Source organism: Amblyomma maculatum, unplaced genomic scaffold (assembly GCF_055883805.1).
Source record: "Amblyomma maculatum isolate TAMU_Amacu unplaced genomic scaffold, ASM5588380v1 scaffold_24, whole genome shotgun sequence".
In the NCBI taxonomy this organism is placed as follows: domain Eukaryota; kingdom Metazoa; phylum Arthropoda; class Arachnida; order Ixodida; family Ixodidae; genus Amblyomma; species Amblyomma maculatum.
The window spans coordinates 1,761,039-1,833,127 of record NW_028146749.1 but is presented as its reverse complement, the minus strand read 5'-3'; the positions used below and the strand labels follow the sequence as shown (position 1 = coordinate 1,833,127).

The 72,089-nt window shown below is 45.1% G+C and overlaps 2 protein-coding genes across 5 annotated transcripts; both read right to left on the bottom strand.

Moving 5' to 3' along the window:
* Nucleotides 1-16,621: 16,621 nt before the first annotated feature.
* On the bottom strand, nt 16,622-41,697 carry LOC146170982 (uncharacterized). Its single transcript, XM_084586657.1, has 8 exons — nt 41,600-41,697; nt 37,704-37,821; nt 32,424-32,574; nt 31,323-31,359; nt 21,626-21,665; nt 21,434-21,526; nt 21,103-21,219; nt 16,622-16,850 (listed from the first exon to the last, which is right to left on the bottom strand). Coding segments are annotated over exons 1-7 (480 nt in total). The 5' UTR covers nt 41,602-41,697; the 3' UTR covers nt 16,622-16,850; nt 21,103-21,180.
* A 96-nt stretch (nt 41,698-41,793) lies between these two features.
* Nucleotides 41,794-46,272, bottom strand: LOC146170981 (uncharacterized). Of its 4 annotated transcripts, XM_084586597.1 has the most exons (9): nt 46,123-46,269; nt 45,142-45,296; nt 44,606-44,703; nt 44,102-44,129; nt 43,891-44,023; nt 43,702-43,792; nt 43,465-43,610; nt 43,144-43,214; nt 41,794-41,874 (listed from the first exon to the last, which is right to left on the bottom strand). In XM_084586597.1, exons 3-9 carry the CDS (start codon nt 44,687-44,689, stop codon nt 41,801-41,803), a joined length of 627 nt encoding a protein of 208 aa, XP_084442723.1. In that variant the 5' UTR covers nt 44,690-44,703; nt 45,142-45,296; nt 46,123-46,269; the 3' UTR covers nt 41,794-41,800. The 4 variants fall into 4 exon arrangements, with proteins under 4 accessions (XP_084442723.1, XP_084442724.1, XP_084442721.1 ...); XM_084586598.1 differs by lacking the exon at nt 45,142-45,296 and having other exon boundaries at nt 46,123-46,272; XM_084586595.1 differs by lacking the exon at nt 45,142-45,296 and having other exon boundaries at nt 45,822-46,270.
* Between the last annotated feature and the right edge of the window lie 25,817 nt (nt 46,273-72,089).

Genomic DNA, 72,089 nt, shown 5'->3' with positions numbered 1-72,089 from the left:
CAGCCAGCTGCGCGTTGTCGCCGAAAAGCAGACCACTGCGTTCGCAAATGTGAGCCCGGGGACGTGGACGATCTTCCACAGGTCTCGCACCATGACGAATCTGTTGCAGCCCCATAGGCAACGTCGGCGGAGTATTGCTTGGGCGCGCGTAGCTGCCTTTCGCACCGATTCTTCCTGGGGGCTGCAGATTCTACCACTGGTCGAACAGAGTTTCACCCCGAGGTATTTGTACTCCGTAAGTACTGCCAGCCTCTCTTTACCAAGCATCAGCTCTGCTTCCCCTTTGGCGTGCCCTGCAAAGCGGACGACGGCCGTCTTTTTTGCACTGAATTTAAGTCCCAGGGAGACAATTTCCGAATTGCAAATGTTCAGCATGGCTTGCATTTCCGCTGGCGATTCTGCCATGATGACCAAGTCATCTGCGAAGGCCAGCCCAGGTAGACGGCGATTTTCGTCTATTCTACATGTGGTGAACCGCAATCGGAAGCCAAGGCATGACTCTATTAGTGCCCGCTCCATCCTGGACACATAGAGCAGGTATAGCAGTGGTGACATAGGGCAGCCTTGGCGGAGATAAAGCCCCTCAATAAACTAAAAGTAGCGCCATCTCCTCTCTCCTCCTCCGGCGGCGCCGCTCCTCCTCTCGCATTTCGACCGTGGCTCCACCTACGGGGTGCGCGACTAGCGCGCGCTCTCCGGAGCAGGCGCCCTTCACAGCCGTCTCGATCAGCGCCGCGCGCGCGCCGATCGAGGCGGCCGTGCGCCGGGTCTCACCAGAGCCTTGCATTTTGTCGCAATGTGTTCAGGTTAAAATATTACTCACTGCTGAAACATAATTACCGAATGTTGACAGGGATTTCCCGCCAGAATAGTTTCAGCTGTGAGTGTCATACACCACATATACGCGATTTCGGCATTGGTTCAACTCACCGTCATCTCCGTGTGTCCGTAGTTCGTCACATTTGGCCACTCAGCGGCATGCTTTATAAAATTTGTAACTAGGCGGCGGACAGGAACAATTTTGGAACAGTCTGTGTATGGTTTCTTCGCAGCGTTGACTGGATTGCGAGCTGCCGGTAAACTTGAGAAGTGTGGCAGCAGCTGTCTTCCATGTATTTTCAACTTCAGCTGCAGATCAAATTAACTATAGGCGGCGGAAGCTGCAGTCTGTGTGGAGTCTTTGCAGCTTTGATTGACTTGTGAGCTACCGGTAAACTTGGGGAGGGGGTAGCAGTTATTTTTTTTTATATTTGGCGTTGAGACGGTGCCCAGTTCAGCTGCCATGGTGTGTCACCATACGTACACGATTTTGGCGTCGATTTAACTCGCCTTCACCTCCTTGAGTCCGTCAGCCGTTGAAAAAAGTGCGCAACATGCTTGAAAAAAAATTAACTAGGCTGCGGAAGCTGCAGTCTGTATGGTTTCTTTGCAGGTTGGACTGAATTGTAAGCTACCGTGAAACTTGAGAAGCGTGGTAACAGTTTTTTTTTTATATTTTGCGCTGAAACGGTTCCGTTTTCAACTGTCAGTGCGTGACACCATTTGTACGCGATGTCTGCGTTGGTTGAACTCGCCTTCACCACCGTGCTTCTATCAGCCGCCGGCCAAAGAGCGCAACATGCTTGAAAAAAAAAAAAAAAATTAAATAGCCAGCGGGAACGATTTAGTAGCAGTCCGCGTGGCAGCAAAACACGGCGATATGTGCCGCGCGCGCGCCGCCCGCCCCGCTGGAAAGGAGGAAGCTGCACGCCCAGCAAAAAAAAAAAAGCGCGCGCGCGCACGTGACGGCGCTCGGCCAATGAGAGGGGCGAATGACGAAGGAGAGTGCAGGAGAGGAGGCGGGCGGCAAACTTCACATGTTGGCGCTACTTTTAGTTTATTGAGGGGTTTTAGGCGGAGACCCTTGCCAGCGCGCCCTCGCGGCAAAAGAAGGTACCCACGAGAGCGTTTAATTGCAAAACTGTAGCTGCTTCATGATTTCTTTGATGACGTTGACCTTGAAATGCGGCTTCATGAAAAAATAAAGCTTTAGTTAATTTATTCACATGCTATATCTATAAAAAAGATAGCAAACGGCTCCTTGACTTGCGAATAAACCGCACCCTGGCGATCATTGATTGATTCAGATTTTCGTCACGCGTTGACGTCTCGCCGAGGCGTCACGGCGTCGTCAATTGATGTCACGCTCTATAACTTTAGAGCGAGTCCCGTAGTTCGCCCCCCAGGCTTTGCAAATTGACCATGAATACAGAATTTTGGAAATATTTCTTAGTTTTTCTGTTCTGACTAACAGGCTCGCCAAATGCTACTTCGACCTGCATACTTTGTCATTGCGCTTTGTTGTGTTAACTATGAAAGTTTTATTTTGGTAAAAAGAGTTCCTTGACCACTATTCACATACAACTACCAACCACTTAGGTATATCACGATAGCATACTTCCAATAACAATATAAATACCATAATCTGCACAGCAGGTTTTTGGCTACAACCATTTTGACCAGAACTAAAGAATACTGAAAAGTCTTCCATAAGAAATTATGCTTCTTTTATTTTCCCATAACATGGGAACTATTGCGATATCCTGAAATTAGAAAAAAATATATATATATTTTGTTGTCTCTCATAATAAAACTTTCATTTATGACCAATACCTTATACTTGGAATGTGATGCTACTCTGCACAAATGTGCTGCATTCAGATTGAAGACTCGAAGATAAAATGTCAATACTACAATTTAACAAAGCAAGTAAATGGCTGTAGATGCTATATTTAGAGAACATACATGCTAGCCAGTTAGCTACAGCAATTAAACTCGGAAAAAAAATTCACTTTTCTACCAGTAGTTTTACATGGCAGAAAAAAAAAGGGAGAATACAGAAGTAGCATTTTAATGTGGCTATTCGCCAGAGACGAAACTTTTGACTTGCACTTTTGATTTCAAGCAGCTTTCCTACTTCTGGTATAAAAGCGTTGCACTGTTAAATTAAGGCTGCACTCACATGCAATCAAGCGTTCACGCATGGCAGTAGTGACACAATGTGTACCTGCGGCCTCTTTTCACACTGTAAGCATTTATTTGATTAGGTTGCAAAGTTACACATCATCTGCAGTGATGCGAGCAAACTTATCACAGGCAGGACTGCACACGTAGGCAAGCAGTAAGCCTCGCGTTGACTGCCTTTGTAGCTCGAGACCAAACAGGGGCATATGTCTCTTCCCTTGTCAAATTCATACTTCCAGATTTCGAATTCACAAGTTTGCGAACCACTAACAAATGAAGACCTCGAATACAGACTATGGTTAGGGCACGGTTAGGGCAGAGCTTTTCAACATGCAGCAGTTCATTCAAGGCTTGGGCTCTTTCCTCAAGAGCGTCGAAAAATGATACGTTGTAGGCGTCTGCGGACGATACTTACAACAATGGGCGTTTTCTGCGGCATCACTCCATGAGACAACCCGTTGGGTCAGCGCCATGACTTTCTATTTTGGTACTGAACTTCAGCACAACTTTGGACGCTTTGGTGGTTTCCGAACGCACAGTAGTCAAGGGGGTAGTGGCAGCAGTTAAGTCAGTTGCGTAGCACTGCGCTTGCCTAAATGGCAGCAATGGAGATGCCGCATGCGTCACTCAAAAATAAAACACAACCTTACGTTTTGTTTGAGAATAAAGCGAAATACAGAAACTGAAATGAAATAATAATGAAATAATTTTATGGATTAAAATTACTTACTGTAAAGAGCGTGATACGATACCTTGCACCAGTTCGCACCATATGCCTTGAACGATCGTTCGACTACAGATCGCTAGGCCTACGGTCTCATCAGCACTAGGCAGCACGGACCACGGACAAAGTGTTCTAGAAGGCTTCTATTCTAGAAAGTACAGCTGCAACGGAAAAAGAATGACACAACTGACTCCTGACCGGAGCGGAAAATTTGCGAGACGCCGCGCTATTGTAGCCGTATGCGTAGATAGCGAGAGTGCCAGGAATATTCCACTTTCCAAAGTGGGGGTGGCCGACAGAAAGCAGCACATCCCAAAGCTTTCATTTTAAATGATAGCTTGTGCGCTGCTTATCGGTATAATCACGCGCCAACGTTTGTGCGCATGATTCCATTTCTTTATTTTTTCAGCTGACGTTTTGAGCAGCGGCATTTTCTTTAATGACGCTTTCCCTCAAAGCCCGCCGTTTGCTGGACGATATACTGTCAATGGCTCTCAGCGCTAGCGAAGATCAATGGCATCATTCATGAACCTCCGCATCCCAGAGATGAGCTTACTTTTTGGCAACAAACGAATGCAGCAGTTTGAACCCACAATTTTCTCTTTATTGACAAATTTCTTTAAATTTTACCACAGCACGTGAAATAAAGAGAAGTCTAAAATTAGTTGATAACTGGCAACAAATAAGAAGTTTTCCTAAGGCTAGATTAGTGACTGGCGAACGCTCCACCAGCCTCCACGACATTGCGTGTTCGTGCGGGTAGTGAGGCATAGAGGCAGCTGCGAAACCAGGCATGTCTTTTAGTCGCGTCCATTCCTCTTGCACAACCTCCCAAAGCAGATCTGGTGACGCTCCGTGTAGTTGCCGTCTTGCCAGCTGCTGCTTCATGAGGCCCCACACATTTTCAATAATATTAAAGTCCGCTCCTTTTGGAGGCCATGTAAATTCTTGAATGCAGAGCTCCTCAAGCTTCTGTCGCACTATCCTTAAAAAAAAAGTTTTCAAATCATGAAGCTTGGAATCCTTTTCGGGCAGCGCGAACAAAAGAACGGATGCAATAAATGAAAGCTAATGCAATTATTTGTAAGCATATCGAACGAAAGCAAGGCGTTTGGCAAAAATAACACCCTCGGGTAATGAAATTTAATAAATGAACAAAAAATGATAATGGCATTTTTTTTAATGATCAGCAACATACAAACGTTGTAAGTGGGTAAAAGTAGAAAACGAAAGTTAAGTGACAACAATCGCAAGTTAAGCCACGTAAAGCATCGGTAGCCCGCCAACAGCATTTAAGCCTCACCGCAGAATACTATTAAAAAAAGACATTTAGTCTTCCATTTCAGTGCACTGAGATAAGTCATCCATTTACAAACTGTCATAAAAAACTTTTAGCTCTTTTGAGCGCATATACGTTGCAAGTAATTATACCTGCTTGTGTGGTCCTGTCATGCTGAAAAATGAAACATCCACGAGGAAACGGGCCATCCCAGATGAAAGGAATTAAGTTTCTTTCAAGTATATCCGCATAGGTTGATGATGTCAGGACTCCGTCTATCCGAACGAGCGGCCCTTGGTGTGTTATAACACCCTACACATTGACAGGCCGCCGGCCGCTAGCGGCATAGAGTTCCTTACACTAACTAGAGGGAAAGCTGAGGGCGCTGCACTTCAGCCACCATGGGCGCGCTAAGAATCATGGGCCGGTGTGCTACTTGTTGCGGGACAGTCGGTTTTTCTCGGGTACGTGGAGTGGTGTTACTGCGATGTTTCTTTTTCGTCATCATCATCATTTGAAGGTGCGTACATAGACCGCGAAAGCCATAGTAGCGAAGGCTCAAAAGCAGACGTCGCCAATAACTGGTTTTTGTTTCCCAAAATGCCACTAAAAACTTTCTTAAGTGATTGCACAACCATAAATATTTTTATAACGTTTTTTTTATTTTAAAGTTTGCCTATTAAGCACGAAATATTGGTATTTGTGCTGCTCAAAACTAAGCCAATAGGAGAAAGAGCCATCGCTTATATTGGATAAATATCACACTGACATGCTGTTTCTCTCTCTCTTTACAATTTATAGTCACAATATTCAATCTTAGGGCATTATTTACGGTAGAACAACGTTTATCTTTGCATTAGTTTTGGCCAAAGGTTGTAGTTCTGCACTCGGTAGCTCACCGGCCCATGATGCTTTGAGCGCCCATGGTGACTGAACTGGCCGTCTGGAAGCTCCATGTAAACGCCCATAGACGGCAGCACAGCTTTCCCTCTAGGTAAGAGTAAGAAACTCTATGGCTAGCGGCGACTTGTTGCGTATACTCAGGCTCAAACCTGTAACAAAATGTGAACGTTTTCCTTGTTACGCCGCAGCTCAACACTTCTTTTTGGACATTCGCGTAGTAGGATTCTAAGGAAAAGTAAACTTCTTAGCTAGAGGTTTTAGAATTTACCAGGCGTATAGAAATGAAATGAAATGAAAAGACCACCGCAGAAGCTGTCATAAACACGCGACGATTATTTTCCGCACATATTCGAAAAGAAACACTTAAAAAAGTGCTGCTTTCCAGCCCTCTTAAAAACAGAAGCACAAGACCTACCGGGTGCAATCTGGCTTTCAAACACGGCGCTTTTGATCCCACTTGCTGCTAAAGCTAGATTCCTCGGTGAATACTACATTAATCCACTCTTCGATCGTCTACGAAAGATGTCTAGTGGCAAACGCCAACCTGAGCGCCTTGTGTTTGTGAGTCAAAAGTGGCCTCTGGCAAGACATCCTACTGCGGAGCCCTACTGAACGAAGACGTTCTCTTATGGTAGTAAGGGATATCTGAAGGCCAAGTTCGTGTCGTATCTCCTCGGCTGTTATAAAAGGGTCACAGCAGGCCACGATCAACCTATCTTCTTCAGTGGTCCGTCTTTGCCGCCCATCTCGAGCAGCCTCTCCAAGCCTTGCCTCTTGCCGAAAAGCCCGAACAATGCGCGTAACTCTGCCAAGCGAGCACCCAAGCTCCGCAGCAACACGCCTTCTTGTCCGACCTGTTTGAACAAGGGTTAATATTTTCCCTCTTGTCGCTTCGTTGATTCGCGGCATCCTTATGTTGTGGCGAATTTTATGGGAACTGCACCTGCTTTTAAACTTTCTCTGTCGTGTGACGTAGGCACTGCCACATGCTACTTTTGACAGTGCATTCCCAGCAAATTTTAAAGGGAAAAGTGATAAGGATACCATTGCTCGCAAAGCCAGCGCAAGAACTTTGAAAATAAAACGAGATTATGAATTTAGCCACCTTGGCGTATGGTTTGGCCGATAAGAAATCAACATGCGTTCGTTTAAGATTTTGCATTTCTGATGGGCCAATGTCAGGATGGGCCATCTTCTGCCGGCCACCCCCGCTTTGAGAAATGGAATGTTCTTGGCACTCTCGCTATCGGCGTACTCGGCAACAGTAGCGCCGCGTGTCGCGATTTGTTCGCTCCGGTCATGATTAACTTGTGTCATTCTTTTTCCGTTGCAGCTGTACAAGAAATTTCAGCAATCCACCATAAACCAGACTTCATTTGGTCTGAACCTGGTCGGAGCGTCACTTCTGGTTTATGACGTCATGTCTGATTATGACGTTGCTTCCGTGCGTTAAATTAGCCAATTACCACTGCCTATGCCACGACCTACTGTTAATCTTGCCAGCAGTAACCTTGTTGTAGTAATTGTTAACTTGTCTTTGAACGTTATTTTTTTACAAAATAATAAAATTGTCTGTGGTGTTACGAGATGGTCAAATATCCTGCAAATATTTAGATTTTCTTACGTTGCCAGGTTTTTGTGAAAATACATTGTGGCCAACATTTAGAAAAAAACTAAAAATATTTTGTGGTTAGGTTAGGTTTTCTATTATTTCAAGGCTTTTGTGTTCAAAAAAGTTACAATTAAATTTATTTTATTGACAAATTGAAGCAGGTTTTTGCATGCTAAAACCCAAAGTTTTTGTGTTGCCAGATGTTTAAATAGTATTTATAAACAATGTTGTCCGATTTTTATGATTTGCATAATATAGCCAATGCGTTGAATGGTTCTTCAAGGCGCTTCACTACAATATTAAATAATCACTAGAAAAAGGTTAATAAAACCTGTATGTGTTTTGGTGGAGTTTATGTTATGAAGATGCTTAGCAATGTGCGTTGTCTGCTTTGCTATACTCCGTTTCATACATCAAGTGCAACACTACCAAAGCTACAGCTCTTGTTTGCGCTCTCCGCATCCGCGATAAAAAATAGTGCCTGCTCTTGACGAGAGAAAATAATAGTTGCTTTATCTGCAAGCTTAATGCATTTTACATTTGCCATCAACTTTATAAAAAGCACCTTTTCTAGGGAAAAAAAGTGGGATTCGGCTAATTTGTATGTTTTTTTATGTCGTTTTTGCTCGTGCCGCGTTTTGCTGCCCCGCAACCTTGCCAGCTGTGCCACCAGATGGCGCTGGCTATGCCCTCCGCGCTGCGCATCTCTTTTTGAGAAAATGGTTTTTTTGTGCGCATTTTTTCTATAACATCCGCTATGTGAAGATATCTAAGCATGCGAAGCATGTTATTGCAAACGTGTATGCTCGGAATAGAGCCCGTTTCAGCAGGAACCACTCACCTACAGAACGAGCGCGTAGTGATACGCCTCCTGTTTTTTTTCTTGCGGACTACTTGCGTAGCTTCACGTGACGTCATCCGCTAGGGGCGCTAGCGGCCAGCGCAGAATTCGCCATACGTGTGGTCGTGCATGGGTCATGTGTGTGGGCGCCGCACCCAGCCGCAGTATTCAACTCGGTCTGATCCGTGGGGTAAGCCTTTCGCGCCTTTACAGAATTTCTGCGTGCGCCAGCGAAAACCATGCGAGCGAGTGGATACACCCGTGGACTTCGTGGAACAAGAAAAACGACTGTCTGGACAAAATGGTTGACTTCGTGAAAACACCGGCTCGTACGACCGCGGTAACTTCGTCGAGGTGTGTCGTGTACTACAAGACCACTGCTTCGCGTTGAATTCCCCGACATTGGTGCCTGCCACGTGAATTGCGGTCTGAAGTTTTGCGACAGGTGAAGAAATTAAAACCTACTAAGCCACGAATGTGTTTTAATTTTTGGCAAGAAAGCGAGGCAAGAGCCACACGTGCGTGAGGGTGTCGATGACCGGCGTGTCGTTTTTAGAGGTGAGCACATTGCGACGTGTCTGTTCGCTCAGCTAACGCTGTCACCTCCTCCGACTTGCAAGTAACAAGTTACAACTTTATCAAGCGTTATCGCTGTACCGTCTTTGCCAAAAGTAACCAGGCTGCTGCGAAGGCTGGCGGAGCAAGTGCGCGGCCGTGTGGCGGCGTTGCGCTCCCTGTGGCTTATCGGTGCTCGTCAGCTCCGAGGGTACAACAGCTGACGTAACTTCGCACCCTCACTCTCGCTCGTTGGATGATAAAAACTAAGCGCGCATGATGTGTGGTCTACGTTTTCACGTGTGCGAAGCTTGGTTATGCCCAGCGAGGGCGCTCAGTATAGCGACGGGGCTATTCGCTCTTCTCGGCAACTGCCTTGAAATAGATGTCGCGTTTCTCGCTATATAATTATACGTGCTTGTGTTCTGCAATCCGCTACTGAAACACACCAGCAGAATTGCGCTTTCCTGCATGTTTGATGCACCTGTACATAAAGAATGATAACGCACCTTAATTGAAATTTCAACATGCTTTCTCCGAGGTGCCTTGCGTACTGCAATTTTACGGACCGTAACTCCGGTACAAAGTTATGGGAAAGCTTGTGAACCCTTCCAAGCCACCTTATCTCTCTTTTAGGCTTGCAAAATTGTGCTAGTACCTTGGGGAGGCTGTGTATAAATAAGAATAATGTTTGATTCTAACAAATTCTTGCATTTGCTTGTAGGCAAGTTTTGGTAGCAAAAGGGTAACAAACTGGATTCCAAGGGAAGGAAAGCGTAGCAGGGGGCGGCAGAAAGTTAGGTGGGCGGATGTGGTTAAGAAGTTCGCAGGGGTCAAGTGGATGCAGCTAGCACATAACCGGGTTAATTGGAGAAATATAGGAGAGGACTTCGGCCTGCAGTGGGTATAGTCAGGCTGATAATGATGATGAAGTTTTGGTATAGGTAACAAACGATAATGAAAGCTTCCTCACGCTTAGCCATTATATGCACATGACTGCTTTCTCGTTCGCGGAACCCTTATTTCAGAGCAGCATTATCTGGCAAATCTAGCACATATTCGTTCTAGAAACGAACAAGAGCTCACCGTGTCTACTATCACCTGCTTTCTTGCTTTCCGCAGTTGCAGAGAAAATATAACAGCCCCGTCGCTATACTGAGCGCCCTCGCTGGGCACAACCAGGCTTCGCACGCGTGAAACCGCAGCCCACACATCATACGCGCCTAGTTTTTATCATCCAACGGGCGAGAGTGAGGGTGCGAAGTTACGTCAGCTGTTGTACCCTCGGAGCTGACGAGCACCGATAAGCTACAGCGAGCGCAACGCCGCCACACGGCCGCGCGCTTGCTCCGGCAGCCTTCGGAGCAGCCTGGTTACTTTTGGCAAAGACGGTACATCGCGTTGTTGCGAACCTAGGTTCCATGGGTTATGTGCATTTCGAGCAGAGCTACGTAGCCGATACTAAATTTGTAAAACATGCTCTCTGGGTGGGTCGTTTATCCTGCGAGGACATGACAGTACTTTTTTTTCTCAACCTTCTGTCACCCAAATTAAGCAACTGCATTGATTCGCTTTACTGCTGGAACAGCGCCTGTGGAAGCTTCGGCAGTTTGCCGACTACCGCCACTAAAAGTGTGTTTCGCTGCCATGCCAGCTCTGGAATTGGAGAATTTAATGCGCTCGCTGTCTTTTCACGATGTGTTCTGCCTCAGTGGCAGCCAACAACGGGTTTAACGAGCTGCAAGTCGTTTTTCGCTAAATGGGTAACCGGCCACTTTTGCTGTCGAGCTGTTGCACGGGTGATGCCTGGTGCAACACTGAACAGCGTGTTATGTCCCGGAGCATCAAAATATCGCTGCAAACTCCGTGCCCATAAAGGGCTCAACAAAGAAAAGTGTATGTGGACGTATTTACCAGCTTGATAAAACTTTGCGGATCACTTCCAATATACGGCGGGCACCTGACAGCGAACCTGAAACAGCGCGAGCCGACGCGCGTCGATGCCACCGGCGACCTCCGACATGGCGGACGAGGCGGGACGATGCTCGCGCCATCTGGTAGTACGACCTCAGTTAGTTAGGTAGGCGCTTTCTGATGTTAGCGAAAAATTGAGTGAAAAAGCATATCCGTGTGGAAGACCCAGGTGCCTGGACAATTTCTGTTCGTTTGCGTACTTTGCAGATTCACGGGCGATCTTGCGCTTCGGAGGAACCAGCTCGGGGTAACTGTACGCGTTTCTCTCTCTCTACCTCTCTCTCTCTATTTTTTACGGAGTACGCCTTTGTATATAATATAGCCTTTGGGCGAAGCTAGACATCCCAGCAGAGAAAAAAAATAATCAAAAGAAAAACGTTGTCGGGAACTTTTCATTGCGCTGCGATAGAGTAACAGCGGAAACAGCTTTAAGCAACTGTTTTTTGAGGTGGCGGGTCACCACTGCAACATGGATCCTGCTTGTTTGTTTTTTCATGAGCACAGTTTTGTTTGGAACGGGGGAAGAGCAGCACACGCAGTAAATCATGTGAGTTGGAATCATGGAGTTCATATCTTGACCTTGAAATAAAAGTTTCATTTGCCCTCTCATGCACACTTTTTATTTTTTTTTTCTAATCATAGTAGTTGTCATCATGCTTGATGCTTCTCTTGGTGCCCATCATGTACTCTGCCACTGCCAAACAGCAGCGTATAAATCAGAACGTATAGAGTATACCCGCAGCTGTGCACAGTAGGCTTTAACTTATTGCAGTACTTGGAATAGTGGTGCAGCGTGGTTGCTGCTGGTAGCGTGTTGATTTTTTCTTGCTCACTCTTCTAGTTTTTGTGGTTTTGTGCACACAAAGTACACTTCAAGGTGGCGAGTCAGAAATCACAAACAAGTGATTTGTGTTATTTCAGCCATGGTAAAGGAAAAGGCTTTACGTTCGTCGAAATTTTGCAATTGGGGTCATGCGCAGTGTGATTATTAGACAGGGACCTCTCGCAAGAGGGGCCATGGGGCAATGTAAGGCCACTTGGCAATTTAGTTTCTCTGGAACAGATGTCTCCAGTAAAACACTGTTAAACACACAGCATGTTTTGCAATTACATCAATATTGTAGAATGCTTCTCTCAGCTGCACTGGAGAACTGTACGTTTGAGCTCAAATTTTGTACAGAAGCGGCATTTGCTTGGCAGTATTGTTTCATACCACATTTGTTTGGGGCAATTGCTTGATTCAGTCTGAATTTGAATATTCGATCACATTGTTTGCGGGGATGGCAAAGCGAAAAAAGTCTCTGCCGGCCTCCCTCCCTTTGTGAAATTTCTATAGCAGAGACAAACAAAATAAGATGGCCTCACCAGTGCCATCACTGGGACAGTGGATTGCTGCGCCGTGATCGAGTCAGGCAAGTAACCCAAACATATGTTGTAGAGGACAGTATATTGCCAATCAAATGACATTTTTGTGCGAAATTTGAGCTCGAACAATGCATCAGTTTTACAAGGAGAAGTATTCTACGGGGCGCATACAATTGTGGAACACACTGTACTTCAAAACATTTATCCACACTTTATTGGATGTTGACTGTGTAGTTAATGAAATCCTCCAGGTTGGATTGGGTCCTGGATGAACAAATAGTTAATTACCATTCACCTAGCTGACTTGGACACACACTAGTCTTGAACCCCTAGAATGTGAATGTTTCTGCGAAAAAGCAAGGAAGAAATGAAGGAGGGAAAATTAATGTCCACAAGTTTTAACAGAGTAATGTTACATACCAGCAACCACTGTCACCTTCTCAGGTGCCAGTTGCTTTGTACACCATCGCTCTGGTACTCCTTGGTGGCTGGCTTCCCGGCGTGAGTGTGTTCAGCCAGTCCCTCCAAACCCCACAGTACTCAATTAAGCCATGTCCTTGGCAATCAGTGCTGGCTGTGTGTTTTTCCATTATCTTCGCTTCCTTTATAATACTGATAGTTCTTTCCCAGTACTGTGCAGTTTGAAGAGCACAAAGCATTAATGTAACTATAATCATGCTATAATCAGCATTTCATGCTTGCTCTGCCAGTATTTTTGAAGAGGGTGCTCCGAGCAGCTCGTGAGTCGGCCACTGAAGTGATATGTCTGATGAGCGTGCTCGGCCAACGAGTTGAAAACATTAAATCTACATAATACTCAATGGCCCAGAATAACTAAACATTTCCCATTGTTTTTAGTTATAACCAGTTGTGTTTGTTTGCATGGTTTGCCTGTGTCTTTCATCATTGTTCCTTTTGTGCTGTTGCTGTGTCTCGGAGGGTCTCTCAGAGAAAAGAAGTTGAGGCTTTTAGCGGAGGGCTTTCAGATCCCAAATCCAAATCTGATGGCTTTGCAGGACTCTCAGAAGGGCTTCTGAACATGTTGCAATATGGCCTTTGCAGGCTTTGCGCAGCTGCATGAAGAATGGGCCGGTACGATGTACAGCCTGAAACAAATGTACCATGTGTTTTGCAAAAGTGTACAACAGTTCACAGTGACAGCATTGAAGTAGTGCTGGAGAGACGAACAGTGTATACACGCTCAAATTCAACTGGCAACTGTGCATTGTACCCCCCTTTCTTCCTTGAATATGCATGAGAACAGGATATATCAAGCGTAAGCTAGAAGACATTTACAGAAAAAAATGATACAAGAATGGATGAATAAGTACACAATGTGTACTTGCAGGTAACTTTAGAATATTGTTAACCCAATCAATCCAGCTAGTAACAGGCACATGACTTTTGCAGATTAATTTTCCCACAGAGCAATGAAAGCATACTTTGCCAAATGCAGAAAGGGTGCTAAAACTGTGCTACCAAATCAAATTAATTATTCCAATGGCCTGTCACAGTGTGTTGAATACCATTTTAGCCAAATTATGAAGTAACAACGAAAAATAAGGCAAAATGACCGTCTCAGAAAGGGAATTTGTCACAAGCACAACTCATAAATAGTCTTTTTTTTTTTTACCTGGCAACAGCTCGGCTTAGTTCATTACATCGTTGAATAAACAATTATAACAATTCATTGCATGCAGAATCAAGGGACTGTGCAAATTCGTGCAATACTAGCCGTTTTTTTTCTCAAGTGACATTGCTTTCGCCACCACAGTTAAGACTCTGCTAGCTTATTATGCTTTTGGGCCAAATACCGAAAAGGCTTGGCTTACTTGGTTAATTTACACTGCAACTAGGGGAGGGCACTGAGAACTGACTGTGGTCACTAATGCTTTTCTTTTCTTTCTATTTGGAATATAGAGCACAAAGTTGCCAAATTGCGTAAAATGATGCCACACTAGTATGAACATGAAAACCGTTCACCAGGCCAGTTCCATGGCTACATCAGTAGCACGGAACTTGAGCTGCAAATGATAAGTTTCTGCACAGTTGACTTTTTACACATTTACCTTTGGATCAAAAGCCCAGGTATGCTAAGGCACAGCCTATGCCTGCAGTGTTTAAGCTGACTCAAAGGAAAGGCCAAACCCATTATCAATAACTATAACTGTCTCGCACCAGTAACTTCCTGTACAGACATATTTAGCGGCGTTTGTTGACACATTCACAGTGCTGCGTAGTAAACTCCTTGAGCGTGAGCAGTGAAGGTCATCATGGAAGCACAGACAAATACCAAGAAACAGCAACTTGTCCCAACAAACTGCAACAGCCGTGAGGGATGAGCTACCCAAGACTGACCTATGGGCAGTGTAACCGTGGCATTCGCTAAGTCAGACGATCAAGGGCGACCTTCCTAGCTTCCACCAAAAACCAAGTTCCAATAGTCCACATTCGTCCATCTAGGCAACTCATTCCCGCTGCTGTCAGCACAAGCAGAACAGCCTCTAGGACATGTCGCCATAAAATAAAACATCAAATTTTTTTGACGCTGTGCTCACCACACCACTGAAACGACTTCTTTTTCCTCATTTCTACATTTTCTTGCAGACCAGTGAGAAGGTGCAGCTTTGCAGTATTTTTTGGCGTTGACGTCAATGAACCGCCAAAGAATATGCTACTTGCATTGCCCAAAAGTATGAATGCTCATAAGGTGCAGAGTTTCTAGCAGATGACCTAGAAAACAGTATATTTTAATGTAACTAATTCCGATTTATTTCAATAATCTCCGGTACTATCCCATCTTGGTAGAACACCAAATTTGTGGAATTCTGCGCGACAGCAGTAGTTTTCTGCTGTCCACCACACCACACCACGAACAGCCCACCAATGCACAGTGGTCGGTGCAGCCAAACAGGATCGAGTGTGGGAGCCAACATGCTTGCCAGAGAGAGCAGTGTTTACTCCTTGAAAGCAGCTGGCTACTGAGGCACCCTACCTGTTGCTTCATTTAATGCAGCTTCGAGTCATATTCATATACCAACAATCTCTTAACAGCACTCTTTCACTATAACTTACAGCTGCCTTCCACCATCACATTTAGTTTGTAGTTTCACTATTGTTCACCGTAGTCGCCAATTGAGCACCACACCTTAGTGACTAAATGCGTTTAGACTTGTAAATGATTTATAGTTTTCGTTGACTATGGCACGAAATGTTTTTCTGCTTAAGCAAGATAGGTATGTTTTTATGTTTCCTAAGTGCCTCAAACAGCTAGTACTGACACACGAAGTATCGTAAAATAATTTAGTGAGGTTTTTAGACAACACTACATTTTTCAAAGGGACTCAAAAACTGAGCCCTTCAGCCCAGGGGCAACAGAGGCAATCCTTGCTGCCCTTCCAGTCTGTGCACTGCGAGCAGGCTAGAGAGAAATTGTGAAATTGTAGTTTAATATCATCACTCTCAATGATGCAGTGCCTCTCTAGAGCAGGATACCAGCCTTCACTCTCAGTGTCAGTTGTTGAACACCTGGTAAAAAGGGTGGACAGACAAGCCAGTAAACTGAGAAAAGTGGTCAGAGAAAAAAGAGAGAGAGAAAGTAGCAGTTATCGTGCATCTTCAGGGGCTCTTTCACAGCCTCAAGAAAGTTGGCAGCAGCAGGGGTAGAGTGAAGATCCTTTTTCTGCACCTGATAAGCTTTCCAGAATCTGCAGGAGAGTAGACACTGAGACGGCAGCCATCGCATGCTCAAAGTGACAGTGCTTCATAGCATTGCACACAAGGGGTCTTTTATTCCATAACGCTGGCCTCAAGTAAATAGTATCTCACCAAGGCAGGGAGGTACCTTAATAGTGGGCAGCATATTTTTGAACGCATTTGGGAATGGTGCAACTCAAGCCTTGAAGTTAAAAACACAACAGTGTACTATACAAAAGGCCAACACGACTGGACGGGGGAATGAATGAACCTGTCAGAAATGAAAAAAATTAGGGGACACTTGAGTATCCTTAACGGTGTTGCTTTAAGAGGTTACAGTGATGTATACTTCCCTAGTGTTCCTTGTTGTAGAGTTTAGAGTTTTGTAGTAGGTATTACTGTTGCCGCTTGTCTTCACCAGCAACCACACCTTCTCCTGAGGGTCCCCATATTTTTCACCGATGTATGAATTGCATTATAAAATGTGCATATGTCCCGCCCCATTTTACTGCACAAAAGGGCACGGGGTATATGCATACTTTTATAAGCAACGCATACATCTTGCAAAAATATCTTTGCAGGCTAGCTGGTGCATGAGTGCCGCACCTTTAGTGCTGAAACGTGAGGCACAATGTAAATAAAGTAGATGAAATGAGATATCAACTCAGATTTTATTTAAAGGTCACCGTTTATACCACACAGCAACTGTTCTACTTCTCCAGCACTACAGCTTCTGCCGAGGTTCCGTGTTTCTCATCAAACAGCAGTGAATGAAACTTGCGAAGCAGCTTTCTTGTCCTTGCACTTTTCTGCACTATGGTCTCCCCTATTAGTTTGTGTGAATTCTGAGTGCAGACTTGTTGGTTCTTCATCCTGAATGTGGCAGTGCAAACGGATGCTGTAGAAGGGATGGACAAGACATATGCACACTTCAGCACTGAATGATGGATCGAATCTGTGATTGACCTAGGTAACATGTGGCCACTTGGATAACTTTTGGGGCACTGCCTTTTGAGCAGTGGCTGTCCCAAGACTATATTTTTCTTCGAGGGGGGGGGAGGAGTTTCTACCAAAAAGAATAACAATTTCTTTGTTTACTTTTTATTTACACACCGCTTTTTGTGTGCTTTTGTTGTTGAGTAATAGCTAGCAAACAACACAGGTGTTTTATCATAAGTCATGCTTTGATTATTAACGGTTTGGTTACGTTAGCAGTATTCATATATAATCATTTTCTATTTATCTTAAAATATTTTACTTTAATGAGAGTGCCAGTCGTGAAGTGCAAAAGTAAGTACAAGTAAAACACCGATGACATAGGTATCGTTTCTTCTTGCTTTTAATAATGCAACACTGTTGCTCATTTTTCAAAGGAAAATAAGTCCTCCATTGTTTTCTTTTATCAAACACGAGATGTGTCGAAACGAACATCCTTGTAGGCGTTGAGTGAATAGATGATTATTAGTTAATATGTAGTGCAATAAACACTACTGACCCTTTCTTTCTTTTTTGCTAATTTTTTTTCTTTGTGTTTGTGTGTGTGCTGTGGACCAGTACTTTGCAATTAATTTTTTAACATTGTTTCCTTCAAGACAATACTGTTTTGAGCTGCCGAGTGTACATATAAGTTAGCACTGTGCGTCTATCTTGGCCCTCCTGGGTCACCTACACACAGGGGACAACTGGGAAAAGGTCTTCCCTATGGTCCATTGTGCTCTGTGGCCATCCAGAAAATATGACATAACACTAGGCAGGTAATTGACAAAGTTGAATAGGCCACGTCAGACCACCGTATTACAGCCAACATCCAATGTTGACCTCAGGATGCCTAAAATAGGCTTTGGAGCAGCTCCTGGAGCAGTAAAATATGTGTTTTGGAGCAGTAATAGAGCAGGAAATGTATGCTCTGTAGCAGCTACGAAGCAAAAATATAAACAGTTAGTAGCAGTGATAACAGGCTGCATACTGTCGCCCTGCCTATTTAACTTATATGCTGAGTGCATCACGAGGAAGGCCGGTCTGAACGAGTCTTCAGCTGGAGTGAAGATTGCTGGGAAACATAACAACCTTAGATATGCGGATGATACCACTTTAATGGCAGAAAGTGAAGTGGAACTCAAGAGACTTCTGATGCGCGTACAAGAAGAGAGTGAGAGGTTTGGGCTTAAACTGAACATTAAAAAGACAAAGATCATGGCGTCTTGTCCTATCACGTCCTGGAGCATCAAGGGACAAGAAGTGGAAGCTGTGACAGATTTTCTCTTCTTGGGCTCCAAGATGTCCCCGGAAGAAGACTGCAGCCATGAAATTAGGAGACTCCAGCTTCTGGGAAAGAGAGCCATGGCTAGCCTTGACCGCCTAGTAAAGAGCAGAGACATTACACTGCCAACCAAGATCTTTATAACTTGTGCTATGGTCTTTCCAGTTGTGATGTATGGATGCGAGAGTTGGACTGTGAAGAAGGCTGACCGCCTAAGAATTGACACGTTTGATTGTGGTGCTGGCGGAGACACTTGAGAGTTCCTTGGACGGCCAGAGGAGCAAATCAGTCGATATTGTCGACCATAAACCCTGACTGTTCATTGGAGGGGTCAAATTCTAAAGTTAAAGCTCAGCTACTTTGGTCATCTGATGAGAAGAGAGGAGTCGCTGGAGAAAGATTTGATGTTGGGAAAGGTTGAGGGTCACCGGAGAAGGGGTAGGCAGCGATCGCGATGGTTAGATGGCATCCTCGAGGCCCTGCAGATGAAGTCATGTTATGTTGGGAAGATAGTGAGAGACCGGAAAGCGTGGCGTGATATGGTCCATAGGGTCATGAAGAGTCTGACACGACTGAACTGGACTGAACTGGTGCTACTTGTTGCGGGACAGTCTGTTTTTCTCGGATGCATAAATTAGCATTACTATGATGTTTTTTCATCATCAGCAGCATCATTTCGAGGTGAAAGGCCATAGCCATAGAGTTAATACCTCTTTGGCCATAGCACGGTGAGCCACCGTGAGCCATAGTAGCGAAGGCGCAAAAGCAGACGTCGCCATAAAAGGTTTCTGTTTCCCGAAATGCACCTAAAAACTTCCTTACGTAATTGCACAACCATAAATAACCGATATATAATATATATATATAAGTTCAGTTCAGTTCAGTCGTGTCCGACTCTTCGTGACCCTATGGACCATGTCACGCCACGCTTTCCGGTCTCTCACTATCTGCCTAACATCACATAACTTCATCTGCAGTGCCTCGAGGATGCCATCTAACCATCGTGTTCGCTGCCTACCCCTTCTCCGGCGACCCTCAACCTTTCCCAACATCAAATCTTTCTCCAGCGACTCCTCTCTTCTCATCAGCTGACCAAAGTAGCTGAACTTTAACTTTAGAATATATATATATATATATATCAGAAGGTGTTTTCTTTTTAAAAAATGGAGTATGTTTCACTGTCATATGGAAGTTATAGCCTCCACAATAAATGCTTTATTTATTTGGGTTATGGCATCATGGTGGCGTCTCGCCAAATGGCGGCCGCTTGCCTCAGCTCCGATTCTTCATTACCGCTGCATGATATTGTGCATTCATGGCAAACAAAAGGCATACGAAGCTTGTGCAATGCCTCAAGATGCCCGCATTACCAAACTTTAACGATAAATGCACCATATTTTCTGTGCCTCGTTTGGTTGCCATGGAGACCAAACGTCAGAAAGCGCGGAAAGTTCAAATGAGGCTTCCCAGCTCAGCCTGGATTGCCTAAGGTGTTGTCTGAAGAAAATGGTTTACACCCTTTGTAGTTTCATACATATAGTCATATAGTTTCATACAATAATAACACAATTTGGTGAATAAAATAGCATTGTTAGCGTTTACATATTTAAGCGCTTTTTCATGGTTTACTACAGGGGTGCTGCAATCGATGCGGCGCCGCTGCGTTGGGGAAACCCCTCGGCGGTCGCCTCGTACTGTGCGCCGGGGTGCGCTATTTTTCTAGGCCCCTCAAGCCTTGGAGGCTCATTGTTATCTTCAAACACGAGTCCTACTTATCAAGACCAGTTCTCTTCACTTCAGTTTGCCAGTGACAAACTAGGCTCCCTGATCGATTTTGGTCTTCTTTTCAGTGCCAAAAGACAGTGAAAGCAGGCAAAAAGGAAATTAGAAATTTCAGCACATGTAAAATAACGAGGACGATAGCAAGGGTCACACATTCCTGCAAGTTCTTTCGCTTTAACCGATTCAGCACAGTCTTACAGTAAATTCAGAGAAAACCTGGGCAATGGCCACCTGCTTTCGAGATAAAACTACACGGCATATGACAGTCTTTCACAGTCCCGTCAAATGCTTGGCTGTGAGCACACTCGAGGATGTCAAAGAACTGTTCAAAGTGCTCTCGTTTTCAGTGACTTATTGCTCACAGTAATACAGTAGCAGTGGTGCAGCTGCGTGTGAAGGAGTCGCAGAGCACTAAAAGCGAACAGCCCTCAACACTTCAGCACACTGGACAAATGGTATGGATGAGAGCAAGGAAAATGCTTTGAGAAGACAAATGCCTCCTAAAAAGGCGGGCGACGCTCCAGGCAACATACAAACGACATGCAGCTGGGCTGGCTGGCTGGCTGGCCGATGCACGGCCGATGCAGGGCAGACTCAAAGCTCGGGAAAGCATAGTGAAATTAGCGGACAAATAATCCCTTGCAGACAGGGCCCTTCAGTCACCGTCATGCCTGCCACTGTGCGTGCATCAGAGATATCCGCAAGCAACACTGCACCATAAAATTCAGTATTGAGGAGGGATATTTGACCGAGTGCTAGCCATGAGGATCAGTACACAGGCTTTTAGTAGACAATGCATCACTGGCAACTTGCACAGCTGCCTTTCCATTAATGAGCGTCAGATTCCATAGACATGTACGGGCACTGGGCACGACAGTGTGAGCGGTACACGTTATCCCGATTTAGAAATTAATGATCCAGTTAGTGAGCTTTTCGGTGTTGCCTTATTTCCTCTCACACTTAACAGAGGCATATAGACTAGAACTATGAAGACATACACAACGCCACACTATACAAGGCACACATCTGCCCAAAGCCTTCAGTCTCCTTGCACACCTCAATAATTTCATCACAAAAAGGAATAAAGACGGCAGATTTAGCCGCTCACCTTTTCCGCCAGCACAGTCTTGAAACCCTGTAGTGCCGACTTGTACAGGCCGCCAATCAAGTCCTCGCAGGATTTTTTTTAAAAGTCCAACATGTGCCCGTCACTATCAGCTTTTTTCTGCAAGTTGAGAAATTACACGTTTTCTTGCACTCTGTGAGGAAGCACAACAGTTTCTACAAAAAAGTAGGCAAAAAAAAAAAAAAAGACAGTGAGACGAATTATTTTCCACACAGGAGCGAAATTTGGTACCCCGCCACCTCCCCAAACACACACACACACACACACAGGCATACTGTTGGCCATAGCCCGAGATGGTGTGTGTAAAACAAACCAATGTGCTTGCTTGCTGTGAGGTGGCCTTGGGTTGAGTGGCAGATGGAATTGTCGCTACATCAGAGTCCGAATCCAACACCAGGTCTGGAACCTTGATTCAAACAAGAAAGGTGCAGCCATTTAGAAAACTCTACTTACGTAAACTTTACCCCCCCCCCCCCAAATTATAAAAAAATATAAAATAACTTACAGCTGGCTTAGTCTTTGCCTTGTTAGCTGCCGAATGGTTACTGAAAGAAAGCATCATTTTAATTCAGTCTTGAGAGCAGAGGCAATGAAAATCATTATGACCGTGTCATTAAATATTCATAGCCACGGAAAAAAAAATTGGCACAAGGTTTACGGACAACATAACTGTGTCGCTTGAAGCAAGACGTGAATTCAGCTCGTTTTGATGAGGTGACAAAATCCAGCAAGAGAAACACGATGTAAAAGTAACGAAAGCGAGCCACAATTTTGGTTTAACAGCCTAACAAACATTTTCTTTCATAAACTTGAATACCTATACTTCGTTTCATACATCAGGTGCAACGCAGCGAAAGCTACACCAGTAGTCCGCAAGAAAAAAAAAAGGAGGCATATCACTACCGCTCGTTCTGTGGCCGAGTGGTTTCTGTGGGAATGGGCTCTATTCTGAGCATACACGTTAGCAATAACTTGCTTCGCGTGCTTGCACATCGCAGTACGAATCTTACAGAAAAAAATCCACTTCGAAGAGGCAGTCAAGGTCGCTGTTTTGAAGCCATTTAGATGTGCAGTGCGGAGGCCACAGCTGACAGGGTTGCGGAGCAGCGAAAACGCGACACGAATGAAAACGACAAACAAACACACAAATTACCGAATCCGATTTTTTTTCTCCCTAAAAAAAAATGCTTTTTATGAAGTTGACGGCAAATGTAAGATGCATTAGACTTGCAGGCAAAACAACTATTATTTCCTGTCGGCAAGAGCGGGCACTGTTTTTCATCGCGAATGCGAGAAACGCAAACAAGAGCTCTAGCTCCGGCAGGGTTGCACTTGATGTATGAAACGGAATATGCACTACCATTTCTGAGAGAGAGAAAAAAAAACTTTGAAGTCCCATTTGCTCCAAACCGGACATGAAGTACCACGAAAAAAAGTAATAATAATGAGCTGGCCTCCTACGGAGCCAGAAGTGACAATTGGCTTATGACATGACATGCCTGGCTTTTCCAAGTCCACTAGGGAAGTTTTACTACTCTTCAAGAACAATCAAACGCCTCATTCTCAGACATTCTGTCCCACACCAATCATTTCCACATATAATATATGCTGGTGTTCATGATCCCTGAAACGTTTTCTTAATGGAACATTGAATTTTAGGTGGCCAGTTTTTTTCGTTTTTTTTTGCGCAATGAAAACTTGCTGTCTAAAGTAATAGATTGCAGAACAGTTTTGCTAGAAATAGTGTACCAAATTGTAATTATGAAACCTCTTTTCTTCAAAACTACAGTGCTCAGTCTATATACTATAAGGCAAGACTTTTTATTAAAATTCCAAATATGAAAACTTGGGTGCTGGCTGAGTTTCGAACGTTTTGTCCTGCCATGCAAGTGGCGGTGCGACCGTGCGCGCACTCCCCTAGTCTGGCAATGGTGCCTCCAGCAGACTTACGCCTGCATTCACAAACACGCCTCGACTCGACGCTCCACCTCCACTCCGTGTAGAAGAGCGAACAGCCGCTCCTCCACTCCAGGGCCGATTCGGATTCACGAACGCCCCTCGGCGTTTCCTCCTCTGTCTCCTCGAGAATACCCCTTCCACTCGAAGCAGCGCAAATAGCATACAGGGACGAGATTAAGGAGAACTTTTGGCCCGAAAACTGCATGCTGGAGTGTGTAACAAACTCATTTTTTCATGTCGGGTCTTCTAAACAACCTTCACCAGCATTATCGACGTTAACAGCGTAGTAGAACTTGTTTTGTGAGCTGGATGAAAAAGGCGGCTGTGAAAAATGCCCAAAAATGCATTTGCATCTGGCAACAGTCCCTGCTGATGACGAGAGTTTACGCAGACCATGACGTAGGCTTTGAGAAATGGTGTGAATACTTCGGCTTATTTTATGCACCCTTCTTACCATGAAGGAAGGAGGAAAGCTAGGGCAATAGCTCTACACGAAAAATATGCAACAAGCGAAGGAGCCGTCTGTGTTAACGCGGCAGAATACGCAACAAGAGGAGCGTTCGCACTGGCGGTGGTGGACGTGCACGGACGGCTGCAGGCATCAGGGTCTGTAGCGACAAAATCTTCGAAAACCACGGAAGAGGCAGCTGTGGCACTAGCCATAGCTAGCGCCGACGCTGATACAATCTTCTCCGATTCTAACTTTGCTGTCCGTAGCTTTGCAGGGGGCAGAATCTCAACTGCAGCGCAGAAAACACTGAAACTGACCAGGCAACCATACAGAGAAATTGAGGTGATATGGGTGCCAGCTCACTCGGGGAATCTGGGAAATGAGGCGGCCCACAACATGGCTCGAGGTTTCGTCAACCGAGTCGGTGGGTCCTTCGTATCCATGGGTTACTCCAAGGAGGGGCTGGCATCTTTTCACGATATCACAAGTCATTACAGATTGGAACGGCACAAATTTCCACCACCTGACAAAACGTTGGATAAGGCACAGGAGACCGCTTGGAGGAGACTCCAGACAAGATCCTTTCTTAGCCCTTACCTATTAGCAAAAATGTACTCGGATGACTTTAACCCCGCGTGCAGGTCCTGTGGCGAATCAGCCACGTATGATCACATACTATGGCAATGTAAAGAACAACCTCCACTGGAAGATCTAGTACAAATTCCTTCTCTTGAGCGATGGGAGGCCATTCTGGTCAGCTCAAACTCGGGCATTCAAGCCTTGGCCACCGAGTGGGCCACTGAGGTCGCCGCTAGCCATGGACTGGAGGTCATCTAGAGCGGACAGTCTGCATCTGCATTTTGACGAAATAAATGTTTTCCAATCCAAAAATCGGCTTATTTTTTGGTGTGAGATCTATGCTTGCCCTTTGCTGCTTTGCCTTTTTTTTATTGTCAAGCTTTGACAGACTTTTTTTTTTTATTGCCAGGCTTTGACAGACATCAAAATATATTGAAGAAAAAAAAAAAGTAAAAGCCACCAACTCCTACAAGCATGGCCCTTGCCTTCATAGGGCACAGGAGACGAGCGGTGAAAACATGCGTGCTGCTTTGTAATGCGTTTCATCTCATGCACACTGAATTCAACTCTCCGGAAGCAAATGCAGCAAGCAGTTTTCAAACAAGTTGAGAGCCCTAACTGAAAATGTGCTTGAAAAGCCATGCCTTTCGTCAGCCGCGAATATCCCTCTGTAAGACGAGCACACCAACGCACTCCCTTGACAATGTCGAGTGTCCGAAGACGTACTACGTACCCTCGTCAGACAAGCCATTGATGTGCAGGGTGCAGCACAGATGTCCGCACAGTCCCATTGGGCCTCCGGTGCCCCCCAGCTCATTGCACGCAACACGCTGTTCCCTCACAAGTTCGTCCCCGTCTGCGGACCCCAAAGGGCAGGGCGAGCCACGGAAGGAGTGCTCGACTGAGTCTGGCTGCGGGCGAGCTCACCATTAACGGTCAAATCGCGCCTCAACCCTACACTCTGTAGGCTTTGAAAAGTTGTCCACTTTTCTGGCGACGACTTGAAATGTGCCCGCACCACAGAAGCGTAATGCAGTGATCAACTACAGCACTGGTGTTGGCGGCTGATCACGGTTATCCATGCTCGGCGTGAGTGGCAGGAACAGCAGGAAGCTAGCCACAGCCGCACCCGTAAAACGATAACGTGCCAGAAATCCGGGGTAGCTGTCACTCCCAGCCTATGCTTTTAGAGAAAGGTGCGGTACATCCCCGTAGCATCTGCTTTCGTGAGAAGTTTGATATACAAGTAGAACGAAGTACACACAGCGAGAGCCATGTTTACAAGTGGAGTGGCGGTCGAGTAGCAGCCAAGGAACAAAAACAAGCCTCGAGGGCCACTTGGAGTAGAAGTTTAAGTGAAGGCGTGTTCGTGAATATGGCGGTGAGATTCCTTCGCCATCCCCCACCACATCCCCTCTCCCCAATCCACTAATAGTCTCTTTGTACCAGCCAAGGCTGAGCTGGGTACTACTGCTGCAGTCACGTGCGCCCTCAGCACGACCGTGAAACACTTCACACCTTCTATAACTTCAAGTAATAAGGATTTACTGTAAGCACTTTAAAAGTAGTTTTTCCTAGATTTACTTTTTTGGTTTCCATTCTGCATTGTCCTTTTGAGTACACATAAAAAAAAAAAAAAAAAGTAATAAAGAAAGAGAGTTCGACCGTCACAGGTGTATGATTAATGGCGTTAGCTCGAGTATTACACAATTTATTCCTAGGTCGCAATTCCAGTACCAATGTGCACACCACGTAACTGAAGCTGATTGTTTGGAACCACCCGCACCCCTCTACCGCTACTGGTTCCCCCCCCAACGAAGGTCACACCCCATTATGGTTTCGAGGACCAAAGGTCGTCTGTGCGAATCTCTTACAGGTTAGGATCCAACTTGAAAAACAATTCAGTGCACCACACCGTGCCGATTCGTCTGACACTACTCAGAACATTGGATCTCAACCGAGTGGACTACAATTTTTGCCACCAATGGTGATTGCAAGTGACGACACACACCCTTTCCCAGATGGAGTATATGGCTTTGTCAATAGCCTAGCAGGGGGGGAGGGGTAGCTGCTCCTGGCCCTACAGGGCTGGGAATGGTAGGCTCCGCTGCTAGCCTGTCATAGGCCGTAACTGCACCAACCACCGTAGCCACCGCTGGCGGACGGACGGCTTTTGCAACATGTCTTTCTCTCTCCCTTTTCTTCCTTTCTCTTTTCTTTCCTCTGTCTGCATGAGGCAGCCGTCATTGCACTAGCCACCAAAGCCACCGCTTCAGTGGCGGACGACGGCTGATGCGACACAGACACGTATCTTTCTCTCCCCTTTTCATTCTTTCTCTATTTTTCCCTCTGTCATCACGAGGCAGCGGAGGTGGCTCAGTTACAGAGCCAGTCGCAGGACCGTGCCTTTTTTTTTTCTTCTTCTAATTGTCGCAACAACACTCAGCACAATAGGTAATGCAGTGGTGGCAGAGGGCCTTCGGGTCACGTGGCTTTGGGGAATCATGACATACATGGTGGACCAGGTGGTGGATTCCATTGCATGGGTGGTCTCGTGGTAGCTAAGAAATTATTTGCAATACTGTAGCTATGATCACGTGACTTGGCCGCTATCTTGAATCTTTCTTAAAACTACATACGACAAAAAGTAGATAAAACGAAAAATCATGGACTTTTCACAACTTCGTTAAAGCTAAATTTAAATGTACCTTTGTTCTACTTATGCAAATAGTCCAAGTGAAGCACACACCAGACACACAGTGTAAAATGCACAATACTGAAATTGAATAAAGTAAGGATGTGCGTACATCGAAATTTTCGAATACGAATTGAACACGAATATGGAAAAAAAAAATGCCTTCAAATATTGAATCGAATATCTGATCAGTGAACAAAATGGAAAATTAACATCTTGTTAATTTCAGAATTCATGTCCCCGCTGACATATTCCCTGTTAATACTATTTCCCGTTTTATATGGTCCAAGTAGATATGTTCCCGGATAAGACTACCGTATTTAAGGTTCGTTCGATTCAGAACTGGTTCTCGGCACCAATTCTGAAAAAGTTCCGCCGGTGCCAGTCGGGTGCCGGTGAGGTGCAGTTCCAGTTTTGTGGTTCAGGTGCAGGTGCAGCTTGCAGCGCGTCAGCAGCGCCACTTCAGACGAGCTAGTCGTCTGCTCGCGAGTTCCCGTGCGCCGCGAGCTTTAGGCCCCAATATAGTCTGACGTTTTCGACGCGACTCGTTGAGTCGGCGACGTCGGCCACGGCACGTCGACTACGACGGGTGCGTCAAAAAACTGCCGCTTCTACAGTCTGGCGCGGCTGGCGTGCCCGGTGCCGCGTCGCGCATGCGCACAAGACGCCCTCTAGGGCTGGTACGTTTTCGGTGTGCATTTTCGAGCAGACGACAGGTCACCTACAGGGACGAACTGGCTGCCTATCGAGGCACTAATTATTGTTGTGATCAAGGCAATGATGCGGTGTGTTTACTGCGAATGTTCACACGGCACAAAGCATGTACAGTCAGCCGTGGAGACGCCCAGCCCAGCAACGGTCTGAGCCCGCGTCGACGACGGCTACAGACGGAACGATGATTGTGTACGTGCGTGTTTTACTGAAACCTAATCATAATTTAAGTATCTGTACGAATACAGAAGAGTTAAAGATTACACAGTAATGAGGATCACTTTTTCGGCCGGCCGCAGTTTCTGTAGAATTCCATAAATTTCGCAAATTCCTTGGTTGTTGAGCCGCTGACGTTCCATGTGGCCAAATCGAGTACGGCCTTCGATTCCGGCGTGTACAGGTCACAACTCTATGCGAAGCCGCTTCCACAGATTTTGCTATTTTTCCACTGAATGTACTGCATATAAGTGAAACAACACCATCGTTACACCTCCTAGAGCAATGCATTAAAACGTGTATGGCACACGCACCGCAGCGAAGAACTCACAGCTGTGCCCGGCCGCTCTACTGACAGTTTGCATCCCAGGCATTTTTCTTTCCTCTGAACGTCTCTGTAGTCAATCCGCTTGGTATCATAGACGCAGGGCTGCCCTCGAATGCCTTCTAGCAGCTTTTCCGCAACAGTGTCTGAAATGCGCGCGCGGTCGCTGTCTACATGCAAGCCGCCATCTTCACTGCGCGTGAGGAATGCTGGGATGCGTGGCCGACGCGTCTGACGTGGTCGACGAGAAATAGGCGAGATTCTATTTGCGCGTCGGCGACGTTGGGCCGCGTCGGCTCGTGCTCGCTACGTCCATCACGCCGTGACGTTGGACTATAGACCTCGGTTTTTCGCCGACGTGCGCGCGCGCATGCGTTACGTCAGACTATATTGGGGCCTAAGTTTTCGCGGTCCGTCACGACGTCGTGGACGACAACATCGTCGAAGTCAATTTTAAGGAATTTCTGGAGTCCTTCGACAGTGAGGATGAGAAGCCCTACGCCGTGCTTTCCTTCGAGGCAACATCGTTGTTCAGACCGAGACTGACTGGTTCGGACAGACCGCAATAACCGAGTTCCCGTACAACTGAAGCACCGTTGCCAGATATTTCAGCTTTGAACTCGAGAGGGTATTAAGGTTGTCACGAGAGACCTTAGAGGAACTTGCCATTTCACAGAGAATGACGCCGGATCCGTCGACGACGGGAAAAAATGTCCCTAAGTCGATAATCGATGTTTTTAAGCATCTCATTGGCAGCGCGCGTCGTCTGCTAGCGCCGTCAACACGTGCACCACTTTTCTGCACCTCCTCCTCGGAGGGTGCCGTGGTTCTTTGCACCACAGCGGCACCACGACTGCACCTAAAATCAATCGCGGACAGTGGTGCAGGGAATGCTGTGAATCGAGCGCTTTGGTGCAGCGCACCGTGAACCGGTTCCGGCGGTGCAGAGAACCACGGCTGAATCGAATGCAGCTTTACTTGCATAATGCTCGCACTTTTATTCGCGGAAAATTGATGCCAAGTTGGGGAGGTGTGATAACTATGCGGGGAAAATTTTCGAGCAAATATTTTGGAGCGCTGAAAGATTATTTAAATAGGTGCGAATCTGGATTCTTAGGTCAGCTATTGTAATTATAACCATATTATTTTCAAGCAGCAGTACAAGGTCACCAAAAGCACTTTATTTACCGCACGCAGCCTCATCATTACTCCCCGCATTCCGTGGTATAATGCTCACAGCAGACTATACAGTTCTACTCTCGATCAGAGACTTGATCCGAGTCCGTATCGGCACAGCAATCGCTGTCTCCAGTAGCGCACTACGCAGAACTGGTTGACGTCGAAATGCATGCTGGCAGCACGGTTCCTATGCTGTAGCCCGTACTCGAAAGCTTTCAGCTTAAAAGCAGCTGTATAACTTGCGCACCGCCCCACCGCGATGTGGCACCAAGAACACGGTAGACGGTGGAACAAAGCAAGCAACACGGACGGAACGAAAGAACAATGACAATGAGACGCGGAGAAACCACGCAAAACGGCGACGACTACGAGCATCATGGAGGGGAAAAAAAAAAGGCTAGCATAACCGGCGATGATGATCTACACCAGCACGCTATCGCCGTCTGGTAGCGCGTGCACACGAGGCCAGCTAGGTTCAGTAGCACTCCAAAGACGGCGCTTGTTACTACTAGCAGACGACTCTCGCGATGGTAATATTGGTGGTGCGATGATTATGCAGGGAAAACAATTCAGATTTTTGATGCCCAATGTTAGTGGTGCGAGCATTATGCGAGTAAATACGGTACTTCCTGGTTTATATGTTCAAAATTCCAACAAACTGTGGTCGTATAACACGCTTTGCAATCAACCGGACATATGCTAATGAGCCCTCGCTACACGAAAAACTGATCAGCGGTGTTCAGCCGCCCCAGTTGCTTTCCTACACTGCCAAGGTTCAAAGGGACAGCATCAAAGAAAACAAACGAGCCAACATACGAGGTGCCCGTTCCCGTGAAAATTTCATGAAAAGCAACGCAGTGACTTCTTTGCGGTGCCTAGGGGCATAGGAGTGAACCACTTGATAACGACAACCATTCACCTGCTTACGAGCGGGCTGAATCTGGGGGACGCGACATGAGCAAAAACACAACTGTAAGCCATCGTGATGGCTTCTCCACATGTAACTGATGTAAGGGAGCGAAGGATCCAGAAACAACCAAGGAAATGATCCTGGCTCGCCATTACCTTCTACGAACCGGATTTGCGCTTAGGACAATGCAAATAGGGACTCAATTCTGCGAAGCTAAAAAAGGAGCTGTGCATACTGGATGTCTATAAATGCTAATCTACACTCTTATGCCGTGAAAGTAAATTCCAAATATTTGTACCTCCTTTGCAATATCAGGCTATTCGGATGACACATTCTCCCGGAAAATGTGATTTTTTCCCCACATTTTTCTTTCAGCTAATCAACGAGGTTTTACTGTACTTGCAAATAAATTTACACTAGAATTGCCCGGAAGTGTGTACTCGATTGAGAAATCCAGTATAAATTTATACAGAATTCTGTAAGCTGGTTTTCTGTACAAGAACCTGCATGAAACCGGGTGGAGATGCTATATCCCTGCCGAAAAAAGTAAAATCTAGTTAAATCGGGCTGAAAATACTGCTGAAAAACATTTATGTGACAGTAACTTTAGCTGAACACCTGCACGGTAGTTGTGTGCATTTGAGATGAATCAAAGTCAGAATGATGTTTTTTTTTCCCCACAAGAAGGTCCTCATCACGAAAGGGGAACGCCCCTCTTCACTAAACAACCACATCACGTTTCGTGAGGCGGGACCTTCCCTTTTGTAAATATAAGGCCTTGCCGGCACTACAAGTCCACACGGTCAAGCACCGCAGTGAAGCGTACAGTGGGGTGAAATTGCAGATAATTCGACAATTTTTTGGTGCATTCGAGTATTCAAAATTCTGAATGTTAGAATATTATAAATAATAATTAATATTAATTAATAGAATATAAATATATTATATAGAAAAATATAACATATACAAAATAATATATATAATAAATACATAAATAAATACAAAATAAAATTAATTATTAAAATGTTATTATTAGAAATATTAGAATAGAAGTTAGAAAAATTAGAAATAAATAGTATATTAAAATTAGAAATTAGAATTGGAAATTTTCTCAATGAATGATTGTTAGAATATTCGCACACCTCTAGAAGAAAGCTGAAATTTACAAGGAACTTACTTCTTCGCGTCTCTCTTTCCATTCTTGCTTTTTTCTCCTGGACATAAACAACAAACATTCACTTACACTCAGCTGAGTTGATACGTTTCTTACAAAGTTTATGACGGTTAGATGTGGCAGAGCTTTCCTGTTTATTGTTCGCCTGTTCATAACTGCAACGCAACGAGTGCAACTTTTTCCAACTACAACTATTGTTACTTCAGTACACGCATTCAGGCTGTCAACCCTCCATTAGGCCAAGATAGAAAATTGAACAGAGAAATTAATACTTACTAGGCATGCATACCAGTCAACAACATGAAGATTATACTTTGCAACATGCTATGCATGGCTTCCAACATAACCTAGCATGTGTGATACATCCCCATAGGTATTGCTTTTGTCGCTACCTTTTCCCCTAAATTATTAAAACACAAACTCGTTAGACCATCAGATGCATTTGCCTTTGTTTTGTTCCAAACACATTTGTGTTGTTGCCAAGCTAAATGAAGAAATAGATCGGATCACAGGACGGAGGAAAAAAAGCCTGCGTTGGTGACAAGACAAGCTGAAACAAAAGATCTTCCCGGAATATGATTCAACAGATGTCGAGGACACAATCAAGCTGACTCAATGCCACATTCTAATTGCAAGGAGGCTACTTTCACCGAAAGGAAACTTTACAAGCCATAAAAGCTATATATATATATATATAAAAAATGTATTAGCTACAGGTACCACCTCTCTACGCTGCCTGCAAGAGCGAAATCTGAAGATGCACCCACAATCATCCTCCTCCAACCAGCAGTAACCAAAATTTGTAAGTTTTAACCCAGTGAAGATAAAAAACAAATATGCTGCTTAAAAATCCACATCTCTCGGCGAAAAACACCATTTTTTGCTCCCAAACAAACAACAGGGCCCCAAAAAGATTAGGATTTCATGAACAGAACTTTCACGAAATTCAGCTCTGTGACAATTTTAACTAAGCCGCCATACAAGAAGCCTGTAACTGTGCATGATTAACTAGACATCACATCCTCACTCCAACAAAAAAAAAGAATTGAGCAGAAAAAAAGCAAAAACAACTTTTCGTAATACTAATAAGCGACTGGCACTTGCCTGCCTCAGCAAGCCTCTTGTGGAGGTCCAACACCACACGACTGATGTTAATGGCCAAGAAAGTGCATCGCTTGATATAGTACTCGACCACATTCATTGCACGACTGCTCTGCTTCTGGTTTTCGTAGACTTGAGCCATTTTGAAGTAGCCCTGTGTTAAAACACACATTTTCGGTGCATTTCAATAAGACCGCCGCAAGTACATGCTACTGCAGAGTGTAACACTGAGAAATCTTCAGTAGCCTTTCACGCTTCTAAGAATCAATCTCAGTTATTTTGTAGACAACCTAAGACGTAGCATGCTTAGTGCAGGACCAGCTGCAGTTGAACCTCGTTACAGCAAAGTCTGATTGGGCTGCAAAATTTATTCGTTACATCCGGTATTCATCTTAAAAGCACACACAAAAATTCACGCGTACAAATGAACTATAATAAACCCAAGAAAAGCGTACTGTAATATGGACCACACAAAGCTGCGAAATGGTATAAAAATGAAATTTCGCCTTTCATTCATGTCGGCAAGCAAAAATTCAACACAAAAAAAGACATTGCCCCCTGCATCGAACAGTTTTACAGTCAAATCCGGTTATAACGGACTGCGTAATTTAACGCGATTTGTTCGCTATATAAAGTATTTCGCTATAACCGAACCCGTTTATAACGAACTTCAGTACCAAATTCGTTATACACAATGTCCAGAACAGCGCAGCGAAAACGCACTAACTAAAGAAAAACCGTGCCGCTCACCATGAATCTACAAAAGAAATTTATTGCAGATAAATGCTCACTTATTTACAAGTAGGCAGTGATCTTCGCCTGAACACTGCGTTTAACTCCATCAGCGAGAATCACACTTTCCACACGCGACATCATTTCCACAAACTCCAGTCCGCTTCCCTGTATTCCGGAGCAGTATCGGCGCAGCAGATCGGTAGCAACGAGGGCTTCGTGCAATGTCGGGCGAGGGCGATCGTCTTCCGGCAGCGGCTCCTCGGTCTCCTAGTTCGCACCAGATGCCAGCATGTCGGCAACAATTTCCGAGTCCAACGGGCTCGCTGTCACGGCTACATTGTCGTCAACAGTGAGAAAATCCTATAGGGCAACTTCTTCGGGCACAGCGTCCGGAACATCAGCGAGTTCTCCCCACAGCGTGGCAACATCGCTGTTATCTTGCAGTGCGCGCTTCACTACCAGCTTCTGCATCCTCTTGACATAGTCCAGCATGGTGGAAGCAGTTGCGGATTGTGGATTGCTTCACGTCTTGCCAGGCACGGTTAATCATTTCTATTGCGGCCAGCAAATTAATCTTGAGCTCGTCGTTAACCCACAATTTCGCCAACAGCCGCTCATAACGCGTTTCCTGTAGCCCAGCTAGAAAGCGCAGATGATCCCCTGATCAGCGGCTGCAAAACCGCTGAAGCATTCGGTGGCAGGAAACAAAGCTCGATGTTCTTCAGCGTGACGCCGCAGTGGTGCGCAGAAGTTATCGAGGAGGAGGCAAATCTTGCGCCCGCTCATTGCAAGTTCCTCGTCCCAGCCACGCAGCCACGCTTCGAACAACGTTCTGGTCATCCAGGCCTTAGAATTTGAGTTGTATGTGACTGGGAGTGAAGTGCATCCTCGCAGGCACATAGGCGACTTGAACTTGCCTATGACAAGCGGCCGCAGCTTTTGTCGTAAGAAGAACGGTGACTCGGGCCTTATTCAATTTACCGCCATGGCACTTCTCATTTTTTACCGCCAAGGTTCTGCTCGGCAGCAGTTAATTGCCAAAACAAGGCAGTCTCGTCGGTGTTAAAAATATTACACGGTTCGTATCTCTCCGTGACAGCACGCCACACGTCTTGCACCCACTTCTCAGCACTCTCAGCATCCACTGCTTGGCTTTCACCTGCAACCACCTTTCCAGTGATGGAGTAGCGGTCTTTAAATCGTTGGAGCCAACAACTGCCCGCCGTAAACCCCTCGACGTCCAGGACGAAGGCAAAATTTTTTGCCTTCTGTTGCCGCATGGGGCCAGAGACAGGCAGATTTCGCGCGCGAACGTCCAAGAACCATTGGTACAGCGCTTTCTCTACTTGGTCGTAAGCCAGCTTGCGGTGGCGAAAGCCATCACCATTTGGTCATTCCTGTGCATTGCCTCTGATGGCCGACTGGTTTTTCAAAATGGTGCTCCGCGGAATTTTGAAATGCGCGGCAACGTTGGTCAGACTCTTTTCCGCCGCGGCCAACGCAGCGAATTATCTCGACGTATGCGCTGTGTGAGACCTTGGGGAACGGAGCCGTCGCCAATCCCCCCTCCCATCTGACATCGGCATGTGGTAGAAGTATTACGGCCCGGCGGCATGGGCTGCCCGGAGAGTACTCGGAGCCGGCACAAAGGCCCGCCCATTGGCGGGCGTTTGGCGATCGATCGCGCGCGCTGAGTTCGCTATATGCGATGCGTAGTTCGTTATGAAAAATACATTTTATATGCATAATGCTAGCGGAAATTCGAGTGTTCAATATAAAACATAATTCGCTCTATCCAAGTTCTTTATATTCGGGTTTGACTGTATTTTTAAAAACTGGAGGGGTTATCTGGAACGCATTATAGTGTGAAATCTACGGAAGCTGCAGTTACAGCTAAACGTAAGGTGCCCTCTGGGAGCTGCAGTGTCAAATGGCGAAAGTTTAACCGTGGCCTCCGAAATCAGCTCCGGTGCAACGGCGCTCTTGATCGTGGAGGCCACGAGTCTGCTGCATCATCTGGGACCCATCGCATCAAATGACTTATGTTTTATCCTACGTAGAACTGGTTATAACGAGCAAAAGCACCCGCCACAGTCGTTTAATGGTTCAGATGCTCCACCTCTGAAAAACCTGTACCTGAATTCAAACCAGACTAGTTCTAATCCGCTTTATAGTGTGAAAGCACAAGAGGTAAAGGTCAATCCACTCTCTCTTATCTGGCAAGCTTGACAGACCTGTAGTAAAGACTTACACATTAACAAAGCTATGCCAGACTTGGTTTGAACTGCCCGTGTGAGGTCATGTGGTTGTGACCTCACAAAAATAGCTTAGTCAATTAGAGTGACGGCACAAACAAGATCAGCAGACAAGATTCTTAGTTGGTAGTGATGAGTGTACAAGTGCTTTTGGCCAGAAACAGCACAGCCTTGGCCAATTGACGGCCTCTAAGCTGTTAACAGCTTGATCTCTTTCCGGTTTCTCGTGAAAAGCACAACTTGCATCGGTTTCGGAAATCAGCTAATCAACGATTTATGGTCGGCCACTTCGAGAACCATAGCGCCCCAACAAAACTCATCAACAGTGTTAATGAAATCTTCAGATGTAACATTCGGAGGAAGCATCAGTTAAGGCGGTGACAAGGCCAATGTACTTCTGATCATTCTTCACGGTGCTTTTAGAGTGGATGTCTTCCAATCTTTTTGACACAACGCTGAGCGAAGCACTAAAAGTCTGCTTTCATGTCCTTTTCCTGTGCCCACTCTCAGCCGTACTGTCTCTATGGTCGCCTTGAGCAAAACTGCCTTGCGCACGGCTCAGTACAGGCTTGGCAAGGCAACTATCTGATCACGTGGTGGCCACATGCATATCAGCTGTTGATGCTAGTTTTCTGTCGCTGCGTCTAGATGGCACGGCATGCAATTTAAACACGGTTTGGCGGTGGGCAATTCAAATGACCGTAATATTGACTTTTTGAACATTTTTTCCGGCTCTTTTAGATATTTTTTGCCCTCTGATTGCAAAAGACTGCTTCTGTATAACTGATAAAGTGTAAAATTATATTTTTTTTTTTCTGCTATACACATAGAACTCTTGCAGAAATAAAGCATGCAGCGACCAAACTTTGCCTTTTATCCGATAATTCACTATATGTGTTCACTATAACAAGGTTAGCTTGCACATGCTTATCTTCATCTCCAGGTCTGTGTGCATTTCCACGATAGCACTCACAACATGCATTCTACAGATAACCAACATTATTGCCAAAACAAACATACTCCCTCTTGCTCTGTATCCCCGATCCCCAAGTAGTTATCAGTAGTTACCATTAAGTATATGTGGAGGATAGTACAGTAAGAAGCATGGTTGCTACCATTTAGGATGACACAAATTTGTGAAATTTCTTGGCCAGAAAAATGCTGCCGCGATTTTGACGATGTTGCAGGGTATACACCCCGAGTAGCAAGTGGTGGCAGGCATCGATGTGCTTCTGCATTACAATTCCATTTGTTTTGGATGATACATATTATCTTTTGCAATCCTGCCAGATCTGTGCCACTAAGGTTCCACTGTACGCATTATCCCTCTTTTGCAGTTTGCCCTTCAATTTCAATCCATGTAGCAAAATGCCTTTTTTTTTTTTTAAGGCTTGTGCAATAATTCGAAAGTTTCAAATATTGAAGCGAACACAGTATTTGATTCTGGCTTCAAACTAAGTGGCAATTATTGGAAACCTCAAAGATTTTTAAAGTATTTCAATGTTCTAGAATTGAGCAAAATAAATATAAAAGCCGATCATCATACGTTTGCTCAGACACCGCCGTAAAATTGCACCACTCAAGATATCAGCACACATCACATATGCACACGGCATGGCAGCCATGTTTTAAAACTAAGCCTTCGACAACCGATGAGGCACAAAGCCAAGATGCGAAAGTGCACGCTATGGCAGAAACCGCACTACATTGGCCTCACAGAAGGCGCAAGAGACGAAGGTGATGAAGACAAGAATGCAGAGCTATATGACTATGATATAGTCATATGGTACAATAAGGTAGAACTGTGCCTCAAGGAATTATGCAAACATCTTTTGGCAAAACTGCCTCTGTCTTTTGCTACTTCGTTTCCAGTGATGAACTACTTATAAGCATTGATTTAAAAATATCTGCTTTGCTTCAATACTATCTGAACTAAACAGCTATTCACTTCGTGCTCGCTCCAAACTGATCATTCATTATTTACATGTTTACTTTTTTTCCAATAAGAAGAGAAGCACACCTTCATGCAGCACATATCCACACAGTCACACATCGCTCCCAGCTGAGTGAGATAACACAAAGTAAGCTTAGCATTAAAGCAGAAATCAGACCTTCTTAACACTTTCCATTTGAACCAGGCATTTCTTACACTTTTTTCATCAACAAAACGGGGTTCAGGCTATTTTCCTCAAGTTAAATATTACTTGGAGAGTGAGCGTCCCTCCCAGCCCCTTCACAAATATTACCTTTTCACTACAATGTGTGTGAGATAATAAAATAAAGAAATGTCCACCTTTTTAAAGTTAGGGTTAAGGATGATAACTCGGCGTGCATCCAGTTCCACCTCTCGATACTTCTGCAGTTGAAAAGCGCTCAGTGCCCGGTTGCTGTACAACAAATGGTTGTAACGCCTGCCGGCAGAAAGAAAGAATAAGCTGCAAGTCACCAAAACAGGCTACAACAGATAAAAGGCAAAAACATCACAGCACCTCAACAAGATGACACATGAAACTGCGATTAAACTGCCACCCAGCAAGGGTGTCATGACTATGCGTGACTGAAGTTGCATGTGCATGTGCAATGTGAAGCATGTACACTTAAGGAATAAATATAGGGTTGCCCAGCCCATACTGCCAAAAGCACAATGGGCTTATGTGTGACTGTCACCACTATGTCGTGACAGTCTAATCTCAGGCCAGATGCGAAAAAAGCCAACAGTAACTGAAATAAAGGAACGTTAAGGGAGTCAACAGCCACTGATGCAAAGGAAAGCGTGTATGTACATTGCCAAATGTGTGAAGTAATGTGTAATTATGAAAATGATTAAAAAGAAAAAAAAAACACCTCTCCGGTCAGATCCAAAGCTATCACCTCTGAATTTCGCGTCTGGTGTCCTACCACTGAGCTACGGCGACGTCTGTTTAATCTTTCATTTTGTAAGGTATTCATGCAGCACGTAACTTATTCTTGAGAGTATTCGCCAGCGTCGCCTTCCTCCATGGTGTAAGAGGGTTGTTACAGCCTGCCGCCCTTCCCCTTAGATCACCTTCTATGTGGAACTCACAGGAACGTCACTATGCAGGGGGGTGGCAGTGGTAAACACTCTCAAGAATAGATTACAAGCAACATAAACACCAAAGAAAGTAAGATTCAAAAGCTGTCGCCGCAGCTCAGTAGTAGAGCACCAGATGTATTAGTGGTTGTTGGCTCCTTTCTTATGTACCTCGTAATGAAGCCCCTCATTGTCCCTGAATTTGTTTGTGAACAACAAAAAAAAAAGCATCTTCATAATAGCCATGAATCACACATCACACCGTAAAACTCGTTTGCAGTCTTTTCATGTGATACCCTATTTCAGCACAAGTACTCAGTTCTTGATCCGGCGATCCCTGTGAATTTGCTGCCCCATGTTGGTGCAACTTGCTGTAGGTTTAGTGACAAGCATCTGCTAAATTTTGGTAGGGCTGCCTCCATCTAGTGGTCACAACTCATGACACAGGCCTGGAGCTCAGCAAAGCAGGCAAAAGCCACACACGCACATGTAGTTCAGGAAGATGCAAAATCATGCCAGCCTCATCATAAAGCGACATAATGCACAGATTTTTTAATATGACAGACTGATATTTAAGTGCGAGCATTGGTAATACATATATTATGATGAGGCTACCCAAAAGTTATAGATATTGCCTCTGCCCGTGCCAGCATTGGTAATATAGTGTAAACCATTCATTTTCAGCTAAATTCCCTTTCACAAACATCTTATTTATAAGTGAATGAAAAACAGGCTACTAAGTCCGCTGCACGCTTAGATTAGCATACCGTGCAGATGCCCACCGCGAAAATTAGAGTGACCGCTGCCGCGGAACTGCGCATACACTTATGATGCTCGTTAAGGTAGTCGCGCTAACCTCCACAATTACGCTACACGCGGTATGCAGAATTTCACTTGACTCTTCTTCTTTCCCACAGAGAATGCGAGGTGTCTTGGAACGAGACCTTTTGGTTGGTAAACAAGTCTCGCGGTGAAGCTGACAGTATTTAGTGCACTGTTGAGGCAGCCCACAACATTGTGTAGCTCCGTTTTGCTAGGGTGGGAGCGCTTTGTCACCACGAAATATCTCTTCTCACAAATCGTTCAGCGCACGTCCCAAAAAGCCAGCAGAGTGTCTGTTCAAGCGGCACGCTGGCGTTTCAGTTAGCCGCCGTGAGAGAAATGCAGTGCTGCTGTCATGCGACCAAACTTGAACGAAGACACTATCACAATGAGCAAGAACCCCTCACTCTTTTACGAAAAGAGCGATATGTGAGTGAAAGAAAGCATTTAAGATGCCATGGCAAGAAAACGTGATGCAACCCAGATGCATGGAAAGGAGAAAAGCAAAAGAAGGAAAAAAGTGGCTGCTGCGTAATCTTGTGCAAGATGGGAGCAATGCGTGGAGACTGAAGAAACGAGCAGAAAGCACGCCTGGAGCGTACACTTGTGTTGCGCCCTAAACACATGGTGCGATGTACTCTGCTGTGCAGGGAAGTGCACTCGCTGTTCCGCGCTGTCGCCAAGCAGACTTGAAAACTGCGCATTACAGACATTTCGCTTCACATGACCATATAAACCAGTATGACTTTACATCAAGTCCCATAGGGGGCAGACCACTGGCCAGCAAAAACTGCAAGATAACAGGCTCCTCACTATAATCTGTTACGTTGTAAGTGGTCTCCACTGTATCTTAGTAATACCAAGAAATCATAGTGGTGGTATCCTGCGAAAGCAGTGAATAAAAGTAATGCGTAAGCCGCCGTGCAGACAGCACAAAGAGTGCTTGGCGTGGGCCTTTTAAACATTTCAAGACACCTTTAAATTTTTCATACGCCTAATAAAGCATCCATTTCTGTGTTATTTTCCAAAACGAGCAAGCCCAATTCTTTTCACCTTTAAATTCTTTGCCCTTCTCAGGAAGCTCCTTTTTTGTGTTATTTTCCAAAAAAGAGCTAGCCCAAGTCTTTATACTTAGCTGAATTCACCAACTAACTGAGCTTTATACCAGAACAATGCAGGCACCAAGAAGACTGATCCCCTAGCACTCCACTACAATCTATGGCCCAAGTTAAAGGTACTGATACACAAAACACAGCATATCCATATGCAAGAAAATCTGCTCCAGTGAGCATGCAATGGCTGCAGTAGTAACACAGATGAGGTGCAGAAACCTGTGGACAAACAAGCCACCTATAACCGTACATTTAAGATGACTCAGTTGTCTAGTCTGCCAAGATTGATCAAAAAATAAAAGCAATGCTCATCAACCTTGAATTTTCAATATGGTAAACGTGGCACCTTCTCGTGAGCCACGTGTCTTAAGCAGTCCCAGACCAGACTGCAAGAACAGCACTCAGAGATGCCACAGACAGTTTGAAATGAATAGAGATGTGTTCATAAGCCACTTATGATGCTTAATTTGCCACTGCCATGTGTAATTGAGCAAACCAAGCGTGCTAGCCAACCCCCGTTAAAAATATCACACATGCATGACATAGAAGCAAAATTAACGACAAAATCAATTATCTGAAAACGCAGCTCCTGAACTTGGCCCATTTTCTTTAGATTTGCAAGCTGCTACTCAAACTAGTGAATGGGAGTTACAGTGTTATGTTTCTGTTAAACAGGACCATACTGCTAAGCTTTATTTTTAACCTATCACCGTGAAAAATGTAGGCATATCTGCAATCCTTGTACAGTGCATGCAAAAATTTACCAGCCTTATACGTTTTTTGTCCTTACTGCCTGCAATAGCATACACTTTTTTCAGGAACTGCCCTTGAATAGCAGTTCCAGAAATGTGCCATGAAGGCCTTCATCAGTGTGCTTTAAGGAAACCATCTTATGGCGTAGCAATGCTGTAAATCTACTACACCTGTACTGTTAACTGAAGAATGTAATTCCAAATTTTCTCCTCCAACTACACCTGAAGGCTAAATAATAGGTGCAATTAAGCCTAGATTTGCTATTTTAAGTCAAACTAACATTTACAACACAGAAAACTACTATAGAGAAAGGTTCTAGCACGCCATCTTGCACTCAGGAAGAGGAAACAAAAAAAAATAAAATAAAGCTCGACAAATTCATCTGCAGGCCTACACTTTCCATCAATAACAAAATACACCACGAAGAGCTTAATAAGTTTAAACACTTACATTTCTGCGATTGCCTTGGTGTAGTACTCACATGCCGCTTCGAACGATTTTTCCTTATACTTTTGATTTCCAAACTTTTTAAGCTCATCTCCTCGGCTTCCCTACAACAACAGTAAATGAGGTATTCATAGTGTGAATCCTTCACAAGTCGCCTTTAAGGCAACTAGAGAATTTGAATACATTGCAATAATTGTGTATTACCTATCCATTTTTTTCGCAGTCTCGCTTTATGTATGCCAGTATCGTGTCGAGGGCACCGTGGCAATGGGCGATCGCTGTTGGAGAGAAGTAGATAGTCTTAAATAAATTGCGAATTGTGGTTTCCAACGTCCAAAAGCAACACACATATTAGGCTGTGAGGGATGGAGTACTAGAGCGCCCTCGATTACCGTACTTACCCGATTCTAATGTGCACCTTTTCTCCGAAAAATAAACCATCAAGTAGCATGCGCATTAGAATTGGGTACGAAATCGAAAGTGCACGAATTTTGTCGTGCCCTTCATCATTGTGATTTTAACATGGCGACAAAGCTGTTCGCATGCGTCAGCATCAACGCTGTTTGTTTTGTGGTATGAAAATCATTGAGCTTATGAATAGGACAGAGGCAACCGCAAATGTCCGCCACTTCCACTACAAGGCCAGTTTCTAAAAGGAGTCCTGAACGTTTGGGTTTTGCCAATAAGTGGGAAGGCAAGGATTCCAAGGGAAGGTAAGCTTAGCAGGGGGCAGCAGAAAATTAGGTGGGTGGATGAGATTAAGACGTTCACAGGGGTCAAGTGGATGCAGCTGGCACAGGACCGAGTAAACTGGAAGAAAATGGGAGAGGCCCTGCAGTGGGCATACAGTCAGGCTGATGATGGCAAGACAAAACATTTTTAAGCAAGCAAGTTCATTAATGAAGTAACAATTATGAAACATTCAGAGAACAGCTAATTCCAAATATGCCATTTACTGAAGTAAAACAAGTCTGTGTGCAGCTATGCATCACATTATGTTCGGTATGTCTTTCAGAACTTGCAGTATTTTCACACACACATTTCACACAAGCTACAAAGTAGGACTGGATTGGATTCTGTATGGGGCTGGTGAATGTTGCTAGGGCACGGCGCATGATAAAGGTGGGGAGCAGGGAGGGCACTTTGCTGCAGCAGCACGGAAATGCGAAATTAGCAGTGAAGTTACAGGAAGGGCTCATGCATAGTTTGGGGCACTTGCCCGGACTTCTAAGGTGTCCATTATGGAATGCATTAGCCTACTCTATTTGCCCTAGCTCCTCGTTTTCCTTGTGTATGGTGCGAAAGAAAAATTATCAATTGTGGCAACCGCAAGGAGAATGACTAGGGCTACCAACGTATATGCCTGCATCAGTCAGAGGTCACTACAGGGCCATCACTTTCCCTCAGTGCTGAGACACTGCAAATGTGCAAAGAGGCCTTGAGCTAGATGTGTCTCCAGCGGCTACCAGTATCTTAAAAACCTTCTTTCCTAATAAACACCATGGATAACTTAACCAACCTTGAGATTCAACTCTGCAATTACTTACACACTTTCAGAGCAATCATGAAACAGCCAATTATTTGTTCTTCTCTCAGGAATGAAATGGTCAGCTTTTTCCTAAAATGCAGAAAAGAAAGGCAGGGAAACATAGTGTTGCTATTCACATAATAAAAACAAATGAAGATTAAAAAAAATAATAATAAAAAGGCATTGTAAACCCTGAACAAGACAGAAGTCTGCTTTCATTATCTGTCGTACACCACAAGAGGATCAAAATTCATCAGAGCAGAATGGGATACAAGAAATTATTTGGCATTCTTAAGCAGAAGCTTCATTCAACCCAAACAATGTGCAGGTTCAGACTCACCGGAATAGTCTAAAAAAGTCTGATGTCTCAACGAGTGACCTCACATTTTCGTAATACGTTTCTTTGTCAAATTCGTCGAGAAACACTTTGTACTTGTCAGCCATGCGAATAGAAGGATACGGTGAGCCATTCTCCTGTGCCTTGCACTGGTGAAATCATAGCAAAGCAGAGGCTTTAGAGGCAAGCACAAAATGAGAATTTGTGTCAAGCCGCATTCATAAAACGAAGGCTACTTACAACCACCAGTACAAATGAAACATGATACGCTAGTGTGTCAAGAACAAGAATCGCTTCCCGAAATTCGGCATTGACGGTATCGTCGGCAAGCCTGGAAAAAAAAAAAAAAAAAGTGTGAATCCTGTGACAAAAAAAATAATAATAATAAAAGCAACAACAAGGTACTGCAAAAATAGTGGCAACACTAACTTGGATGGATGATAGTAAATGCCAGAACTTCTTGCCCATATTTCACAATCTTTGCTGAAGAACGATACACCGAAAAGGTAAGGACCGAGACAAGCAACTCTGACGAGATGATCGTTCCAGTCTTCTGGATTCCCTGTGTAAAGACAAGAGCCTCTCCAAAACATGGCCCTTTACAGAAAGAAGGAATCGACCTAGTGCAACTGTAACTTACCTAAAGTGTATAGCAATGATTTAGCCTCCTGTAAGCACACACAAGAAGAAAACATTGATTTCAGATGGTTAAGAAACAGTGCAATGAGGCACAGCACATAAAAGAAATCCACTCTCTCATAGCACCGAAAGCTAGCAAGACATGTTGCCATGACCGGTGATTCTGTCTGACATTTAAGAGGCATATTCAACACAGCACCAGCCCAAAATGCTCAAAGTACATACAATTGCTTCCTCCCTGATAATAAACTGAACTTAGTGCACTTACAAAGCAAAGGCCTGGCATGTAAACAATATTTCACAGCAATTTGCAAACAAACTGGCATCAAAACCGGTAAAATGTGACTGGCCACAGAGTACCTTGCTTTTAATGTGAATCATCCTAAGTCACTACATAACAGTTAGCCAGGAAGTTTATTCAAGTGTAGCCGACCAGTGAAGTACAAGTTCCACAGTGTTTTGACTAAAAATAATTTTAAAAAATAAGAAGGTTACGCCTGTGCACCTCAAGGGCAGAAGAACTCTGGGTGTTGGAGCCAAGGAAGCGCATACTTTCCTGCGGAAGCTGGCTCCAGTCCCCGCACCACATGCCTGGGATGTTGTCTTCAGTATTGGAGCAAGAAAAAAGAAATGCAAACAGATGTTAGGCACAAAGAATGCTTCATTGCACAAGGCCTCAACTACTCAAGCTGGCTTATGAGAATGCACTTTCCACAGCCAAATAAGCATTTTTCACAGACAAGAGCACACGGACACATGCACAAAGCTGCTGGTGAGTAGAAATAAGGCTAAGCAGTGCAACATATGCAGTAATTTATGATGCATATTCAAGAATCAAAATAGAAAATCTTTCCGTCACTGCAAAGGTTCCAGTTGCAGTGGGAATGGTTTTCGCCCAGAATGTGCATAATCAGGCACTGAGCGAGTGCTTTCATTTATGTGTTTTATGGACATTACATAGGGAAGCTGAGGGAGCACATTTGGTTATGCACAAGAAATCAGCCACTTGTCAAAGCAAGTGGAATGTATTAGCAAGCTTACCTGCGGTGGAAAGACTGCTCTCTTTGCACAGTGTTCGAACTCAAAAATGCAAGCTCAGAACGGAATAGGTTTACAGTGGGCATACGATGCATCACCATTCGACAAACCACGCGCCTTTTGTAACAGCCATTCGCAATTGATAAGCAGTACCCACGCTAAGCTCAAAAAAAAAAAAAAAAAGTATAAATACTGGCTAGAAATGGTGCATCTTTGGAATGTTCTCAGTTTAAAAACTAACCGCCTGCTTTCAACGCAATAATTCATCTTGACCAAAGGGGCCATCACATCATACTGCGACGATCACCTATGTTAAATCATGCTCTTTAAAATGCATGCACACCAGAATTTATGGCTCAGAAGATGGCATACGATAATAGAGCCAACTATTCCACGACTATTATCTAATGCTTATGCTGCATGCCGTGGACGCGGGATACGGCTTTGCGCAAGTGTGGCACCGTCAATCAAAGTAACAGTGCTATTGACAACGTATTTACGTAATTGAACCCTAATCATTATAAACTGTAAAAGAAGAGACATCTGGGCGAGTTGGTATGGTGACATGATAGAAAAACAGCGCAAAAGACGTGCACGGAGGAGAAGAACGGACAGGACAAGCGCTGTCATTATAAACACGTCATCGTAGCAAACCATGTGAAAAATACACTGAAAACAACTACCGCGAAGTCTTGATTTAATTTTTTCTGGTCCTGGAAGATTGGGATCACTCACGGGGAGAACAGGCCACAATTTTTTTGTATATTCTGTTCAGTTACAAGACGTTCTCACCACTGTCAACACAACACGCACAATGAGTGGGATTGGAAACGTCAGCTTTAAACGCGGGAAAACGCCTTTCCAGCTCACTACAGACGAGGCTCTCGCTAAAATGCTCAACTGCGTAACTCAATAATACCTGCTGAAGTGACCCGTAAAAGTGTTAAAAACGTGCAAGAAAGAAATATACATAAATAAAATTACTTTTTTCTGCCTTCACACTAGCAAAAATAACAGAGAACGGTTTACAATGTACTGAAATTTGCTGTCAACGGCACAAAACGCGCCTATCAAATCTAATAAACATGCTTCCGCACTCCACACGCTGTCGAACGCTACTGTAGCTAAAACGAAAGTGCACATGCAGCAGCTAATAAAAACAGACAAATGCCAATTACTCTTGTCGCTGACAATCCCGCTTCTGAGAACACCTTTCATACGTGTTATTCTGGACACGTTTTCGGTTTCGTTCTTTTGTCTCTCGCTGTTGGGGTGTACTTCTTTAAATTAAAAGTATATGTACACAATCGATCATTACAGAAATAATTCCACAGTGTAAAATAAAACGTATCGAGGCTCTTAAGTTACTGCATTCTTATACATCTCTGTCAAATTTCAAATTGGCGGTGTGTTTGAACCATTGAACTCCGTAGCGGAGAGCGAGCATCTGAGGTTTTCTGAGTCGCAGTACTTTTCGTTTGCTTATAAATTTATCTCCCTTCTTTCTTTCTTAACAAAGTGCTCCTTCGCCTTAGCGCTTCACTAAAATAAATTTATCAGGCAGGGAAATTCGCTTTTTCAGGGTCACGATCCCAAAATTTGTCTAGTATGTACTCGGAAGACGGCACCACGGCAATCAGCACTGTGTGGTCGCGAACGCATAGCCAAAAAGATATCCAGCAACTAGAGGCCCTTCCGATCTGCATACAGGATTACAGTTTGAGTCAAGGGTAGACTGCTTGCACACACAGCGGGTACTCACGCTGGTAGGTAGCTTTCAGTATACGAGCCGCACCTCTGGCGAGACGTATCCGGGCGAGTGGTTCCAGAGAACAGAGGCCACATCGACAATAATCTTTCTCGTCTTTCAGCACGCGCCTCGAGCTAACCACTGCGCGACACGTGGTTCCACACACAATCCTTTCAGAACGCGTACGTGTTGTCGGGGTCAAATTGTTTTTTTATGAGGAAAGAGTCGACGACAGCGTGATATTTGTAGAAGCAGAAAAAAAAAAAAATTAGAGGGTCTCTTAGATGTCTCTTGCGGAAGCCTACCCTTCCTAACCTATAATTTGCCTCCCATCGTTAGCCTCTTGTCGGCATTCGTTGCAGTGCTACATATATATAATTATAACTGGTTTACAGGAAAGGAAAGGCACAGTATCTATCACACTTTCTCCGAGAAGTGTGTGTTTGGTCGGTACAATATCGCTCCTGTCGCGGCGTTCCTTACCGCGCGTTCAAGTGTGATTATAGGGACGCATCTCAGCCAATCAGAACGCCGCAGTAGCGGGACACACTTTGTCCACGGCAGCATGAGCCATTAAAGGCCTGCCTTGAAAAGCATTTACGAGGTTCATGTGGGACGCAGCCTAGCAAGGCCCTCTCACTGCCCTTGTGGTATGGGGCAGATCTCTGAAGACGAAGAAGGAAAAGAAAATGCACGGGCCTGCTACTGGCTCTGTAGCTGAGTCAACTCTGCTGCCTCATGCGGACAGAAGAGAAAATAGAGATTGGAGCGGATGCAAAACATTTATTTCGTCGCTCAAGCAGGTCTAAGGAGAGGCGTATTAGATGGCCGCTAGTCCATGGCTGGCGGCGACCTCATTAGCCCGCTCGACGGCCCGTAGTTGAATCTTCGGGTCCGAGCTGACCAGCACGGCATCCCACTGCTCAGGAGAAGGGGGCTGTATTAATCCACCGCAGGTGGATCATTTGAGCAGTTCGAGAATGTGATCGTATGTCGCTCTTTCACCGCATTTACTGCAGTTTGGGTTGTGCTGGCCTGGGGACATCAGGGTAGTGGTGGTGGTGGTTAAAACATTTATTGAATGTTTGATCAAATTTGACCAAAATTGGTGTCCAACCTAATTTGCGTATGGCGAATTCAGTGGTTACCTCCAAACTTAGGTGGGCCATTCCAAAATGTTAGCCCTCTCGACCCCCGAAGTTTAACCTCGTCCGAATTTGACCAAAATTGGTTTGATTTGTGGGGTTTAACTTCCAAAGCGACTCCGGCTATGAGAGATGCCGTAGTGGAGGACTCCGGAAATTTTAACCACCTCGGGTTCTTCAACCTGCACTCACATCGCAACGCACATGGGCGCCTTGCATTTCGCCTCCACAGAAATGCGGCCGCCGAGGCCGGGATTCGATCCCTCAACCTTGGGAACAGTAGTCGAGCGCCGTAACCACTGCTCCACTCCACCGGGATTGACCAAATTTGGTGTCCAGCCTAAATTGCGCATGACAAATTCAGTGGTGACCTCCAAACCTAGCTGGGTCATTCCTAAAATTTAGTCCTCTGGGCACCCTAAGTTTGACCTCGTCCGAATTTGACCAAAGTTGGTGCACGACCTTTTTGAGTATGAGAAATTCAGTTGTGACCTCCAAATTTAAGAGGGCCACCCCTGAAATTCGGCCCTCTGAATCCCAAAAATTTGACCTGGTCCGAATCTGACCGAAATTAGTGTTTATAACTTAATTTGAGTATGGCCAACTCTCTGGTGACTTCCATTTTAGGTGGGCCGCCTCCTTAAACATTTGGCGAGTTAACGGGCATCATGTCCATTTTCATTCCAGAGAGACAAAGGTTTGGGTACAGGCCACCTAAATTTGGAGGTCACCATTGAACTGGCCATACTCAAATTAGGCTACTAATTGGTCGAATTCGGACGAGGTCAAATTTACGTTTTTATTGTGCAGTTTGGATAAAAAAAGGCCTACGTGGTCCTTCCTTCGTGGCTTGTTGATAAAAAGTACTGCCATGCTACTCTATGCCGAGGAATGATTTTGGGAGAAACAGTGCCAGTAAAGACCAGTGTCTTAAGTGCAAAACACTGTATCTACAAAAATATGTTCTGTCCCAAATGCACGTTCCCTATGAAGCTTTTTGGCGTGAGGCAGCTAACCATAATTATTTTCATACCTGGCAGTGATATAGCTTAAATCCAGGTGAGGCTGCTGGCAGTGTGGTTCAGGTGTGAGGTGTTGCCTGCATAATAATATCGACTCAGATTGGCACGTGCCGTCATGTTCCCTATGGTTTGTTTCGAACATTTCTCACGTCTTCGTACTGACGTTTAACCATCTGGCCAAATTGCTTGCTATTTCCCTATGTAGACCATCACGCAATGCTTCCGCATGAACCTTGGCATTAATATGGAACCGAGCGCTCCTTAACTAGGTGTAATATCAACATACCATTGTTTTTTTAGGGAAGCAAGCACAAATCTAAACAGCGCGTTGGCACGCGACATTGAGAAAAATGTTCAAAGAAATAGATGCAATGTCCTAGAAAAGTTCTTCAACATGCGCATTAAAAGTCGATCACCACGAAGTTCCTTTCGTATAAATGTACGACCCGCTCGTGCACATCGCATGTGCAACTGAATGAATCTAGCACGAAGTAGCAAACGGAAAGATTTTACCTAATTACTCTTAATAGTCAATAACAAATCCAGATTCGCTTCATCAGAAAGTTTATGAGAGTTTCCAGCCATACAATTGCATGCCTCATCGACTTTCATGCGCTCGTCCTGGCAAGTTCAGAGTGCTCCCGGGGACTTCATGGCCTCTTATATACGTTTACTTTTTCTCTGCGTAGCGTGATTTTAATTCGTACAGCTTTCCGCGGCAGCGCGCGCTCAGCTTTTTCCTTTTTCTCTTTTTTTTTTTCATGCGCGCCAGTCTGAAACAGCGCCCTCATTACTCCTCTATGATTGAATTACGTCGACCTGTCCGAAATCTAGCTGTCCCATTTCCGGATAGCTTCGTTGCTTCCTCGTAGAAGCCCATTTGCTCACTTTCATAGTTGCTCGTTTTTCATTCTTTTTATTCTGCTAGATCTGTGGTAATCGCAATCACTGTTTACCGAGCCGCTCAGGCATGGCGCACGCGACCTTTCGATGACGAGACTGCAGCGATCTCCCCCCCTGCGACTGGCCCTCCTCGTCTCGCTGAACGTCTCACCAAACTTGATGCAGGCAAAATAAAGAGTACATCCGCTAAGTGAGGACGCTCCAGGTGTTCTGGACGCTTACAAACACGTCCACTTCTTGTGGAGCTCGTGTCCTGCAACGGTTGCAGGTGTCTTGCTTCTCCTCTGTCGGTTTGTACAACGTACCTTGGTTCTGATGTTGGCTGTGCTACCACGCCATGTGATGCAGCTCCAGCGAGGATGAGCTCCGCTGTGCCTGGTGGTAAGCGCTCTCGGCTCCGTACCTTGTGCCGGGTGTCATACGATCGTTTTGCACAAGCTCTGTAGGCTTCATTATTTTGTCTGAATTCGCTGTCGTCCCACTTCGGGGCTAGCAGCTTCGAGGTGGTTGGTACTGTGGTGTTTAGACGACGACCCATTAAAAGTTCTCCTGGTGAAAACCCTTCCACGCTGGGTGTGGCCCTGTAGGCAAGCAGCACTTCGTGTATGTTGGAAGACTTCCTCAAACGAAGTGTCTAAAGGTACGTCCGACGTATCCATTCGATTCTCGTAAAGATACGGCGGACGTCGATATAAAGGCTCATGGCTATATGCACGTCGAACGCGGCCACATTCCGCTTGCTACGCGTGAATGAATCTTATCCTCTATGATATCAGCTAGCCGCGACTCTCGATGAGGTGCTACGAAGAGTGCATCCGTTCTAACATATATATCACGGTCTTCACTTAGGGTTGTGTACGGCAAGCATCGTTTTCACGCACATAGCTGCAGGCGATGCTACGTACTGCACCAGCTCCACCAGCATCGAGATACGCACATTCACGAGCAGCTTTCGCTTCGCACTAAACTATCACCTCGATCTGCCCGTAATGCGAGCGAGCTATTCCTAGCATTTACGCTGTCTTAGGTCCTGCATCGACCTCCGAAGATCTAGCGCCGGCACAACACACACACACCTCGCCGTGCAGAACATTCGGCAGTCCAAAGTATGTATGTGAAATGGCATTATGCTCGTTCCTCACATGCAGACAGAGGAAACAGGATGTTTCTAGCTAAATTCTTCGTTTAAATTCTACCTCAGAGCCATGGCACAAGACATGCCGAGTCTACTAGAGGCCTGCGCTGCTACTGCGGCAAGCTGCACATCGACTCGTCGAGGCGAAGACCTACTGCACCGCACCGCAAGAGTGCACAACCGGAAAGATCCGAATTCTCTGTGAACAGCAATGTTATTTGGTATTTAGGGGAAGACTAGACTAAAGTGCTTAGCCTGCATCTTTTTCTTGTCGTTGAATTTTGCGTACATGTAGTTTAAACCCCCGCATGCTCGAGGTTAGCGTGACCCGACTGAACGGCCGCGCAGCTTTGAAACGATCGGGATCGATATGCATGCGTCGCCGGACTTAGGTACGCGGTAGAAAATGTGCGCTGCACATTTCGTTATAGAAGCTGAATCTTGGAATTTTGCAGAGTGTGCCATGCAAGTGATCGTTGCTACAACCACGCATCCATGTTCCAACGGCTGGCCTACACCGAGGCGCATAAATGTTCAACCGTGGACGTATCAATGATCGAAGAGAGGACAAATTTTCACAATATTGGGCGCGAAATCGATAGCTACCAGTGCTTAGTGTTAGAGAAATTCTGCCTTGATCATGCGCAATTCAGTGTTTCAGGTGTGGTCAGTAGCTATAACTTTGAACAGTTCGCCTGTCAAGTTAGCGGCGCCAGCGATGGACCGGCGGAGCGATTTTCCACGCTACACCGCTGTCTTGCTAGAAAGCCTACCTAGGCGGCGTTTGACATTCAGCTGCTTTTTGTGGGTCCCGTAATTGAAAGCAACGCCTTAAGAAACACGTTAAATGTACAAAAATGTATTCTATTCAACAGTTTCACTCCAGGCTGTCAAGGCAGGCGGACGTTGATAAAACATTTGAGCACTCCAGTCTTTAGAAATCTGTAGAATCGCCTTCAGTTTGTAAAATTATTGGAATAGGTCACTTTCCGATCGCTGGGACATAGACCCTCATGACAGCGCTGTCACGTGAATAAGGACCACACCAGGCCGAAAGCTTGTCTCATATAACATAGCTAACCAAGGTATACCTTACAGCATTGTGTTGATTTTTATGGTGCATAAGCGACTAATGCTGCCATGCACCAAGAACAAGGTTTAATGTATTTATTTTGTGTGTAATGACTAAAATGTTCTTTAGGATGTAGCTTGTTTAGGAACATTTTAGGAAACCAAAAATGCAGGAAATTTTCACGTCTCTCCTAGGATCATGCTGGGATGGAAAGAGATCTGTTGCAAAATTGTACAAAATGTTTCCTCTTATTTTGTCGACTCTGGCGCACGTGTAAGATATGGTTTATTGTTAGTTCATCTCCACACTCCTTGCATATTGGTTTGTCCTCTTTCATAAGTATGAAGCTGTGTGTGAGGTGTGGGTATGTGTTTTGTGAAGATGACCTAAAATGGCCTCCATGTTGTGTTTTTGATTACTGCATGATTTCTATTCCTTAATAACAGGTTTGACAAGTATAGTTTGTAGTTTATTTCAATGTTTCAAAAATCCTGCCATTTCACTCTCACTTTTCTTTGTACAAGCTTCTTGGTATCTTCATGCAGCATATTCACCCTCTGTAATTTAGCATTGCATCAAGGTAACCTGGTTATTTATTTCATCACCTTTCAAGACAACTGTCCCGATTTCATAAAGTGTAGGGTTTCTGACGACAGGAACTCCTTGGAAGTCATAGAAATAAATGAGATCTACAATCATGAGCTATCTAGGGTATGCATACACATGTCCATCGCTCAGTGGAATGGTGTCAGTACGCTGTTAGAACAGGTCTTGTGGTAACAACCATTGTCTGAGGTGGTCCTTTAATGGGCATTGAAATGCTATGCAACTGCAGGTACTGATAGAACTCTTGATCATGTTATATGATGCGATCCTTGCATGCATATAGGTATACATTTCAGAATCTGCAGTGCACCACTTGACCATTTGCCACCAGTTTGTGTGAAAATGTATTTTTCATGCATGTTAACCAGTATTTAACAGATGACCCCTGTGCACAAGCCAAAAGTGCCACGAGCCAAATGTCACGAGGCCACACGACACGGCAGGAGCTGTTAAGTCAAGCTTACAAAGTTATATTTGAATTATGTTCTGGGACGTTTCAGCTCCAATTAAGAAAGGTTGAGGCTTACAGAGGTCTATGCCAGGTTGTCTATCACCTAACAGGGCAGCCTACGACCGTATGCTAATGAGTATATCTGAGGTAACAGACATGAATTAAGGAATTAGTAATTATGTTTGTAGCAAAGGGCATGTAAATTAACGGGAATCCACAGTGGGATCTGCAGACAAGAACCATTAATGCTGGCACACCATACCCCTACAGGTGGAGATTTGGAGTCTCCCCAATTTTTTTCTGCTCAAAGCTTGTCATTTCCTTCATTCTTCCAGATGAGGAAGATGTGAAAATGATAGCATCGAAAATTCCAGAGACCATTGTTAACAAGGATGCTGATCCCAACAGCATAAAAAGGAACTTCAGAAAAGATGGGTGACTAGTAATGCTGGCAACAGTTGAAGCTAAGTGGAAAGGCATGAAATTGAAATGCAACATATGCAGAGATATGTTGCGAGACGGCCAGTCTGTGGTGTGCGACATCTGTCTCCGTTAGTTTCATCAGATTGGCCAAAGCAGATGGGGCTTGTGGTTTTGTGATAAGTGCAGTGTAGTAGCATAGATGCAACCTTGCCCATTAATAATTGGATTGGAGTAAGTGCATTGTTTTGTTTTTGTAAGATGTTCATGGTTTCCATGCAAACATTATGGGAAATTTTTTCCTAGAGAATGTTTGCTGAAATGTGAATATAATGTGCAATAAAACTAGTGTTTTCTTGCTATTTACTTTTCCTTGTATACATTAGTTCTGTGAAGAAAACCACCGCCTAGAAGGAAATGTAATGGCATGCATTTTGATACTTGGCCCCGTTGTGCTGGCTCAGTAGTTAGAGTGCTTGGCTGCTGAACCGAAAGATGCAGATTTGGTTCCAGCCACAGCAGGGCCATTTCAATAGAGGTGAAACAATAGGCCGTCATGCACCGTGCGGTGTCAGTGCATGTAAAAGAACCCCAGGTGGTCGAAATTATACCGGAGCCCTCAACTATTGTGTTCCTCATAGCCGCAGTTATTTTGGGATGCTAAACCAGATATATATATCACATCATACTCTGAGTAAGATGCTATTCATGGTCAGTTAATCATACACTAAATGATCAATTTTTTTCTGCATGGTACAGCAGCTGTTGTACAATTTTACTTTAGCCTTCATGAAGAATATCACACTTGCTCCACATGGCCTTCTGTTGACCCTTGATATGCGTCACAATCACACACCCGAGTATGTATTTGTCTAAGGGCACCTATGCATGCAAGGAAGGGACCGTTACTTTCGATTTGTCAGAACAGAAATGCACGATCCACATCATTCCTGTAATTCAACTGCCTGCTATTTGAACTTTCCAGCATTGATGCAAGTTTCAAAGAACTGCAATTAGCAAATTAATCCAAGCAGGAAACCATGCCAAGAACTGCTTCGGTTTCATCTTTAACAACTGTTTGAGAACTAAAATTAGCCAAATGTTGCAAAACATAGATGAGAGGTTACAAAATCTAAAAAACAATGCAGCCTACCTGTGGCATGTAGGGTTTCACATCCTAAAGTGACATATGTAGCTATGAAAAATACCGTAGTGGAGAGCTCTAGACTAATTTGACTGCCCGGACTTTGTACTTTGCGTTGACATCTTGCAGGAAACAGAAGCATTTGCATTTCACCTGCACCAAAGTGCGACTGCCATCACTGGCATTAAACATCACGACCTTGGGGCAAGTAGCCGAACGTGCCAGTAAGATGTCGCTGCGTCTACGTACATGCTATACACGTCAACCTTTCTAGCATTAAAACTGTCACATGCATGGCAGATATTCATGTTCAGCTTTGGACTGACAAGTTTAAAAGTGTACTATTTGTTTTTGTCTAGCATGAAAAACAAAGGAAACTAAGGAAAAACGAAAAAAAAAATGAACATATGTTGAAAAAGCACTAGTCATTAACACATAAAGCATATTCGTTCCTTTATTAATGATAAAGTGGCCTTCAACAATAGTACGAAGCCTGAACATTTAGAAAGGTGCTGTGCCAGGCAGCTATTTTACAGAAACCTGAACCATTTCACCTGTAGTAATGCGCATCCCGGAGGTGTGGGCTGGGCATTTATTTTTCGGTCCACTCCAACATGCGAAAACTGCATCATGTGCATTCCCATTTTCCCAGTTTTGAGCTCTGTAGTGCAGGCTAACAAATTGTCGATGACTTATTTTCGTCTGATTGTTGCACAGCGCGTGTAAATAAATTACCACTGCACCTAATAAACACTGACATGCACGTGCAACATCGCCGATCATAAACGGACACACTGATGTCCGTCCGGACATCGGCGCACTCATCACAGCACTCTTCGTAGTCTCACACAGCACTCTAGTAGGCAGTAATCCGTACATCACAGCATCTCACGGCAAGCACAAACCACACCTCCAACAAACACGAATGACGCGATGCTTGGGCTAGAGACACTCCGGCGGCACCCAGCTTTTTTAGCGCCGCTTGTATATGTACCAAGGTCAATGTACAACTGGTCGCGCAACTCGGAAGAAAACGCGTGCAGCTGCCTACTGCCAGCGGCATCAACTCGATGATGAGGGCTCCTGCGAACTGTGAGGCAAATTACTAACGCACAGAAAATAAGATCTGCCAGAACTCCAAAGAACTAGAAAGTAAACATAATATTCGCGCTCAGGAATGAATGCAGTTTTTGTTTCTTGCGTAGAAAAAACGTGTCACGTTTTTAATAATATTTTAACTTGTTTCTAACGGCCTCTCTCGGCCACTTATATCCGCTGCGTAGTTGCCCAAAGCTCAGATATGGTTCAGACTGTTCAGACCGAAGCTTTTTTCATCCGCGGAATGGGTGCGCCGTCGGCCCCGGTTCAACGTTCATCGTTGCGTGCTGCGTACAGAGTGGGTTATCTGTAACAAACAGTCAGTATTTCATTCCGCTGGTTTTGGCAGAGCTTTACTGCAAGGCGAAGACTGTCTGTGCTCGAAGAGAAACTGATTGCCGCTGCATGTGCGCATTTCCGGACGATGGGACAATGCTGCGTCACAGCTCGGCGGCTCGGCTCGGCCTCCCAGGCACGTCGCAAAAGTGGTGGCTTGTTTTACGGATACACGTCTACATGAGCGGCGTATCGCTGCATGTTTTAATTGAGCGGTGAAGGTGAGATTTTATTGCCCCCCAAGAAGCGTGTCGCATTGCTCAAAGCCTTCCGTTCCGCTCCCCTTGCTGCGTGTTTTGCTTACTGCGTCGTATTACCGCACCAACGTTCGCTGAACGTGCTTTAGCTGTTATTACAGTGATGTTTCTATTGTCAATGGGATCTTTCTCATGAACATGTTAAATGCTTAAGTTGTAAATTTGTAACCTCACATTGACTCCTTTCAGTGGCAAATGAAGCGCGAGTAAAATATGGGAATCATGAACAGGGCAAAGATTTATTGGAGCGAAGCTATATCGTAGATATTTTCACTTCTCAGATGCATTAACTTCTAAATACTAGCAATCCCAATTTGAATTGCTTACCTAAGCTCTTACAGGTTGGCGTTCTAGCGCTAGCGTTAGTTATTCCGTTCGTTTGCTTTTGTTGTTCTTTGACGCTGATATGTATACTTTGTTTGTTAGCAAGATCTTTTGCCCTTTTATAATCTCACCGCGTCTCGTTTGGAGACCTACGCTCAGGTCATTTTGTTATCACGAGGATTTCATGAAGACCGTGACGAATGAGCGGTGGTCGCTCTCCTACACTTAGATTTCATTGTCGCGAAGCGTCTATGTAAGTAATCGTGAATTAATAAAGCCTGGCTTTCTGTGCAGCGCAGCTTCACTCATTTATGCCCTTAGTGAAATGCCTCAAGCCATGTGGTTCTATCCATGTGCTTGCCGAATTCACTTGAAGGCCCTTGTTCACAAACGTGCCCGAAGAAATAAGCCCCAGAATGCGTTTACATGACGCGCGACGAAAGACTAGGCTAACGACGACGGAGGCAGAACGATGCTATGATAAGGTGGTTAAAGATGCCGTAACATTTCAGTTAACGTAAAACTTGACAGTAGTAATCCATGTCAAGTAAAGTTGGCTGAACAGTTACGGTGTCCATTTTTCTGCCTTATCCGAGCATCGTTCTGCCTCCGTCGTTGTTGGCCTTGTTTTTCGTTCATAAGTAAAAAGGCAATCAAATTCCCCGCCAAAAGGACGTCACTGTGACGTCACAAGCAACGTCACGTGTTTGTTGTGCCTCACAGTTTGCAGGGGGCGCTGGGAAACTAAAGCCTCACTCAGAGTCGACACGCAGGCTTCTATGGGAGTTACGCTACCATTTGTTCTTCTACCATGTATGTACTACGTAGAACTTGCAGCACCAAACCTCAATGCGAGCAGAAAGCGATGCGTTACGTGACGCATCTCATCACAGATGGAAGTGACGAAACTTTGAAGAATCAAAACTACATAACTACATAACGACCGTCATAGACGTTAATCCACATGATAACGAGGACCAAATGAGCGGGCGTGCGGGCCGCGGGCTGGCCGTCAACACCGCGATTACATGCGCTTGCGCTCTGGTCGTGCTTGCCACCCTGCCGCGGTCCAACTCACGCAAACTCACGTAAACCTATCATCATGCCATCACGTAGTATATCACCCATTCTAGGCACTATTCTTGCCACTGTAGTATTCTTTGTAATTTCACATTTCACGCATGCAGTATGTAGTACATACTTCTTGCACCTCGCACACCTCATACCAACTTCGATTTGGCTACATATGGCTACCATGTTGTTGCCAAGGGATCTAAAAACGTTGGTTGTTGCTACAACCACATCTGTGAATCTCGGATCCGTCCGGCTTTCCTGACGGATCCCAAGGCCCATATCGGAGAAAAATGCGTTGGGTCCGTCGGAAGAACCCTACCGATCGGGTCCATCCGCCGTACCTCTGAAAAATATTTCCCGGATCCGTCCGTCGTATCCCGAAGAAAAACGCACCGGATCCGTCGGACGTACCTTTAAGACCATCGATCGGGTCCGTCCGACGTACCTTTAGCCACAGCCTTCCTCAAAAGCTGCTTTGCTGTCTGCACAGCCCTCTCAGCCATACCGTTTCTCTGCGGGTAGTAAGAGCTTGAGGTTGTGTGTGAGGCTCCCCAGTAATGCACTAGTTCTTTGAACTCTATGGGAACTGCGGCCCGTTGTCTGTGCGTATTGTCCGTGGAACACCGTACCGTGCAAACATTGGCTCCAAGACTAGGACTATGTTTTTTGTAGCTGTCCTCGGCAGCTGTTCTAGCTCGAAAAATCGGGAGTAGTAGTCTACTACTACAACATACTCTTTCCCCTCCAGCGTGAAGAGATCCATGCCGACTGTGTCCCAAGGGTGTGCTGGCAATGGTGTTAGAAGCAGGGGTTCTGTTTCTGGCTTTCTGTGCTCTCTGCAAGTTGGACACTTTTCCACGTAGTCTTCAATGTGCTTGCCTATGCCTGGCCTTCATATGCATTCTCTTGCCCTCGCTCGGCACCTCGTTGTGCCAAAGTGGCCTACATGGAGTTTTTCAGAACCCCTACTCTGATGTCTGGCGGGATGATTATTCTGTCGCCTTTGAATAGCAGACCATCAACGAGCGAAATCTCACTATAGCCACCTCGACATACATTTTCAGGTAGGAAATGCTTTTCAAAAGCAGAGCACGTCCTCCCCTTTTTCGCCTATGGCGTAGAGCAATGTGTTGATTTGCGTCGTCTTGTCCTGTCCTGTCCTGTCAGACCGGAGATGAGTCGGCGTTCCCACCTGCGGTGCCATCGTGTCCAATTTTCGGGCTTGCTGAAATCGAGCTTTGTCGGTAGTTCCACGGCGAGCGGGTTGAACGTCATTCTCGGAGTGCGAGCCGTTCGCGCCGCGAGTGTCTGGCATGACGCTGCGGCCGCTTACGTTGGGCTCGCTGTCCTTCTGGGTGTTATGCTGCGTTGGTTATCCCGCCGCTGGCACCATATGGTAGACGTAGCTGGTATAACAAGAAAAACTGTTTATTTATACATCAGTATGGCCATGTATGGCGCTCCAAGCAGAGGCAAAACACCTGAACTTGCAGAGAGCCAGATGCTCCGCCGCCCAAAGTACAGTGGTACAGCCAGTACAGCACTGTACCCAAAGTATGGCCCAAAGAAGGAAGGCTGGCGCGCTTTTCAGACAACGAGCATTTGCGCTTTGCGAGCCCTAGGGCTGTCTTTCATGCGTCGGTCTGCTGCATATGCGGGCCATCATCCCGGCAAATGCAAACTCGGTGATATGCGGATTCAGTTCGTGGATTATAGCCTTAAATTCAAGGGCGCAGCCCTCGGTGCAGTCCTACTGACTGCGGTGAGTCGTACATACATGCCCGCGAACTCTAAGTAAAGCATTTGTCGTCTTTCTGCCATCGCCTTCCTTGCAGCTTCTTTAACGAGTTTTTGCATGGCAGCGCAAGCATGCGTTAGCCTCAATTATTGACGCGGCGTAATCACGCGACAGTCTCCGGGCGAAGGCGTGAGAAGACGAGGAGACTGCGTAATGGCGTCCACGATCTCGTTTCATTGCGCTTGGAACAACTCCATACCAGGTCATCCTCCAGTATCTCTCGATCGGCCCTTCGTCCAATTTCGCTGACGCCAACAATCTGCAAGTTTTACGAAAACATTCTCGCCACTCGCTTATCGTGGTGGTTGGAATCCTATGATTGTTATCCAGGATCCCAAATTGGCTTCCGCCCGCAAATAGGAACGGAGGACGGTCTTGCTACTTTGGCTGCTGACATGCTTCACCACTCTCCGCACAGTCATCTTGTTAGAACTGTGATCGCTACAGATATAACAAAGGCATATGATAACATCCTTCACTCAGCCATTCTTGCCTCCCTACAAACTCTTGGTCTTCCTCACAGGTTTCTCCTCGCCATTCACGCCTAACAAATAAAACATTCAGTGTGCGTGTCCATGGAAAGCCCTTTGGTCACTTCCCCTCAAACAGAGGAGTGCCCCAGGGCTCCGTTCTCGCCCCTACATTATTTAATGTGGCCTTCATTCCACTTGTTCGAGCCCTAGAGGCCATCCCTTCTATACGCGTGCTTGCGTATGCCGATGATATAACCTTATGGTGCTGTCACCCAGATACGTCTGTCCATCAGGCGGCCCTGCAGCATGCGCTGGATGTATTGACATTTCGCCTCCCTCCTTTCGGCCTAACTCTTTCGCATACAAAATTCTGTTTCATTCGAATTGGAAATAAAGCTGGCTTACAGAAAGCTCCCACTATAAATTTTATTATAGATATTACCCCAATTCCTCAGGTACAAACCGTTCGCATTCTTGGTCTTCTTCTTCATTCCTCTGGGACTGGCACCCCGTGGCTGACAGCCATCCGTAAACCGCTCACGCTACTTTAGGTCTCATTCGTCGCATAGCTATGCGCTCTGGCGGCGCGCGTGCTCACACGGCCCGCCAGCTTGTTCGCTCTGTCCTCCAGCCACGTATAATATATCAGGCACAGTTTCAACGTCTCACCCGCAGACAGTGGGACTCCCTTGAGGCCATCAATCGTGAGGCTATGCGTGCAATTACATTCCTTCTTCCCTGCCTAACACCCATACCAGTACTTCAGGAGTATGCCCAGCTAAATACGCTCACTGAACTCGTTGATCAGCGGATGGCAAACAGAGCTCGCAAACAGTCTTTACAACTACATCATTTAAAGACACTACCTCCATGGTCGTACTGCCAGCTCACGGACAATCGCCCCACTGCTTCCCCGTCGGTATCATCCGCACATCTGCCTGAAGGGTGCATATTATATATACCGATGCATCACGTACTGCAGAGCGAGGAGTTACTTCTGTGTATAGTCCCTCTCATCCGCATCTCAACACTCACGTGACATATACCGCGGATACGTGCACCCCTCTGACACTGGAACTTCAAGCAATTTACAATGCCATACATTCCCTTCCACCAGTTCCTACATTCAATGCAGTTCATCTTTACACAGACTCTCTCACTGCCCTTAAACAGCTTAAGGCCGTTCGATGCACATTCCAAATAACACAGTCCATACATTTTCTATGTTCAAAGTACCCATGTCCTATTCGCATACACTGGATTCGCGGCCATGCTCGCGATCCACATAACATACAAGCAGATGCTATGACGCATATAAACACATCAGACGATCCACCACCTTCCCCTCTTCCCCCAGATCCGTTCCTGTCCCACGTTTTCGATTTGCAAGTTCTGCGCCAGCGAACACGCGCTCTCATTCCTCCGTGTTCGCACCTTCTCCCCCGTAGTCTTACTCGGCAGGAGGAGGTGACAGTGCGCCGGATCCGGGCAGGGGCGGCTCTGACCCCATCTGTTCGACATCGATGGCGGGAAAAAGATCTACAAGTGACTGACAGGTGCCCTCACTGTGAGACTCCACCTAACGTCTGCGATGTGCGTCACTTGTTGTGGACGTGTCCATCAACGACTAATATTAGGCACCGGATAATCATGAAGGTGGGCCTGCGGTGGAATCGCGATAGTGATTATGAGAAATGGACAATGGACAATCGCTATACTGCCAACCTTCTCGAATACATAAGCACAACTGGACTTCACTCCTTCTTTTAACTTTCTATCTCCTGCATCCCATTCCCCTTTCTCAACTTATGCCTTGTGGCAAACTCTTCGAAAAAAAAAAAAAGAATACCTGCTGCTGTGCACCGATCGGTTACTCTTGTCTTTCGGATGCACTGGAGTATTGGGACATATGAGGAGATTAAAAGATAATGTAAAACTATTTCTGAGTTGCTTATATTTGTTTGGGCAGCATAAGGCATTTTTGCTTGCGCCAGCGTGAACGCGCTGGTTTATAATCAGGAGGTTTTATTGCCTTCTTCGCAGCTTCAACCGATGGAGCGGCTCGGCCCATAGAAAGTGTCGGGCTTCTTTCGGAAAACTGTTGGAAGGTAAGTGGCACTCATCTGTACAGACCATACGTGGTAGTGCTGCAATACATGAGTAATATCTGCGGACTACTAAAAGGGGGGTTGCGGGCCAGCTGAGAGATGGTTTAAACGTAAGTTGGCCCTGTGCGGAATGAGCCTCGAAGTGCAACAAGCCTACTGCACAGGATGAAATGGCTACAAAAGTATGGTCATATACATGACCGAATTCATGTGCTTATTTGCTCAGACCGCCCACTGTCAAGTACTCATTTCGGTGTATGCAGCAGTGAGGGTGACTTCATTACTCCTCAGCTAGCATAGGTTCATGCCTGTGACAATATCTGTCCTTTTACTGCCGAAATAACTGCATTGGTGGAACTCACTGAGCTTGTTTATATAGATTTAACACTTTGGATGCATGTTGCTACCGCAGAGTTCCCTAATATATATATCTTTTGCCTGCTCCAACATAAATAGTTTGCAGTGCTTGGCTTCAAGCTGCTGCCAAGGCCGTTGACTGCTTATTTGAAAACAGAGCAATAATTAATCTGAGCTGGCATGTTTTGTGGGAGAGTGAGGCACCATTGCGAGTACCTCGTAATCCTGCCAAAGAGCTTGGCGGTTGCTGCTATAAGCAGTCTCCATTGCAGTTCCATGCAAGCCGCAGCATATTGGGCACTTACTGCTCAAGTGATTTAACTTGGATTCTCTTTGTTGCTATTTCAGTGTTTTGTGCTAGATATTTGTATTTGTGCTAGCATTGACAGCCAGTCTCGTTACTACCTTTTTCCTTCTGCAGCAGGCACTCTCACTTGCTTTACTCGAACCAAATTCTATTGTGAGTGAGTTTGCTGAATTTATGCAAGTAATTGCAGTATTACTCTCATTTATTTACATTTGCAGAGGCAACGAATTCTTGGTGCCGACGAAAGAGTTCCCTCCGCCAGTTCGATTACACCGCCACCTCAGTAGTGCAGTGAGCTGCGACTGGTGTGACCCTCACTGCTTCCACAGGTTTAGAGCGTGCTCTATGTTAAGCTTAAAACACCTTGCTTGCAATGTATTTAATCTTGTTGTGTAATATTGTCACCCTTGCATTTGCTGATATGGTATTATTTGAAAATCATTCTGGGTGGTTTGGAACACATGATTTGCAGTGGGGGGAGGTGGGAAGCACAAATGTGTGACTGCAATGTTTTGCCAGTCTAGCTTCTAGCCTTGCAAATTAAAGTATCGGATTAATACCTGAACAGACCTGACATTTATTGGAGAGTTTGTCATATAGAAGAAAACTTGATCCCTTGTGGAGGTAACACAGATGTGGTTCTCCGAGAAAAAGTTATCCGTGTGTGATGGTGTCTAAAACATGGCATTGTCTTAGGTAACTTGACATGGAATCGGCCACTTCTTGTACTCTCTTGACAGCATCTATTGTACTATGTGCTAGGTGACATGCCTTCAGGGATAAGGGTAGATGGAGAATACCTCAGTAATCTGCAATTTGCTGATGACATTGCCCTGAAGCAGTCACAGCAGCAGCTGAAGCAGTCAGGATGACGGGCAGTAATGTGAGCAGGTTGTACATCATGCTGGTCATGGAGGAAGTAAAAAAGTATGAGCTGAAGGAGCAGCTGGCTTTCGTAAGGGCTGCCATGTTTTTTAATGTATCTGCCCTGCCGCTGTTGTGTGCTGGATTGTAGCCTACATCCACATCGGATAGGAGGCTGTGCAAACAAACTGCTCTTTACAGAAGGGACATAATTTGAACTGCCCATATCATACAATGCAGCAGCAGTGGTGAAAAGTGCTCCACAAGAAGTGACTTATTGTAGAATGGCTGCTTTATTGCGGTAGCGTAAGAGGCGTCACCCTTGAGAAAAATCACAACCATGCCTTTGGCAGGTGACATGGCCATGCACTGATTGGTTGTCTGGTTCTGCGATGTCATGAGGCCACATGATATGGCCGAACTGGCTGGAGCTCATATTGTGGAAAAGCGCAAAAGAGACACAGGATCGAGAAAAGAGAGGACGACGCTATCTGGAGCTGCTAACTCAGGCAGCTCCTTTGAGGTGAGAGGGTGAGGTGGAATAGAACCCTCCGAGACCCTTGGATCTAGTATCAGACATGCAACTCCACATTCATACAGCTCGGTTAAAACAGAGCTTTATACCCATTTTGGGTGGTCTTGGGCACAATGTGGTAGATTATGGTTGTATGCTGATGATTATGTGTGAGATAATACCGGCACAAATTAAAGGATTAGGGCTTATACCTTTCAGGACCACTTTAAGCCAATCGTTCATATATGAATGATGGTTCTCACACACTAGCAGACGTAAATTTTCGTGTTTGGAACATGTAGCCCCATTTAGGCAGATAGTATGACAAAAGTATTTATAGTAACTAGTTCACAGGAATGGAAAGGCACAGAATCTGTCACTTGTTTCTGTGGGCACCTGAACTATGCCGTAAGGGAAGGAAGGAGGGAGTCAAAGTGGAAAGACAGAAATGGGTGCCGTAGTGGAGGTCTATGGAGTAATTTTGACCACCTAGGGATCTTTCATGCGCGCTGACATCACACAGCACACGGGTGCCACTTCGTTTGCATCGAAAGCAGCCGCCAGCGATCGGGTTCGGACATGGGTACTTCGGCACAGTAATCTAGCATCTTAACCACTGCACTACCGCAGTGAGGCAATTGTGACAACGATAGTTTCTGTTTGTGTGCAGCTAGTTTGTTTTTTTGTTTTTGTTCTTTCTGGCACAGTGTGACATTTAAAAAATTATTCGAAATAAAGAGGTCTTTGGCGCCATTCACACGATTCTGCTGCTTCTACTATAGTTTTCTTCTTATGAGAGCAGTAGCGAAGTCTCTTGAAGACAATTTTACTAGCTCTCAGTTCAGCTCAGATGATGAATCAGTCAAATGTCAGCCTCGAACTTCAGCTAGTGGCCAAGAAAAGCTTAGTTTCAATCTCTAATCACTCTTGGTCAGTTACACGTGCTCATTTTGTGTTCCCACTGTTCTGTTTCCATTCGCTGGGTTTCAACAGCAATGAAAGCTTGGTACTACTTGATATGGCTTCTCCAGAACTTGTGTGCGTCATGTACAGAAAGTGTGATCAGAAAGTGTGGAACTTCTTCAAGCAAATCGAGTGGAGTTTGAACACCGAGCTCCTATTGCAGATTTTCAAATTTGATGGTGAACTCTCCCACCTTCTGGAAAACATGTCACCAAATAATCCAGTCATAAATCCTGAAAGGTTTGGAAATGCCAATGCTATAAACTGTAAAATGAGTAGAGGAAGGCCGAGCTTAAAAATGGGTGTTTTCAGCAACTTAGCTATATTTCTGAGAGAACAGCACACCTTCAAAATGAACTTCAGAACGTGAATTATTACTTCCTTGGCAGTTGGGCTTCGCTGCATTTTGTTAGTGTGATTTGGAGAATAGGTACATGAGACTCTCAACAACTGCATATTTTTAGTATTCTGAATTATTTTTCTTGCTGTCTTATTTTGATATTCATGCCCCCTTTTCTTTCACTTTTTGGATTTTTTGTGCAAATTTCGGAGAAAAATTTTTTATGTTATGTATAAAGCCAAAACAAAAACATGGGCATTTATTTGAGCATCTAAATACCTGCATTTTAGTATTATCTAATAGCAAGATTGTGTAAATATTTCATTTAATAAACAAATTACATGGTGCTGAAGGAGTTGAGGCAAAAAAAAAGCTTCATTTCCAAGCTGTAGTTTAAGAAATGAGCATTTTTGTGCCTTTTGTATATCCTCAAGATTTTATTACAATTTCTTGTTTTTATATTCATGTTTGACAATACTTTGTGAATATTTTACCCAGTGCTGAGAATTTATCTTATGTATTATGCTTATAGGCAACCTGCAGTGGCCAGGCGGCGCTAGTGGAGCGCAGCGTTCAGCGCCGCCAACGGCGGCGCCGAGTAATCTGAGTAGGCTGGCGCGGTCGGGTTGCGTTCGCGTTGTACGGCTAGAAGCATCTCGGCTCTCATTTTCTGCAGTTTTAAGGCAATCGAATGTCTTGATAGCTACTTCCGAAAACCAATACTGACGAAAGGACACCGCCTGTTCGAGAATGCTCATGTTTAAAACGTGAACGGTGTCGACGTCACCGCGAAGTGCGCGCCGCTCGCGACGGAACACCCGCGCGCACAGCTTTGAATGTCGCGTGAGTAGACGGAATTTTTTTTTAACGAAATTTATTCTCTCAGGGCATTAGTCGGATATGTGATGATGAATTAAGAAATAATTAAATGAATGAAAAATGTTGTAAACGTAGCTTTTCATTCACCTATTGCGTTCACACCTCATACCTAAACATTGAAAGTGCAGAGAGAACCTGAGAAGAGATTGATCGCCGTTTCTTCTTTTTTTGTTCTTGCTGTTTGATTACAGCAGCATAATAATTTCCTCGCGGTTTTGCTTTAAAGTTTAATACCATGACGAACACTTTTGTTCGTGGTGCACCTTTCGACAGTGCCGCGGAAGTTACAGGAGGCATGGTGCGGTGCCCGCTACGGATGTCGTGGCGATTGCAAGCACTGTGCGGTTGTAGCGTGCGTCATCAACGAAAACTGTGCGTGCCGGGGGCGGGGAGTAGGGGGCCTCCTACACCGTTGGAAAAATAAAGCCCTTAACAGCAACAATAACTGGCATGCATTTTGTATCTCCGTACCTCAAGCTTGGGGAAAGCCGGCGGGAAATGCTGGCACTCAATGGCAAAGCTTTCGTAACGGAGGTCGTTAAGAGTTAGAATTTTTTACTGTTGTTACTAATGATGAAATATTCTATCGTCTGAGACAAGAGACTCTTGAGTAGCTTGAGCAGTCGGTGCAAGAAATATTTGGCGCGGAACAATAGAACGAAGTTCCATTCTCAGTGTACACAGTATCACGGGCCTCTACACTCCGCCACTTCAACTTTTTCAGCACCTTAAGAACTAATTTACAGATAAATATGCTTATTGAAATCTGTAATTGGAAGTTTTGAAGATATTTTGGCTTTGTGGTTCCGAATAGACACCGCATTAGAAATCCGGTTCACAGATCCACAAACATTTTTTTTTTATTTCGCCTCCGTTGAAATGCGGCTGGAATACGATGCTGCGGCTGCACGGCTTTGTTGATTTTCTGGACGTATGCCACTCGATCTTGCACAGCATATACCAGTACACGCCAAATTTTACAGCGCGTACTGAGTAGTGTGCCCCAACCAGCGTGCGACACTCCCCGTGTCAGAAGTTTATACCGTTTCCTCCGCTCACGGGCAATCGTCTTATTTTAGCTTCTTGGCGTCTGTACGCCAATGGCCCCATAACAAAACAAATTTCAGTTACATTACTCTCTCGCAGCCAATATCTCCTTCTCTCATCATTCTCCCCAGGTTCTCCCAGCAAGCTTCGTGATTGTGGTAGTCTTTCTCGCCGCCCTTGCGCTTATTTTTATTCTTGTTCACATCCGTAGTAGTCGAAGCATCACACGAGACCACTGAAGTCACTAAATGAGTAAATCACACTCACTGGAATAACAAAACGCGAACGCAGAAGGAACACAGCGGCCGCAACATATACGGCGTCTGCTTCTGCGCCGACTCAGTATTAGCTCCCGTCGGCCGCCAGGTGGCGCCACATGTCTCAGCAAACTCCATTGCAGGTTGCCTATATTATAATATTCACGTGTTTAGAGGGCATTTAAATAGCTGTATTCTAATTGGCTCATGTGCGTCATGTACAGAAAGTGTGATCAGAAATTGTCATCAAGAAACGTCCTTCATACTGGAACTTGCGTGAGAAGAGCTCTGGCAGGTGCGTGCTCTGTTGCCGCGTTGCAGAGAGGAGGAAAGGAGGCATCCTGGTTGTGCAAACCGCCGCGGAGAGGTGACAAAGAGGGTAATGGCAACCCCATGCATACTCGGGCCACTTATGCACTTATTCACAGGACCTCGGAGGATGGGCGTGTGGTATTCGATCTGTCATTTGATGTGCGCAACTATAAGGCTGCATTCCCTGCACGATACCTATTAGTCATGTATTCTAATTCTGGTGCCGGGTTGTGTTCGCCTTAGCGATCTTAAAACTCTTAAGCACTTCCTACATTTTTTTTTTTTGTAGGTTGCAGCAAAGTTCTTTAAAGACGTCATTTATAAAATAGCAAGGTGCATGTATGCGATCAAGGATCCACAAGGGAAGCTGCAGACGGGAGCTGTTGACGCTGCCATGCTATACTCTTAAAGACAGATCTCAAGTGTCTCCTAGATTTTTATAACAAAACGAACATCCGCACAGTGTTTGCTGGAGATGCTTACAACCCTGCTGTCCTGTCCGAAGACAGGGGTACATGCATTACTGCCCGCCATATGCAAGGCCAGCCACAATTAAACATTCGTTACCAGAGTAACATGATTGCCTGGCTTTTTTGTGTGTTCACTTCCTTAGCATACTGTAGCATAGTCATAGTAGTGTGCACCTTTCCAATAAGTGGTCACGGGGTGTCACCATATTACCTGCTGGACTGCTTTGTGCATTTGGCGCTAGCACAGTGGAAGCAGAGCCGGTTTGCAGCAGTCCAGAGAGGAGGAGCGAACAATATGGTGGCACCGAGTAACACTTATTGGAAAGGTGTATATAGACTGCTTGTTCCTGCAAGATGCGAGTTAAACCGATCTCATACGAACAGTTTCGATCCTCATTGAACTGGATCTACATTCAACTCATTGTAGATCGAGGTTGTCACACGGCAACTGTCAAGTGCAGTCGAGCTCGAGCCTGCTTGACTCAAGGTTGCTTCCTCAATCACTCTCGAGATTTCAGGCACACTCAAAAGCGGTCATTGACACCCTCGTCATCAATGAGCTCTAAAACTTGAAAACGAATAAATGCAATAGAACTGCACATAATAACACATAAATGTATTAAAAGGCATGATAGAACATTGGTAGAACGGCTAATTTTATAATATTGACACCGTAGTCCACCACCAGTGGAAGCTAAGGTGGCGTTCTCTTCGACTGCGTCAGCGTGGAAACTGTGGAGCGGAAGAGAAACTGCACTGTAGCATTTGACCGCTGGGAAGATAGGTTAGGTGACCTGAGGCGCCAAAAGCGGAATGCTGCTGTGTACACTGAAATCGTGCAATCATTACCCCAATCTTAAATTTCCTTTTGAGACTCATTGCGACTGACAGCAGACGACGGACCACGTAGGAAATTTCTCAATGCTCGCTGAAAACGCCCGTGTAGCACCGGATGCTTCAATCCTTCTTGAAAGCCTGAATGCAGACTGAGTTCAATGAGGATCAGAAGTGTTTGTGTGACAGAGGGATTAGTGTAGCGCAGCTAAAGCTTTGTGTTAGCTGGTGTGCACAAGTTGGGTGGCCAAGCTGTGTTAACTGGTCTTACAATGCATATTTAGAAAACAAAACAGGGCACCCCAAACGGTTTATTCAACTTCTCAGATTATTTGGCATTACACACATTGTCTTGAAAGCAGTCCACAATATGGCCAGCACAACTTATGTCCTTGCTTATTTCAGATTGTTCATTTAAGAGAGCTAACATATTCAAGGGCTACTGACCAGGCTGACATTTTAACCAAGCCCGATAAGGCGTCGGACATGGTCTCTGCGAAATACTGCAGCGATGCACACACTGGAAAGCAACAAAATGCAAACCAAAACTCTCATGGTCCTTTTCAGACAGCCAAACCTCCTCATCCTTTGCGCTGGCCATCGAACTTTGTCGATGAGGCACCAACAGATACTGCATCCATTGGTGTCTCTCTGACTGATGGGCGAGGGGTGTCACTTGGTGTGATGTCACACACTTTTTCGTCTTGCATTTCGTTTTCACTCATGCATACATTCCCACAAGAAAGAATGCTTTTAGTTTCTTGCCCTTGTCTATGCATGCTTCAGAGTGTTCTGTGCACTGTGCTATTCATACACCAACGGCTGGACTCAAGTGGCAGCGGCACGCGCTTTCATACAGCCTGCGCATTCGCTGCAGATATAATGGCAGCTCTTCTAGGCAAGCAGTGCTCTCTTCCTCGTGAAGGGTGTGCAGGATTTACCCAAACCTGGTCACTCGCTTCTGTGGCAGCGCCCGGTGTGCACCTCCGTTCACGCCTTCAAGCGTTCAAGTATTCAGTTTACGGAGTGCGCAAAATACTTAGAAAATTATGTAGTCTCAATTCTGTGTGCACAAAAGCGATGCAGTGTAGGCTCAAGCAACAGTATTTAGCACATTTGATCGTAGTAATACTTACTTTGTCTTATTTCTTACAGTGCGCAACATGTGCTAATTACCATCTGAATACAACAGTGATTTGGGTTATCAGTCTGCAGTAAGGCAAGTAGCAGCATACTATTGTAAGATCAGTCCCATTATGCTGCACAAAAGCTGATTTTTTTCTTCCTGCTGTAACTTTGTTTCCTTCATGATATGAGGGGAACTGTCAAAAATGCATTGACATGGCTACAGAAGCACAGAATTTATCACATGAGCATTTTTGGCCTCTCGGGCCTGTTCTGCCAGGCCTGTTACAATTAGTGGCCGAGCAAGAAGGAGTACCTGTTTTGCCGACATGCATTATTTCAAATGATATGCCAGTGTGACGGCATCTTTTCGCTTTTGGGCACATTTCTGTCTGCTTCTGCACATGTACCGAAATTTCGGGCGCCTTCACGTGTCTGCAAGTCAGGCTGGTCGTTGACCTGTTTTAAGTTGTTAGTGCAAATTAAAAAAAAAAAAAAGGTAACCTGCTCTTATTGCACTTTTTGTGCACTTTGAACAGCGCATTCACTAACTGCTTTTCCTGTTCTGAGGCGTGCGCAACATCACCTCGAAATAACAGGAGACATTCATCACCATTCTCATATAAGGATAGTAGGAAAGCCTTCCGACCCTTGTCTTTGCCTGCCACCTATGTTGCTAAACTCTGCGGCTAGTTTGTAACGAAGCTAACTTCATCCATACGTATGTTTTCTGCCACACATTTGAACTTTATTTCCTCTGAACGACGTGCACACGCCTGCAAGTTTGAAAAACTTGAGGTGTTTCCTTTCATCAATTTCCGAGTGATGGAGAACTTGTTCTGGAGTTATCACCTCGAAAGTCCGGTTACATTCATGTTGCCAACAAGAATAGAAGAAAACAATTGGCAACGCAAAGAGTCACCCTAAAGATTGGAAATCAGGCATTGGAAGAGGTGGACGAGTTGAGAGTTCTTGGCCTAGAAATTCACAAATCCGGCAAAGGAACACAATGGCTTCATAAGGTGAAAAAAGTAGCTGCGACTTCCTTAAACTTGATAAAACGCATTTCGTCTAGGGGAGGAGGGGCTCGAGCGGACATGGCAAGACGTCTTGTACAATCAGTGTTACAGCCGAGGATACTATACCAGGCCCAATTCCAAAGACTCACGAGGCGGCAATGGGCAAATTGGAAACAATAAATAGAAACGCAATGCGCACTATCACGGCCTTACCAAAACTTAGCCCTATCCCTATTCTCCAAGAGTTTGCACAGATAAATACGTTGACAGAATTAATCGAACAACGAGAGGCAACAAGGGATATGAAGCGAAAGTATGTTACGCCCATAGCATCCTTGTACAACGAAGTGGCAGTTCAAACACCACCAATGGCAGACCCCCCTCCGTGGGAATTCACGACTATTACGACAAACAAGACCACTCGGCTTCGTCGCAAAGAAAAGCTGGCATCTCGACCTCTGGTTGATGCACTTCCAGGTACCTGCATTGCATATACAGACGCATCAATTATAGAAAATGGCGGTAGAACAGCAGCTACTAGTCCAAC

Coding starts and splice junctions, on each gene's coding strand:
- LOC146170982 (XM_084586657.1), bottom strand. Junction 21,666..31,322: donor GGAAAGAGAGACGCGAAGAA/GTAAGTTCCTTG, acceptor GCTTTCTTTCAG/TAACCATTCGGCAGCTAACA. Junction 21,220..21,433: donor CACAGCAAGCAAGCACATTG/GTTTGTTTTACA, acceptor CTCAACTTGCAG/AAAAAAGCTGATAGTGACGG.
- LOC146170981 (XM_084586598.1), bottom strand. CDS start 44,689: ATGTGGTGCGGGGACTGGAGCCAGCTTCCGCAGGAAAGTATGCGCTTC. Junction 44,024..44,101: donor ATCATTGCTATACACTTTAG/GTAAGTTACAGT, acceptor GTCTTTACACAG/GGAATCCAGAAGACTGGAAC. Junction 41,875..43,143: donor CATGATTGCTCTGAAAGTGT/GTAAGTAATTGC, acceptor TCTCTCCAACAG/CGATCGCCCATTGCCACGGT.